The 72,089-nt window shown below is 40.5% G+C and overlaps 1 protein-coding gene, 7 non-coding genes and 2 pseudogenes across 8 annotated transcripts in view; 5 read left to right on the top strand and 5 right to left on the bottom strand.

Moving 5' to 3' along the window:
* Nucleotides 1-6,191: 6,191 nt before the first annotated feature.
* TRNAS-AGA (transfer RNA serine (anticodon AGA)) lies at nucleotides 6,192-6,273 on the top strand. Its single transcript has one exon. It is a non-coding gene; the product is annotated as a tRNA-Ser (tRNA).
* A 9,334-nt stretch (nucleotides 6,274-15,607) lies between these two features.
* Nucleotides 15,608-15,689, bottom strand: TRNAS-AGA (transfer RNA serine (anticodon AGA)). The gene has a single exon. It is a non-coding gene; the product is annotated as a tRNA-Ser (tRNA).
* A 3,819-nt stretch (nucleotides 15,690-19,508) lies between these two features.
* On the top strand, nucleotides 19,509-19,590 carry TRNAS-UGA (transfer RNA serine (anticodon UGA)). Its single transcript has one exon. It is a non-coding gene; the product is annotated as a tRNA-Ser (tRNA).
* A 7,433-nt stretch (nucleotides 19,591-27,023) lies between these two features.
* Nucleotides 27,024-27,105, bottom strand: TRNAS-AGA (transfer RNA serine (anticodon AGA)). The gene has a single exon. It is a non-coding gene; the product is annotated as a tRNA-Ser (tRNA).
* Nucleotides 27,106-32,696: 5,591 nt separating this feature from the next.
* Nucleotides 32,697-33,438, bottom strand: LOC703098 (putative ribosome biogenesis protein RLP24 pseudogene; annotated as a pseudogene).
* Nucleotides 33,439-36,088: 2,650 nt separating this feature from the next.
* LOC106997827 (CD83 antigen-like) lies at nucleotides 36,089-41,507 on the bottom strand (annotated as a pseudogene).
* TRNAR-UCU (transfer RNA arginine (anticodon UCU)) lies at nucleotides 37,403-37,489 on the top strand. The gene is given in 2 exon segments: nucleotides 37,403-37,439; nucleotides 37,454-37,489. It is a non-coding gene; the product is annotated as a tRNA-Arg (tRNA).
* A 12,951-nt stretch (nucleotides 41,508-54,458) lies between the features above and the next one.
* TRNAK-UUU (transfer RNA lysine (anticodon UUU)) lies at nucleotides 54,459-54,531 on the top strand. The gene has a single exon. It is a non-coding gene; the product is annotated as a tRNA-Lys (tRNA).
* A 6,348-nt stretch (nucleotides 54,532-60,879) lies between these two features.
* On the bottom strand, nucleotides 60,880-60,951 carry TRNAD-GUC (transfer RNA aspartic acid (anticodon GUC)). Its single transcript has one exon. It is a non-coding gene; the product is annotated as a tRNA-Asp (tRNA).
* Nucleotides 60,952-71,833: 10,882 nt separating this feature from the next.
* LOC144340675 (endogenous retrovirus group K member 19 Rec protein-like) overlaps nucleotides 71,834-72,089 on the top strand; it is a 2,000-nt gene continuing 1,744 nt past the window's right edge. Inside the window, exon 1 of the mRNA XM_078001082.1 lies at nucleotides 71,834-72,089. This exon is cut by the window's right edge and continues 2 nt beyond it. Within this exon, the coding sequence (XP_077857208.1) occupies nucleotides 71,834-72,089 (256 nt within the window).

The following is a 72,089-nucleotide window of genomic DNA, read 5'->3' as shown; positions in this document are numbered from 1 at the left end:
TATATATCATTCCAACAAAGGGTTTTAATGTAGTGGATTTTTTTCCTTTTTTTCTTTTTTTTTTTTGGCAACCATGCTGTTGGATGCCAAATGTAATAGTCTAATCACGACACTGAATAAATGTGTCTCTTTAAAAAATGTGCTGTGTAAAGTTAGTCTAGTCTGAAGCTATCTTGGTAAATTTCCCCAACAGTGTGAAGGGAATTCCTTCAGGGTGATGCCATATTCTATTTGAAATTGTATACAACCTGCTTCAGTGGAGAAGCCATTGTCTTCAGTAACCTTGGTGTAGTTGAACTGATAGTTACTGTTGTGACTTGAAGTTCACCATTAAAAGAGTTCACCTGGCCAGGCGCGGTGGCTTTCATTTATAATCCCAGCACTTTAGAAGGCTGAGGCAGGAGAATCGCTTGAACCCAGAAGGCAGAGGTTACAGTGAGGCGAGATGGTGTCATTACACTCCAGCCTGGGTGACAAAGTGAGACTCCACCTCAAAAAAAAAAAAAAAACAGAACAAAATAGGCTCAAGGATCCCAGAAATAACATGGAAGTAGGTATCTGGCTATTTGACTTTCATTCTGGCCTGGGGATAGGGGGTTCTTTACAGCCTGGGGCAATGAAAGTCTCAGCTCCCTATTTTGCTTTCTTCAAAACGTGCGAGCGCGCGCGTGTGTGTGTGTGTGCGAGTGTGTGTGTGTTGGAGGTAGAGGGAAAGCACCTTGTTACAGCCTGATGAAAGTCTAGATTCCCCACTTTGCCTTTGCTGTCCTGTGTGAAGGTTTCGACCACAGGTTTTTTTTCCTCTTCCAGCTTCCCAAGAGCAGAAGTCCCTAGAAATGGAGTTTGTAACTCCACTGAATACATAAAATTAGTTTAAAAAATCATAAGTCATAAAACAAAACAAAAATTTTTTAAATATAAAACTTTTAGAAGTAGAGTCAGGCTTCGGCCGGGTGCGATGGCTCATGCCTGTAATCCCAGCACTTTGGGAGACTGAGGGCGGATCACGAGGTCAGGAGATCGAGACCATCCTGGCTAACTCGGTGAACCCCGTCTCCACTAAAAATACAAAAAATTAGCCGGGTCTGGTGGCGGGCGCCTGTAGTACCAGCTACTTCGGAGGCTGAGCCAGAATGGCGTGAACCCGGGAGGCGGAGCTTGCAGTGAGCCAAGATGGTGCCACTGCACTCCAGCCTGGGCAACGCAGCGAGACTCCGTCTAAAAAAAAAAAAAAAGTAGAGTCAGGCTTTGGTCCAATAACTCATTAAAAGATTATTTTATATTAGGGAAGTGTCCTCAGCCTTCTGTTCATATGCCCTTGCTTATTTGGATTCTATGTATTATGCAGCACAAACATTCACTGCCTTTTCTTTTCTTTTTTTTCTTTTCTTTTCTTTCTTTCTTTTTTTTTTTTTTTTTTTTTTTTGAGACAGACTCTCGCTCTGTAACCCAGGCTGGAGTGCAGTGGTGCGATTTCGGCTCACTGCAACCTCCGCCTCCCAGGTTCAAGCGATTCTCCTGCCTCAGCCTCCTGAGTAGCTGGGATTACAGGCGCCCACCACCACGCCTGGCTAATTTTAGTATTTTTAGTAGAGACAGGGTTTCACCATGTTGGTCAGGCTACTCTTGAACTCCCGACCTCGTGATCCACCCGCCTCGGCCTCCAATACTGCTGGGGTTACAGGTGTGAGCCACCCCGCTAGCCTAACTTTTCTACCCTTAGGGACACTATGCTGTATTAACTATCTTCACAGCTCTGTAGGTTAAACCCCTTCTGCTTCAATAGCCAGATAATCATTATTGTATGGTTGTCACCCATGTTTTCAACTTAAAAACACATGAATCATCACGCAACCATTTTACAACGTCATCTGCACCATAGAGATTTTTAAAACATATATCTCAAGAACTCATATAAAAACCAGAAATTTTTAGCAATTATATGTCACTTTGTTTCAGAGACTCCTTGAACACTCATACCACTCAAGCCGGGGTCCTCCTTGCCAACTTGGCAATGAGTAATATAGTTGTCAAATCACATTTTACCATCTGCTTTCACAGACCTCTTCTGATACCAGCTGTGAAAGTTTGGGATATCTGGAAAGCAGACACTAAGATGTGTTAGAAGTGCAAGAGGTTATTGACAATAATGCCCATAACAATAAACAAAGAGGAGAAGGAAAGACGAATGCAGGAAGAGCTTTCAGACCATGATGTGGGTCAGGCATGGGCAAAATTAGAGAAGGAAGAAAGTAGGATTCAGTAGAAAAAGCCTGAGGTTTTCGCACAACTCTGAGAAAGTCTTGTCCAGCTTTGGTATAAAGATTGCCCATGGATGAGAGTGGAAATGACCAGACTTTAGCGTACACCCACTGTGCTCACCAAGAAGAAAACAACCTCAGTTTGAACACTGTGGAAGATGGCAAAAGTGCTGTAGCTGAAGATGGTAAAAGTGCCTTGGAGGCTGTCAGCTGACAGCATTTCTTGCAACTGAAAACAAGTTCTTCCTTGAAGGAAGATCTGAGCAGTGCACCTCCATGGCCACAGAAATTTTACAATACACATTTAATGAAATTTCAGTATAGATAAAGATTAAACAAATCAATTTACCTAAATGACAAATATAGAACACTATACTCAACTAAAAATATATATATTATTTATTTATTAAAAGATATTGTATTGTGTATATTTGATGTTTACAACATGATGCTATGAAATATATGTAGATAGTAAAATGATTGTTCCAATGAGGCAAATTAACATCTATCATCTCAAACAGTTACATCTTTTTTGGACAAGAGCACCTAAACTCTACTAATTTAACAAAAATCCCCAATTTAATACAATTCAATTCACTAGAGTCCTCATGTTGTACCCTACATTTCCATATTTCTTTTCTCCTCATCCACCCCTGGCAACCACTTTTTAATTCTGTCTGTATGTTTGACCTTCATATATGTATATGTGGTGTGTGTGTGTGTGTGTGTGTGTGTATATATATATATATATCTCCACCTGTAAGTAAGATCTCACAATATTTTTCTTTCTATGTCTGGTTTATTTCACTGAGCATAATATCCTCCAGGGTCATCCATGTTGTGGCAAATGGCAGCATCTCCTTTTTTAAGGCTGAGTAATATTATACACACACACACACACACACACACACACACACACACACACACACACAGATTCTTTATCCATTAATCTATTGACAGACATAGATTGCTTCCATATCTTGGCTGTTGTGAATAGTGCTTCAGTGAATGTGGGAGTGCAGATGTCTTTATGAGGTAGTAATTGTATCTCCTTTGGGTTTATATCCAGGAGAGGAATTGCAGGGCCATATGGTAGTTCTATGTTTAATTTCTTTAGAAACATCCATGGTGTTTTCCATAATGACTGCACAAATCTACATTCTCACCAACAGTGTTCTAGGGTTTCCTTTTCTCCACATCCTTGCCAACATTCGTTGTCTCTTGTCTTTTTGATAATAGCCATCCTAACAGGTGTGAAGTAATATCTCATAGTGGTTTTAAATTGCATTTTTCTGATGATTAATGTTGTTGAGGACCTTTGCATATGCATATTGGCCCTTTTATGTCTTCTTTGAAGAAATTGTTCAGATCCTTTGCCCATTTTTCATGAGACTGTAGTGCTACCAGCTGTGCTCAGAAGATAAGTCTCCTTGACCATTTTTTAATCAGGTTATCTGTTTTTCTGCTATGGAGTTATAACAGTTCTTTATAAATTTTGAATATCAACTCCTTTTTCCCAGTCCATAAGTTGCCTTTTTTTGTTGTTGATTGTTTTCTTTGCTATGCAGAAGTTTTGTAGTTTGGTGTGGTCCCATTTATTTATTTTTGCTTTTGTATCCTGGACATTTGGCATGATATCCAAAAAATTATTGCCAAGGCCAATGACAAAGAGCTTTCCCACTGTTTTCTTATGGAAGTTTTGTGTTCAGGTCTTATGTTTAGGTGTTTTGTCCATTTTGAGTTGATTTTTGTGTATAGTAATAAGAGTCTAATTTCATTCGTTTGCATGTGGAAATCCAGTTTTCCAAGCATCATTTATTGGAGATTATTCTTTCCCCCATTGTGTCCTCTTGATGCCCTTGTCAAAAATTAGTTGGCAGTATATGTTTGAGTTTATTTCTGGGATGTCTCTTCTGTTGCATTGGTCTGTTTCTGTTTCTATGCAGGAATGTTTGTGCTGCTATCAGAACAATATGTCTTGATTATTATTTAACTTTATAATATAATTTTAAAGCAGGGAATGTGTTGCCTCCAACTTTGTTTTTCTTTCACGGTATTGCTATGGCTATTTGGGGGGGGTGGTGTGTGTGTGATTCCATATGAATTTTAGGATTGTTTTTTCTACTTCTGTGAAGAATGTCCCTTTGGAGTTTTGATAAGGACTGTACTGAATTTGTATATTGCTTTGGATGGCATGGACATTTTAACAGTATTAATTATTCCAATTCATGAACATTGGATATCTTTCCATTGATTTATGTTGTCTTTAATTTCTTTCAACATTTTATAGTTTTCAGTGTAAAAATCTTTCACCTCCTTGGTCAAATTTATTCCTAAGTATTTTATTTTTGATGCTATCATAAATGAGATTGTTTTCTTGATTTGTTTTGTAGTTAGGTCATTATTTTCGTATAGAAATGCTACTATTTTTATATGTTGATTTACATATTATTTTTAAATACCGTTGGTGGGCCCTAATGCAAGTCTTTTAAAATATACAAGGATTGAAATGACACAGAATATATTCTGTGAGTCCAGCATAATAAAAATAAAATTAATTTCAGAAATAAAATGGAAAACCCCCAAATGTTACTAAATGAAAAAACACTCATCCAAAGCCATAGCTTAAAGAAATCACATTTAGTTAAAATGAATGATAATCAAAATAAGATATATAAAAATTTGTATAATGCAGCTGAACTGTGCCCATAGTCTAATTTATAGTTCTACTTGCATATATTAGAATAAAGACGTTTTAATATTTGATGTTAAAGCTTTTTTCTCAGTAATTTAGAGGAAAACAGCAAATTAAAATATTAGAAGCAAGATTATAAAAAGAACACACACAGAAAAAAAAACAAACAGAGAACATCAACAAATCAAAAAATAGGCATTTATGGAGGATTGACAAAATTATTGTTCTAAATCAAGGATTGTTCAATAAAAGGAAGAGAAAACAGAGAATACTAATACCGGGAATAAATATAGGATAACATTACATTTTAGTATATGGACATCAAGAATATACTAAGAATACAGTATGAACAATGTTTTGTAAATAGATTTGACAATTTAGGACAGATTCCCTTGAAGAGATGATTTACCAAAACTGACAGAATAAGAAATTAAGACGTTGAGTTTACTCCTCAGCTCTCTTCCTTCTAACTGGAAACCACACTGAGTAAATTCTACTATTTGTTTCCCAGAATCGTTTGTGAAGCTCAGGTAAGCATTCAAGGGGCGTTTAAATAAGTGGGAACTTAAAAAAGAAAAAAAAAATGGTAGTAAAAATGTACCTTTGATTTGAGATGCAGGGGGAGTTGTTTACTGGAGGTCAAAGGGGGAGTTGTCAAGGGGAAAAGATGAAGTTTCTTAGAGGCAATACCAGGCTCTCAAACTGGCAATAAGTGGATTTCTAGTGTATCCTCTTAATGCACTGGGCTACGACTGAAATACTAGTGTATTTCCTCTCAGTAAATAGAAGTGCATCTCATTCCTTTTATCAATTGCAGAAGCTTCCATTACGTGAATCTTCCAAAATTTATTTTAAAAGTCAAATATCAATGGCCATTTGAGGTTGTTCAAATCATCACTGTAACCCAAAATTCTGCAGCAGATGTTAGAGCGTGTCGCAATTGTTGCGGGTATCTCCTGGAACACCATCAGAAGCGGACGGAGCAGGAAGCTTGGTCTCTGGGAATGCCTTCTGCGTAGTCTCCTTCCATCAAAACATCAGAATAAGGGGTCCTCCCAGGTCCGAGGATAAAGTGTTACTTGTCAGTTTGCCACAACAGCATGATAGTCATCTAACTGATGTCAAAAAATAAGAAACATTGAGAGCGAATTCACTTTTTAGCAGAAAATTTGACCTTTCCAAGGGAGCTAAAGTTCAGTAAGGTGACTTATGCTAATGAGCAAAGGATCCTTCACGTAGTCGTGGCCGAGTGGTTAAGGCGATGGACTAGAAATCCATTGGGGTTTCCCCGCGCAGGTTCGAATCCTGCCGACTACGGTCCGTTCCTTGTTGGAAAAGGAGTCTACTGACACCTTGCCAGGTTGAAAGTCTGTCATTGGCTCTCAAGAAGAAGCCTGCTTGTTCCAACCTATAGGCTTTTCCTCTTTATAGGGACCCACTAAAAATACTCCATGTCTTTGAAACAATGAGGAAAAGTCATACAAAAAAATACTTCTATCACAACCTTATTGATGTTTTCCTTTGCCCTAAGAAGAGCTCAGGGTGATGTTTTTCTGTTTCCTGCAACAGATGCCCCATTTTGAAGATAGCTTTCCTTAGAGAAAAAAATTGCTAGGAGTGTTTGTGTCTCACAGAATTGTCCCCTTATTAGGGATCTTCTCCAGTCAAGCAAACGCCCTGGTTTAACGTAGAAAAGGAAATTCCAGGAAATCCATGATCAAATACAGGTGAAAGCAACCCACAGGCATGGTCACCAAGATGAGAATCTATATTGGGCATTTATAAGCAAACCACTACATAATAAAAGATAATTGAGTAAAGCAATTTTTTTCATAACCCAATTTTTAAAAAATCAACGATGTCAAGTGGAGTGGCCTGTCCTGGGGTCCAGGACAGTGGTGAAGCAAGAGCAACTAAAACCGAGATGAAGTTGTGATTATATCCTGAGCACAGAAAGAGCCCCAGCTCAGATGCAGAATCTCATTGTGATGAACAACTATGCGTTAATGTATTGACCAAAAGAATGTTGACCACAGTTGAGTACCTTCCTAGGAATTCCTAGGGGAATCCATGCATCACTGCCTTGGCAGCTTAAGTGGAGCAGCTTGTCCTCACCTCTCTTCTTCTAATCTTCAAAGAGTTGTCGTGATTTATTTTACCTCATCCAAGAATGATTCTAATATATTTTCATAAACAGAGTGCCGGCCCTGTTGATAAAATGCCAGATCCTTTCTTCTTTTATGTGTCTCTTTAGAGCATTGCATTTCAAAATTAGTGAGGCAGTGACAGTAAACTGCTGCAAATGCTCTGCTGAGCAGTGCAGGCAGGAAGAACAAGACTTGTCTTAGTGTACGGAGATTCAGATTTCCAGAGATGGAGACTGATCGGTTCTCCTACCCTCTCCCACATCCAGCATGCAGGTTGCTTTGATTCGGAAAAACAATCTAATAGAATTCTAGAATGTGAAAGCTAATGAAATGCTACAGCCCTTTTGTGGAAACAATTCCTAATAGTACAGTTAAGTATTCCATCTGACATGTAGGTACAGAAATTAAAAATGTAAATTTGTTCAAAAAGATCTCTTAGATGGGCGGGCACAGTGGCTCACGCCTGTAATCTCAGCACTTTCGGAGGCCGAGGCAGGCGGATCACCTGCAGTCAGGAGTTCGAAACCAGCTTGACCAACATGGTGAAACCTCGTCTCTGCTAAAAACACAAAAATTAGCTGGGCGCGATGACGTGGGCCTGTAATCTCAGCAAGACAGGAGGGTGAGGCAGGAGAATCGCTTGAACCCCAGAGATGGAGGTTACAGTGAGCCGAGATTGCACCACTGCACTCCAGCCTGGGCAACAAAGCGAGACTCCCGTCTTAACAATGACAACAACAACAAAAACATATCTTAGAGAGAAGTGTTGGTAGCATAAATAGGAGCTTCTCTCCTTCTGGATGCTTTTTTTCTGGACAAGCCCATGCAGACTCAAGTTCAGGTTCTGGGGCTGCAGCAGGGTCTTGAGCAAGGATTGATCTCACAGAATTTTGCCTTGTAGAAGAACAGCATGTGATCTAGTTTCTGAATAATGCCATCGAGTTCTAGAAGGGTTTTTGTTTTGTTTTGTTTTGTTTTGTTTTTTTCTCTTCCCACCACTAAGGAAGAGGAAAGGTGTCTTATAGACAAGAAAGTAACATGGAAAACGAGACACACTAATGGACAGTGTCATGATCAGCACAGAAAAATAAGAAAACACAGTATGGTGCCTATAGTATATAATACTGTAGTGTATATCTCTTTAAAAAAAAATTTCTTAATTGAAATAGAGATGAGGTCTCCCTGTGTTGCCCAGGCTGGTCTCAAACTTCTGGCCTCAAGGGATCCTTTCACCTTGGCCTCCCCAAGTGCTGTGATTACGGGCATGAGGCACCTTGTCCAGCCACATAGTGTATATTACAAAATAAACAGAAGAGAATGTTCTCACCACAAAGAAATGATAAATGTTTGAGGAGATGGATATGCTAAATACCACGATTTGATCATTATACAATGTATAAATGTAACAAATCATCATGCTGTACTCTGTAGATATGTATAATTATTATGTGTCAATTAAAAACAAGATTAAAAAATAAAAAATACAATGAAACAACTGTTCCCTTCTGTGAATACTTGGCTACTAAAAAATTGTCAATAAATCATGAACATGTAAAATTAATACGTAAATAAATGAAACAGGTACATGTCTACCTAAAGTAAATAACTTTCAAGTCCTTGCCTGACTCATGCTGCTAAGGGTATTGTCAAACTGATTTTTATTTTTTTCTTTCCTATTTTACTATATTTTGAGAACAAACAGTACCACTTTAGGGATCTAGTTCTTTAAGCTGCCTTTTCACTGCTCCATCTTCAGAGCTCACAGAATAATGGAAGACACTCTGTGGTTTTATTTGTCTTCCACCTCAACTGTGGACTCCCTCACTGCTTGCTTAATTTTCACTAGAGGGGCTCATGAATCAGATCATGGCTTCACATGTCATTTCCTCAACTGTCAGGTTGTTCCTGCCTTTTCTTTTCTTTTCTTTTTCTTTTTTTTATTTTTTATTTTTTGAGACAGAGTGTTGCTCTGTTGCCAGGCTGGAGTGCAGTGGCGCAAGCTCGGCTCACTGCAACCTCTGCCTCCCAGGTTCAAGTGATTCTCCTTGTCTCAGCCTCCTGAGTACCTGGGACTACAGGTGCGCACCACCACACCCATCTAATTTTTGTATTTTTAGTAGAGACGGGGATTCACCATGTTGGCCAGGATGGTCTTGATTTCTTGACCTTGTGATCCTCCCGCCTCGGCCTCTCAAAGTGCTGGGATTACCGTGTTCCTGCTTTTGAGTGTGATGATGTCAAGATAGAAGGACATCACCCTTAAAGGGAAAGCATTAGAGAAAGAGTCATGGAAAACACAAGAGTTTAAAATACTATTCTCATATTTCAGGCTTTATGGAGAGTTTTTTTCTAAAAGAGTTTGAAACTTACTTGGGAATACTGTTCTGTGATCTGAACTGCTGGGCAGCTCCTACAGGGTCCTTCCAAGCTCTGCTGCAAAAAATGCTTTCCTTGCTACCAAGAAGAATAGGAGATACACCAAGAACTGATCATTATTGTACCATCAATGGCAAAGAAAAGGCAGGAAAGAGTAGCAATCCCAGATTATTAGCCTAAAGGGCTGTGGGGAGAAGCAAATGGCCTTTACTAGAGTAAAGAATCACAGGTCTCAGAATTTGACCCTACCCAGCTGGACTCCAGTGCATGCCATAGCCATGATGCAAAGACGGTTTTATTGCATTGTAAATTTTCAACTGTTAAAGAAGGCATTTCCAAGTGTTCAACTGTCTGTGACTGCTTGGAAAAAACCTATGCTGCATAAAGAACTTCATACTATGTGATTCGATGGATAGTGGTCACTGGTTTAACAGAAGAAAATGTCACTGTCTTCCCTCCCCTACCCCACTTCTTGACCTTCACCCTCACACCCCAGGGAAAGCCCATACATTCCTTCAGAGCACCTTGGCCCACTTGCCTACTTGGAGGCAGACAGTAGAAAGAGGATGTTCTGGTAAGTGGGATTTTTTTTTTAAGCTGATATTAAAGAAAGGAGTTTAATCATTCTTACCCACAGTCTGAAAGATAAAAACATATAAAGATCAATTTTAACATTAGTTTTAGGTTACAGTGAATTTTAAATTTAATTCTATCTGACGTACTTACAATGATCACCTTCTATACAGGATAGGCTCTGGACTGTCTGCAATCGATATATAAATAGGTTTGATCTAGCAAATCAAGAAAACATTATTCTACATAAATACGGACCAAGAATGTAGAGAAGGAAAAGAATTTCTCCAATAGAAATTTAAAAACCAGAGCTTGCAGCATGAGGAGTACAATTTTATCTCCTTCAGTAATTGAACTGCCTTCTCACACCCAGTAATAGCCAGTGGCCCTGTGGGCAGCCACTTGACTGGCTTAGAGCTGTTCTAACAGAGAATGTAACTTAGAAGGAGGATGGAGAATGAGATGAGTAAGAATTTGAACTGAAACAATCAGCAGATTGAAGTAAGGCAATATACTAAACTAGGTTCTTACTGTGAGCTAAACATTCAGTTAGGAGCTCTGAGAAGGTCATTCTTTCTATAAATAGTAGAAAATAGGCTGAACTCCGTGGCTCATGCATATAATCCCAGTAGTTTGGGAGGCTGAGGTGGGTGGATCACCTGAGGTCAGGAGTTCGAGAGCAGCCTGGCCTACATGGTGAAACTCCATCTCTACTAAAAATACAAAACATTAGCCAGACGTGGTGGTGGGCACCTGTAATCCCAGCTACTCGGGAAGCTGAGGCAGGAGAATCGCTTGAACCCAGGAGACGGAGGTTGCAGTGAGCCCAGATCGTGCCGTTGCACTCCAGTCTGGTGACAAGGCGAAACTCTGTATCAAAAAAAAAAAAAAAAAAAAAAGTAGAAAATATTAAATTTTTATGGTGGGCCAGGTGTTGTGCTCAGTGCTATAGACACAAAGGTAAACAAAACACAAGCACAGTTGCTGACCTCATGGTGATTGATGTCTATTAGGAGGAATATTCTACAAATATAAACAAGCCCATACAGGGAGAGTTTAAGAAAACTACTTGTGGCCAGCAGCATAATGGCACAAAGAGGGTGGAATACTCAAATAAAAATGAATACTACAATTTCCAGGTGGATGAGCACTGGAAAGTTTGATTGGGGAAAAGTGTGAGTCTACCATTTCTCGGGTACAAGATTTATGCTTGTGGGCCTTGATCATTAAAGGAGAATGATTAATTCTGGAGGGCAACAACATGAAAGAAAAGGGAAAGATTAAGTTTGGCAATGAGATTAGCAGTATGGCTCAGATAAAGGCTGGAAAGTCACGTGCTTTGGGTATGCATGTGCCTGCATTGGTCTGTGAATATCAAAAATATACTTGGACCATGGCACTGAGCACAGCAATTTCCAATAATGCTTTTCACCTTGGTAGAGTAGTGGATATAACTTTTTCACTGGGGAAACAGATGTTTGGACTGTCTCAGAGAATTCTGTAACAATTAGAGACACCTGTCTCTCATATATGTATTTTAGGCATTTCCCAAAACAACAGCAAGCAGTTGGCAATTCTCTTTTCCACTTCATGGTCATGAAGTTATTAGGAAAGAGATTTTTAAATTCTTAAAAATTCCAAGGCACAGCCAGATAAGGTACTATATTTCTCTATAGTTCCAGCTTCTTGGGAGGCTGAGGCAAGAAGATCACTTGAGCTCAGGAGTTGGAGGCCAGCCTGGGCAAAATAGAGAGACTCCTGTCTTTTTAAAAAGAAAAATAAAAAGTCCAAGCCAAATAGAAAAAAAGGTGTGAACTCTCTCACTTTACATGCCCCCAATACAAAACAATTGGAGAAATCGTTATCAAGAAGTTCACAGAAACTGTGGATGACCATGGATGCTGAGCAGGGAGTCACCTGCCTTTTGAATTTCCTTCCATGTCAAGCAATCGAATTTAACTAAAAGGTTCAAAATCACCAAACATGATCTTAAGCATGAAGCTGCTTTAAAAATATTACCTTTGAGGCTGGGTGCAGTGGCTCATGCCTGTAATCCCAGCACTTTGGTTAGGCCGAGGCAGGTGGATCACATGAGGTCAGGAGTTCAAGACCAGCCTGGCCAACATGGTGAAAGTCCGTCTCTACTAAAACTACAAAAATTAGCCAGGCATGGTGGCATGGAGCATCTGTAATCCCAGCTACTTGGGAGGCTGAGGCAGGAGAATCACTTGAACCCAGGAGGCTGGAGGCTAGAGGTTGCAGTGAGCAGAGATGGTGCTACTACACTCCAGCCTGGGCAAAAGAGCAAGACGTCATCTCAAAAAAAAAAAAAAAAGAAATTGGATTAAAAAAAATCACCTTTGAATTGTGGCCATATGATTCATTAATCTCGGCCTTTTAAATTAGGAGGCCAAAAGTACACACACACCCAAAGCTGAGATCCTAGTCAAACCAGTTCTTTGAGTTTCTCTCTCTTTTCTGAGAGAGCTTATGGATGTTGGTTCCTCACATTACCCTTTGGGACATTAGAATGACATATATATAGGTCCAGCAGAAGGGAATAAAACCTGGCTGATTAAGGGATGATTAAAACCTCTACTTAAATTCCTTTTCAACCCTTACTGTGAGACCTCCACTCAGAAGAAGCCCTCAATTTAGGATATTTTTCCTTTCTTGTTGAGAAAAGAAGCAAAAGGGAGACAGAAGCAAAGTAATGCTCTTTTTCTTAACACTTTATGAGTATTCTGAATTCTGTGTAAATTTAAGCCCAGATTTTTTCACTGAATGTTATCTTGTTTATTGTGCCACTGGAAGGTGATACTTGCCATTGCCAATTTATAAATATTTCATAAGCAGCATTTTATTTAGAATTTCTTGTTGCTTTGGAAAACAAAAAGATACAGGGAAAAAATAAGCTTCTAAACTTTACGAGGTAAAATTTAGGAACTCCTAAAATATATAAGGTAAAAATTAAAAAAAAAAAAAAAAAAAGCCAGGCGCGGTGGCTCACACCTGTAATCTCAGCACTTCGGGAGTCCGAGGCGGGTGGATCACAAGATCAGGAGATCGAGACCATCCTAACAAGGTGGGCTAAGACGGTGACACCCCGTCTCTACTAAAAACACAAAATATTAGCCAGGCGTGCTGGCAGGCGCCTGTAGTCCCAGCTACTCGGGAGGTTGAGGCAGGAGAATGGCCAGAACCCGGGAGGTGGAGCTTGCAGCGAGCGGAGATCGCTCCACTGCCCTCCAGCCTGGGCGACAGAGCCAGACTCTGTCGAAAGAAAGAAAAGTCGCAATCATACTTAGAAATTTTAACACAATATATATCCCTCAGAAACTAATTAAAAAGCAGAAGAGGGAAGGAAAACAGTAAAGACGTAAAAAATTTAAACACAACTATTCCTGAATTTTACCTAACTTACATATGAAGAACACTACACACTTCAACTTTTTTCTTTTTTTTAACTCTGTTGCCCAGGCTGGAGTGTAGTGGTGGGATCATTGCTCACTGCAGCCTCGACCTCCCCGGGCTCAGTGATCCTCCCACCTCAGCCTCCGGAGTAGCTGGGAACACAGGCGCCTGCCACCATACCCGGCTAAATTTTTTGTAAAGACTGGTTTTCACTATGTTGCCCAGGCTGCTCTGGAACTCCTGGGCTCAAGTGACCCGCCCGCCCCAGCCTCCCAAAGTGTTGAAATTATAGGGATGAGCCACCGCTCTTAGTGGCATCTCAACTTCTGAAGACAAATTTCTTTTTGAAGTATACATGGAACTAAACAAACAAACAAACAAACAAAAACAAAAACAACAACAAAAAAAACCCTTTTGCCTTGCCGGTTTTAAAGTAAGTTTCCAAAATTCGAACAGTCTAAGAGATAAAACTAGGGTCTAGCCACAGTACAGTTTGCTAGACATTAATTAGAAATCGAAAATTGTGTTATGTTTAGAAGTTAAAAAGTGTGCGTATGGCCGGGTGCGGTGGCCCACGCCTGTAATTCCAGCTCTTTGGGAGGCCGAGGCAGGAGGATCACCTGAGGTTGGGAGTTCAAGACCAGCCTGACCAACATGGAGAAACCCCGTTTCTACTAAAAATACAAAATTCGCAGGATGTGGTGGCGCAAGCCTGTAATCCCAGCTACTTCGTAGGCTGAGGCAGGAGAATCGCTTGAACTCGGGGGCAAAGGTTGCGGGGAGCCGAGATCGCACCATTGCGCTCCAGTCTGGGCAAGAAGAGCGAAACTCCGTCTCAAAAAAAAAAAAAAAAGAAACAGAAAAAAGAAAAAGAAAAAGAAAAGAAGAGAAAGAAAAAAAAATGTGCATATGGTTCCAAGAAAATATCTAAATGGTAATTAAAACATATTCAGAAGAATGACATTGAAAATAATACTTATGAAATATGTTTCATGCAGTCCAAAATGCACTTGGATGCTTAAACTCTTAAATACATAATTAAGAATAAAATAAAAGCTGAACATCAATAATCTGAGATCCATTGGAAGAAATTAGAAATTAGCAAATTTTACCCAAAGAAATCTTAGGGAAGGAAATGAAGAAGAAAATAGCTGATTTAATGCAACGAAATAGAAACATAAGATGGAAATAAGCAGAAAAAAAAAAAAAGCCAAAATTTTGTTTAAAAAAAAAAAACTAATAAAATTGCTAGATCCTTGGATAAACTGATTGAGTTTATCCAATAAGGCACAAATAACTGATCTCAGATATAGAAAAAGGAGAATGGCAGTTCTAACAAATAAAAAATAAGATGCAGCAAGGCAAGAAGTGAGGATGAGCTCCACCAAGCTTCCAAGGGAGTGATAGAATTCCCCTAGGAATTCCTTAAAAATTACTCAACTGTGGCTAGCATTCCTTTGACCAATGCATTATTTAACCCATAGTTGTTAATCACACAATGTGATTCTGCACCTGAGGTGATTATCCTTCCGTGCTCTAAATATAGTCACACATCACTTTCTTTTCAGTCCCTCTTGCCTCATTATCGTCCTGGACACCTGGACAAGCCAGTCTGGCTTGAAGTCGTCAATTCATTTTTACATGATTTCAAGGAAAATTGCTTTACTTAATATATTTAATTGTTTAGTTGTTTGCTTAATAATGCCCAAGTTATTCCCATCTTGGCGACCATATCTGAGTCTTTGCTTTCACTTGTATTTGATCCTGGATTTCCTGGAATTTCCTTTTCGGTATGAATGAGAATATTTACTTGACTGAAGTAGATCCCTAACAAGGGAACAATTCTGTGAGACACAAACACTCCTAGCAACATTTTTAAAGGAAAGCTGCCTTCAAAACAGGGCATCGATTGCAGGAAACACGATAGCATCACCTTGGCTCTTCTTGGGGGTAAAACACCAGTAAGACTCTGGTCGAATTAACTTTTTTTTTTTTTTCAAATAAGTACACATTTTCCTCATTGTTTCAGGAAGGTGGCAGAATATTTTTAGTGGGCCTATAAAGAGAAAAAGTCTGATCAGGCTTCTTCCTGGAAGATATCTGATAAGGTGTTACATCCCCTTTGCAAAGGGAAACGTTATCGTAGTCGGCAGGATTCGAACCTGCGCGGGGAAACCCCAATGGATTTCTAGTCCATCGCCTTAACCACTCGGCCACGACTACATAAAGAACGCTTTGCTCATTAGCATAAATCACTGTACTGAACTATAGCTCTCTTGGAAAGGCCAAATTCTCTGCCAGAAATTGTATTTGCTGTCAATGTTTCTTATTCTTTGGCATTAGTTAGATGATTATCATGCTGTTGTTTCAAACTGACAAGTAACACTTTATCCTTGGACCTGGGAGGACCCCTTCTTCTGACGTTCTGATGGAAGGAGACGAAGCAGGATGCATTTCCAGAGATCAAGCTTCCTGCTCCTTCAGGAGATGGGGATGCAGGAGACACCCGCAACAACAGGGACACACTCTAACATTCGCTGCAAATCTTTGACTTATAGTGACGATTTGAACAACCTCAAATGGCCATCGATGTTTGATGTTTAAAATAAATTTTGGAAAATCCATAGAATGGAAGCTTCTGCAAGTGATAAAAGGAATGAGATGTGCTTCTATAATGCTGATATGATATGTACTCCAGGATATTCTTTTAGCAAAATCACGTTAGTCACTAACATGTATATAAGACCTCACATTTTGCAAAATACTCTCATTTTATATCTGGCCTCATTTAGTCTTTACATCACAAATAAGGAAATGAGGGGCTAAAGTAAGTATGCAAACCTACACAGCACCTGAGAATTAGATTTAGATCAGTAACCTAGGCATCTTAGATGATGTTCACTGCTCTTTGCTCATGGACTCTATTTGTGCCTTCAGCATTATTTCTAAGTGCTCTACAGAAGCAATATCAACAAGATTTTAAACATGTTTCCCAGGTATCCATTTGTGAAACTAAACCGGTAAGCAGTGTATGCCAACAGTAAGCCTTAAAAGGGCGAGGCAATTGCCATCATCCAATATTTGTCAGTAAGCCAAACTGTAATTTCTCTATGTACCAGGATGTTACCTTTTAAGGAAGAGTACTCCACAAATATGAAATATGCAACGGGGGAAAAATTAGCTGATCCTGGTGTTAACCATTTTGTACTATCTGAAGCAAGAATCAACCTTATTAATTTAGCTAGATTTATCCTGACATTTATGTGTTTCCGTCTTTTTGCGTTTTTCCGTGCTGGACTCTCCCTAAGATTTTTGGAAACCTGGGTTCTGAATTCTTCCCTTTCCCTGGGCTCGAGTGGCTGGAGGCTTTGGCTCTTAGAAATGGTCTCGCGTCCTTCACCAGAACTTACGGGAATCATATTTGGCTGAAGAGTAGGAGACCTCTCCAGAGTCATATTTTCCAGTTAGGATAGAAACGAAGCCCCTCCTCACCTCGCAAGCCCGCGCCAGTCTGGTTTTAGCCGTTCCTTTGGAAGAGCAAGTCAGTTGAACGACATCGAAGAGACTCCTGATTTAGATTTTAACTGTACGTAAACGCAGATGACTCCCCACTCTCATGCCTTCCCTTATTTCCCGTTGCTTCTCCCACTGGCATTAACAGGCTTGAGGTTGCTCGGACTCTCAATTCAATACTCCCTTTCTGCGGGTTCGTGAGAATTAGATGTGAACGTGGTGTCCGCGGATATCAGCGACAGTGGGCAAGCTCCAGCGCCCAGGAACTTTGAGTCGCTTGTCTAGGAGTCCTGTATTAAATTGAAACACTAAGTACAATATTCTGGTTCTTGATGTGCTCTGAACGAGCTCTTTCACTCGTGAGGAGAGACCTGGACAAGACTGTGAAGACTGCTTCCCAGCGCTCCACGCATCCATTATGAGTTCACCGCAGGATTTTACCTGCAAAAATTTTGCCTAGATTAAGTCATGCTTACTGCCTCTTACTTTTGTCAGTGAACATTACGTCACAAACATTTTCCCAGAACTATTACAGTCTTCCAGCATGTCGTTTCTAGTGGCTTGGTAATGATCTATTACGCAGATGGAGCAACAATAATAATAAAGAACTCCCATTTTAATATCTATTTTTCACTATCACAATTAGAAATAAAAATAAAGGTTCCTGTGTAGTATATGTTTTCCTTTGGTTAAGCTTATTTCCTAGCTGGGTACAGTGGTTCACGCCTGTAATTCCAGAACTTTGGGAGGCGGAGATGGAAGTATGGCTTGAGACCAGGGGTTTGAACCAGGAGTTTAAGACCAGGCTGATCAACATAGCGAGGCGCCCCATTTCTATTTATAAAATATAAAACAAACAAACAAACAAATAAAAAGGTTATTTCTCTAGGAGAGTGCTTCTGAAAACTTCAGTGGGCATCAGAACCACCAGGATGGCTTGGGGTTTTTTTATTTTTATTTTTTTATTTTTATTTTTGAGACAGTCTTGCTCTGTCTCCCAAGCTAGAGTGCAGTGGTGCTATCTTGGCTCACTGCAACCTCCGCCTCCTAGGTTCAAGAGATTCTCCTACCTCAGCCTCCCTCGTAGCTGGGACTACAGGAGCGTGCCATCAAGCCCAGCTAATTTTTTTGTATTTTTGGTAGAGACAGGGTTTCATCGTGTTAGCCAGGGTGGTCTCAATCTGCCGACCTCATGATCCACCTGCCTCAGCCTCCCAAAGTGCTGGGATTACAGGCATGAGCCTCCGCGCCCGGCAGGATGGCTTGTTAAAACAGATTGCTAGACACCCTCCTCCTCCCCCGCGCCCCGCCCCCCTCACCCCCCCAACCTCCCCCCCGCCCACACACACACGCACCACACCACTCTAGTTTCTGATTCTGAGATCTGAGTTCAAGCCCAAGAATATGCATTTCTCCTAAGTTCCCAGGTGGTGCACAGGCTGCTGGGCGAGGACAACACTTTGCGAAGACTGCACAGGGACAAAGAATTTGAAAATAAATTTGCTGTGTCAAAGGTTACAAACCGTTTTTAGCAAGTGCCGCAGAAATAAGACCAAATAATATTTGCAAGACTACAACGAAGGGAACACATTTCTTACTATTTTAGAGGGAAAAACAAATGTGGGCGCGCTTTCACTGTCAGAGACATTGTCGGCCTCGGTCATAGAGATCACTTTCCCTGGAATTCGTAGACTTTCCCCCTGACTTTTGTCTAAAAAGAAATCTGATTTAAGTTTACCCTTATTATCCCACTCTGACAATACTGTAGTATCTGAAGCAAGAATCAACCTTATTAATTTAGCTAGATTTATCCTGACATTTACGTGTTTTCATCTTTTTGCGTTTTTCTGTGCTGGACTCTCCTTAAGATTTTTGGAAACCTGTGTTCTGAGTTCTTCCTTTTCCCTGGGCTCGGGTGGCTGAAGGCTTTGGCTCTTGGGAATGGTCTCGCATCCTTCACCAGACTGACGGGAATTACATTTACCTGAAGAGTCAGAGACCTCTCTAGAGTCATCTTTTCCAGTTAGGACAGAAACGAGCCCCCTCCTCAGCTCGCACGCCCGCGCCAGTCCGGTTTTAGCCGTTCTTTCGGAAGAGTAAGTCAGTTGACTGTTATCGAAGAGGCTCCTGATTTCTATTTTAACTGTACATAAACGCAGATGACCCCCCACTCTCGTGCCTTCCCTCATTTCTCGTTGCTTCTCCCATTGACATTGAGAGGCTTGAGGTTGCTTGGACTCTCAATTCAATACTCCTTTTTGCTGGTTCGTGAGAATTAGGTGTGAACGTGGTGTCCGCGGATTTCAGCGGCTAGTGGGCAAGTTCCAGCGCCCAGGCACTTTGAGTCTTTTGTCTAGGAGTCCTGTATTGAATTGCAATCCTAGGCACTAAGTTCTGGTTATTGATGTGCTCTAAATGAGCCCTTTCATTCGTGAGCAGAGGCCTTGACGAGACTGAAGACCAACTGCTTCCGAGCGCTCCACGCATCCATTATAAGTTCATCATAGCCGTCAACTAATATACAGGCGGGTAGTCGTGGCCGAGTGGTTAAGGCGATGGACTTGAAATCCATTGGGGTTTCCCCGCGCAGGTTCGAATCCTGCCGACTACGGTTTTACCAGGTACAGTTACCACCTTTCCTTAGGTTTCCTCAGCTAAATTAATCAAAACTTATCCAAATTCCTGTGCTCCATTTGCTGCTCTCCTAGGCAATCCTCCCACTGCATATTCAAATGATATCCTCTTTACTCAGTGAATGGAGACTACCTTATGTTGCAGTTACTTCAAAACTGGTATAAATCCCTCTGATCACAGCCAGCAAGACTTCAGCTTGTCCTGCACTAAATAGCATCTTTGTATCCTTATAACTACTGTCAACTCAAAAGAAGTCAGGATTCACAAAAAGCTTTACCACTAACAGGTAATTTTCATTAAATACTTAGTACGTTCCAAGACATGACTTAAGCACCAACAGCATATTTTCATCTGCATTTTACAGATGAAGAAACCACCCAATGTTACACAATGAAATGGTATTTTAACTGAGGACTTCCAGATGGGGTTGTGAATTCAAGTTCTATAAATTCCACTGGGGGCATCCCCCAAATTATCAGGTTGTTAGCAGATTCAAAGTTAGATTTATTAGTACCCAAAAGGGATAAATAGTAAGTCCTATTTTTCAAGTACTTACTACACATCACCATCAAGGTCTTTACATGGTTTGTAATTTGTAAACCCTCACAACATAGTCATTATACAGACTGGAAGGTCCACAGGCATATATATGTGGCCAAGGTCTCACAGTGAGACGGCGGTAAGTTATAACTTGAGTATCGCTTGATTTTGACTCCAAGACCACGGCACCCAACAGGGGTCTCAGTCTTCCACCTGTACCGGCAATTAACACCACCACCACCACCACCACCACCACCACCACCTATCTCTAAAATTCAGAGTTAGTTCACTGTTCTGACATCATTCTATTTCTGTTGGTAATGAGGCCACAAAGTGGTATGATTTTAGCCGTTGGGTTTAGCCTGGGGTGGGATATTGCTGCCCATGGGGTGTTTGACGCTTGAGTTATCTTTGATGTAGGGCATACCGCTCATCAGTCCACGGGAGTTTGTCTGGTTTTGAGCAGGGTGTTTCTTAACAGTTTTTAAAGAGCTTGCCAACACATTAGACCATTTAAGCTACTGAACACTGGAGCTTGATAGCAAAGAATACTTTTTCAACCAACAGGATTTGAATGCACAGTACAAGGCTGGTTTGAGAGAAAGTTAAAGACTATCTTGGCCCGAGAGATGGAAAGAAATTGTAGTTATGCTACATATATTAGAAGTGAGGTAAAAACAACGACAAAAAAAAAAAAAAAGAAAAGAAAAGAAAAGAAAAGCAACTCCACAAAGCAAAGAAATACAAAGTTGCCCAAATTTTGCATTCGTAGTCATTAAAATCTCAGCTCTCCTGCATAAAGACCCAAGAGCAGATTATTTTTATCAGCACTTCCCACTTCAGAGGACAAAAATGTTTCCGTGGACTTCACAAATTATTGAAAGAAACAATCCGTTCAGGACAGGTGCGATGGCTCACGCCTGTAATCCCAGTACTTTGGGAGATGGAGGCGGAAGGATAGCCTGAGCCCAGGAGGTCTTCGAGACCACCCTGGGCAAAATAGCGAAAACTCTGTCTCCCTCCAAAAAACAAACAAAAACAAACAAACAAAAATTTAGCCGGCTGTGGTGGTGCGCACCTGAAGTCCCAGCTACCTGGTATCACCTGAGCCTGGGGAGGTCGAGGCTGTAGTGAGCTGTGATCCTGGAAAGTGGATTCTATTCCACCTCCTCACCCAGAGGCAGGTATATTGGGACTTGCCTGGCTTCTTGGCCTTTTGACCAAGATCGAGTGTAATATCGGGAGTTGCAGGAATTCATGGAATATATCAGGCCGAAAATTGATTTTGGTAATTTACATAGAGAACGTTTTCCCTGGGGAAACGAAAGGTAGAGAAAATTTATACATATATCCTTGAGTAGGTTCCACCGAGACTTGACCTCGGATAGTTGGATTCAGAGTCCAGAGTGCTAACCATTACACCATGGAACCCCTCTTGGTACTGTTTACCCAACAATTGCTCATGCTGGGTTACAGGCTTTCTACTGCACGCATTTAATGTATCAAAGCAAAAATCTTTAGTTTATGCCCACTCACAACACCCTTTCAAAGAAAACCCTGGGGGATCTATTTATTTATTTTTGCCTATTAAATTGATCCACGAAGTCTCCCTTCCCCCTAACCCCCAATTAACTCAGAAACTTGGTGGTCCTGAGCCTTGCTTTCTTCATTAAGAAAAATTGAGCGACTTTTATACGTATCGGAACTGGACTGAACTTCTTCTATTGTTTCTGCAATTTAATGCTTAAAAGCTAGGTTAAGTGGGCTCTTATAGTCCCCCATAAAAACGGGGAAATTAAGTCTTGGAGAACTCATGTCTTGGGAAATTAAGTCTTGGAGAACTCGTGTCTTGTCTGCAACTCTGCTCAGTTTCAGACACGGGATATTTTTCTCCACATAGGTGAGTTATCAGGTTTACTGCCTCTAGGAAAACAACTTTTAATATCTTGATTCCAGGAAATTCACAAAATTATTGAAGGTTCCGTGAGATCGACTGAGAATTATTTAAAGTTGGCCTTCTCTCTATCATGTAAACTAGTTGTAACAATTAAGAAAAAAAATTACTCAAGTGAAATTAAGCATAAAGCTGCTAAACAAACATCTCTTCAAATTGAGGCTACGTGATTCACTAACCTCAATATTGTAAATTGGAGGCAAATCTGCACCCACGCATGAAGCTATAATTCTAGTCAAACCAGTTCCCTGTGTCTCTCGGGTCTCGGAGAGGTTATGATGATACAGTTTTGGGAGACTATAGACACAGCCATTTGTAGGACAGGTGGAGTCAGCTAGGTTAGGAACTAGGCTCATTTTAAAGCAGAGATTGATTGGAACCTTTACTGCAGCTTCTACTCAGCATCATCCGGAGTTTCTCATAAGATAAATTGTACTTGAATTATATTTTCATCATTTATTTTGAGGAAGGAAACATGTAAAAGTATGTCTAAATGAAAGTATTTATTTGAAGTCCCAATGGATATTCTAAAGCCTGTATAAATTGAACTCAGATTTTTTTCTCCTAGGCTTTTCTTATTGCAGTTGTTCGCTTGGAGGTAGTGTCTGGTATTTCCAAATTATAGCTGTTACATAAGTCATGCTGTATCCAGAATTTCTGGCTTCTAGGACATAAAGAGATAGAGAGGCCACGCACGGTGGCTCACGCCTGTAATCCCAACACTTTGGGAGGCCAAGGCAGGCGGTTCCAGAGGTCAGGAGTTCGAGACCAGCCTGACCAACATGATGAAACCCCGTCTCTACTAAAAACACAAAAATTAGCTGGGCGTGGTGGCGCACGCCTGTAATCCCAGCTACTCAGGAGGCTGAGGCAGAATTGCTTGGACCCGGGAGGTGGAGGTTGCAGTGAGCCGAGATCATTCCACTGCACTCCAACCTGGGTGAGATAGTGCCACTGCACTCCAGCCTGGGCAACAGAGCGAGACTCCACCTCAAAAAAAAAAAAAAAAAAAAAAAAAGACATGGAGAAAAAAAAAAAAAAAATCCCGGAGTTCGTGGAAGTAAAAGGAGCAGATAAAACCACAATTATAGTGTAATACTTTAGTGTAATATATCTCTCTGAAAAACTAATAAAAACGTAAATGGAAAAATAACTGCAAAGAAAAGTAATGCAGTTCATATAACATACCTATATAGAGAACAGTGCACATATCGACTTCAGGATTCAAACTTTTTTCAGACACACATCAAATTTTCTCAAATTTGACATTTTACCAGACCACGAAGCAATGCTCCAGAAACATAACAGGGTTAGATACATGCTATTATTTCACAGCAATAAAATTGTGCCAGAAATCAAAACAGGAAAATTAAAAATCATATTTATTTGCAAAATGATAAAACACTTCTAAATAATTCATGACTTTAAAAATATCCATCAAAATTAGGACCTATTTTTAAATAAGTGATAATAAAAATAGTACATATCAAAATACGTAGTATGTAGCTAGAAATGCATTAAGAAATCCATAAATACTATAGTATATAAATAAAATAAGATTAGTGATCTAAGCATGTATTACATGAAATTAGTGACCAATCAGTAATTTACTCCCAAGAGAATTATAGAGAAAGGAATAATGAGGCAAAGAGCAGATATTAATGCATTATTAATGCAAAGAGCAGACATTAATACGAAATAGAGATGATCAGCAAAGTCAATAAAGTGGCCATCTTTTTATTTTTTTTATTTTTATTGTGATAAAATATACAAAACATAAAAGTTACAACTTCAACCATTTGTACAGTTAAGTGGCATTAAGTATGTTGCATTATTGTGCAACTATCCCCACCATCTATCTCCAGAACTTTTTATATCTTCCCTATACCTGTTAACCAGTAAGTCCCCATTTCTCCTGCATTTTTAGTAACAATAATATCAGGTTTTTGGAAAGAGATTGATAAATTCAGTAAAAAATAATATGAAAGTGAAAAGGACCAAAGTAGCCTAACTCATCTTGAAAAAGGAAAGCAAAATCAGAAGACTTACTTTACCAAACAGAAAGATAGAAAGGTAACGTAATTTTTAAAAACATGACATTGCCCAAAGATAGACAATCACTACACAGAATACAGTCTTTGAATAGATGATAAATATGTAGAAGAAAAAAAAGTGATCAGATGATTATCTACAAGCAAAAAAATTAAATTTACCTTTTTCGCATTATCCACTAAGTCAATTCCAGATTGACTGTAGATCTGAATATGAAAGTAAGCAAACAAAGCTTGTAGAATACAACATCGGGAAACATCTTTAGACTTTGACCCAAGGAAATATTTTCTAGACTTGATGCTAAAAGTGTTAGTCATAAAGGGCAATCCTTCCCATGTAGATCTTCAAGTCCTTCAGTTTTGAGAATTTTTCTTATATTTCTTGATAAAATTATTCTCCATTTTTCCTTTGTCTTGCTGGAACTCCCAGTAATCAGATGATACTGAATCTCTGGAATGGGTTGTTCAATCTTCTTTCCACTACTGTTTTCCATCTTTGATGTTTTCCTACTGTTTTTGAAGTAATTCTAAACTGTAACTTCCAAATTTTTCATTAAATGTTTTTCCTTTCCCCGCTACTTTATTTCTAGGAGATCTTGTTTTATTATCATAAAAAAAGTATCTCAAGTTCCTATTTCCAGGTGAGATGAAGTGTGTTTTACCATTTTTCTCCTATCAAATAACGCTATAAGTTATGGGCAGAATGCATGAGATAACTATTTGAAGACTCTGATAATAAAAGAGTAAATAAAAGAGTGTAAGGATGGAAAAATAACCAGAATTACCCTGTGTATTCTCCCCAAATTGATTATAGATGTAATGCAATTGCTATCAAAATTCCAGTAGAATTTCTTGGAGACAGAGAAAAGCTGATTCTAAAATTTCTATGGATAGACAAAAGAATTAGAATAGCTAAATCAATTTTGAAAAAATGCAGTGAAAAATCACATTACCTGGTTTTAAGATTTCATACAAACTTCAGTAATCAAGATAGTAAGGTATTGGCAGAAATATAAACATGTATATCTACTGATCAGGACAGAGATTCCAGAAATAAACTACACAAATATGGCTAATTGGTTTTTGACAAAGGTGCAAATAAAATAAATGAAGAAACTAAAATTGTTCAACAAATAATATTGGGACAATAGGCTATCCATATGCAAAGGAAAGAAGGAAAGCTGAGAAAAGGAGAGAAAGAAATGAAGGAAAAAAAACGTAAGGAAGGCCTGGAAGGAAGAAGTGGAAGGAAAAGTGGAAGGAAGAAAGAAAAGCAATCCTAACATAAATCTCACAATTTATACAAAAATTAACTAAAAATTGATCATACATGCAAATGTAAACATAAAACTATAAAATTGTTAAAACATAACAATATCCACATGACCTTGAGTTGGGTGATGAGTTCTTAGATATGGCACTTTCCAAAAGAGAAAAAAGAAATACATTGGACTTAATCAATTTTTAACACATTTGCTCTGCAAAAGAAACCGTTAAGACACTGAAAAAAATAAAGACTGGCAGAAAATATTTGTAAGTCGTGTATCTGATAGAGGAATTGTATATAGAATATATAAACAATCCTTAAAACTCAACAATAAGAAAACAACGCAATAAAAATTGGGTAAAGGCATAAATACTTTACCAAAGAGAGTATAAGGATGGCAAATAAGCACACAAAAAGATATTTGACATCATTAGCCATTATGAAATACAACTTGTTTTTTTTTTTTCACAATTGCCCCAAACTGGAAACAAATGTCACACAACACAAATGTCCTTCCATGAGTGCATAAACTGTGGTACATTCGTGCAATGGAATTCTTTTCAAGAGGAAAAAGGAATGAAATTTTGATATTTGTAACAACTAGGAAAAATCTTTTATTATTATTACTATTACTATTATTTTTTGTGTGTGTGACGGAGTCTCGCTCTGTCGCCCAGGCTGGAGTGCAGTGGCGCGATCTCGGCTCACTGCAAGCTCCGCCTCCCGGGTTCCCGCCATTCTCCTGCCTCAGCCTCCCGAGTAGCTGGGACTACAGGCGCCAGCCACCACGCCCGGCTAATTTTTTGTATCTTTAGTAGAGACGGGGTTTCACCGTGTTAGCCAGGATGGTCTTGATCTCCTGACCTCGTGATCCGCCCGCCTCGGCCTCCCAAAGGGCTGGGATTACAGGCGTGAGCCACCGCTTCCGGCCGACTTGGGTAAATCTCAAGGCATTATGCTAAGTAAAGGAAGCTAATCTCAAAAAGTTGCATACTGTATGATTCCATTTCTACGACATTTTCCAAAAGGCCAAAATGTACAAATGGAAAACGTATTTACGATTGTCAGCTGCTATGTCTGGGATTTGGATGAGACTATAAAGGAACAGTGCTAGGGAGGCTTATGGATTGATAGAACTGATGTGTATCCTGATATGGTAATGACTATGTGTATATACATATAAGTGCTTTTTAAAAGTCAATTTTACTTAATAATTTTTAAAAATACAGATAGCTCCCATTTGTGGCATAGACTGTATACACTCCATGGTTTCTCTGAGAAACACTTTCACCAAGCTCTTGAAAGAGCTTACTTTGAGCAGGGTTTGGAGGAAAGAAAACCCGGTGAGACCCTGGAGCACTGCACATTGCCAGTGAAGGAGGATTACTGAGGTTACTAGTTCATTAAGTAAACGAACTAGCGACATTTTGACAGCAAACACATACACCGCCAGGGTAGAATTAGAGAGGGGCGAACGATGATATAAGTACTCCTGTACGTTCCGTCTTACATTAACCAGAGGGGAGAAAGATGATACAAGTGCTCCTGTACTTTTCGTATTACATTAACCTGACCCCATTTTAGGGTAAAATTTCAAACGTAGTCGGCAGGATTCGAACCTGCGCGGGGAGACCCCAATGGATTTCTAGTCCATCGCCTTAACCACTCGGCCACGACTACAGACATGGCAACCAGACTACAGACATGACAGAACTTTGGAAGAACTAAGATGACCATATCCACCACACAAGCATCTTTATTTCGAACAAACCGGATCAATTCAACAACCAGCTCCCCTGGGGACAAATTTGCCTCCTTGCTGGAGTCCTCGAAACTGAAAACAAATTTACTCACCAAGGAGGTGGAGCCAGGCCTTAATCCTACTTTTAAACCTGGGACCTTCTGCTAGACTATGGGACCTTCTGCTAGAACCCCCAGGAGACCAGCCTCCTGGCTGAATGACACTGTTGCTTAATGGATTTCAGAGAAGGAAATGCTCCCTCGTGTGGGGAAAAGAAGGAGAGATCAGACTGTTACTGTGTCTATGCAGAAAGTAGACATAAGAGACTCCATTTTGTTCCGTATTAAGAAAAATTTTTCTGCCTTGAGATGCTGCTAATCTGTAACCCTAGCCCCAATCCTGTGCTAGCAGAGACATGCGCTGTGTTGACTCCAGGTTTAATGGATTTAGGGCTATGCAGGATGTGTTTCGTTAAAAAAGTGCTTGAAGGCAGTATACATGTTAAAAAGTCATCACCATTCTCTAATCTCAAGTACCTAGGGACACAATACACTGCGGAAGGCCGCAGGGACCTCTGCCTAGGAAAGCCAGGTATTGTCCAAGATTTTTCCCCTTGTGATAGCCTGAGATATGGCCTCTTGGGAAGGGAAAGACCTGACCGTTCCCCAGCCCGACATCCGTAAAGAGTCTGTGCTGAGGAGGATTAGTAAAAGAGGAAGGCCTCTTTGCAGTTGAGGTAAGAGGAAGGCATCTGTCTCCTGCTCGTCCCTGGGAATGGAATGTCTCAGTGTAAAACCCGATTCTATGTTCTATTTACTGAGATAGGAGAACACCACCCTAGAACTAGAGGTGAGACGTGCTAGCGGCAATACTGCTCTTTATTGCACCAAGTTGTTTGTATACGTACTTATCAAGGCACAGCACCTTTCCTTAAACTTATTTATGACGCAGAGACCTTTGTTCACACGTTTTCCTGCTGACCCTTTCCCCACTATTACCCTATTGTCCTGCCACATCTCTCCGAGATGCTAAGATCAATAAATACTGAGGGAACTCAGAGACCAGTGCCGGCGCGGGTCCTCCGTATGCTGAGCGCCGGTCCCCTGGGCCCACTTTTCTTTCTCCATACTTTGTCTCTGTGTCTCTTTTTTTTCTCAAGTCGCTCGTCCCACCTGACGAGAAACGCCCACAGGTGTGGAGGGGCTGGCCACCCCTTCACCCTCAGCTAAGCTGAGGGAGAAAAAAACGATACAGAAAACCTCTGGATCTTATCACTTGGTGTCCCTAAGCCCCAAAATGTAAACCTAAAATATTTATTTCATTATGTTTGGGAAATTGTTTTGCAAATGACAATGCGCTTTCACTTTCCAGACGGGTTAAGAAGAAATTTGCAAGTAAAGCTGGCCCATGAGTTCTTTTCCTGTGAAATCCTAGATCCTAATAGATCCTAGTTTACTTTCTAAAAAATTGACTTCTTGGTTTAATTTTGTGAACAATGCAATGGTTGATCAAACCAAATTTAACCAATAAAGCACATTTCCAGTTCTCTTTTTACATTTGCAACTCACCAGTTCCTTTAGCAGAATGTCCAGATGCTCTATAGAAATGAAATGAAAAAAACAAAAACAAACAAAAAACGATAAATGTGGATGCCAGATCCCAAGATGCGTAGATGTGCAGGTCTCATTTCATGGTCAGAAAAATGTTAATGGGCAAAATGAATTTGATGCATCTTGAGAAAGCTAATTGTTTGGTTTTAATATATTATATTTAACCAAAAGTAACAAAGTGCCTTTTACATAGCATTCTATTTAATTCATGTATCACTGAGAAAGGTTTTTTTTCCAGAAAACTAAATCTTTTTCAAGATCAAATAATTTCCTTTTATATGTACCCAGAGAAGTTTAACTATGTCATGACTGATAAACAGAATAAATGTGGTCATGGAAAGTAAGAATGCATCACACTTACTTTCTATATATAGATCTTTATACAGAACCAGAGCATTACTTATGTGTTTTTCTACTGGCCATCTTTGGAAAATGTCCAGTCATTTGCTTTAAAATATTGTTTAATGTATTTCAAATCTTTATTTTCAGCTGGGCCCTAATGTTTTTGTATTTTTAGTACAGATGGGGTTTCACCATGTTGGCCAGGCTGGTCTCAAACCCCTGACCTCAAGTGATGCGCCCCCCTCGGCCTCTCAAAGTGCTTTGATTACAGGCATGAGCCACCAGGCCCAGCCTCAACTGCACTTTTGAATACATAGTAATCCTTTGAGCTAGGGAAGAAGCAGCCCAAGTTAATGCCATCAGAGTCACAGTCCCAGATGATGAGAAAATGAGAGTCAAACCACACTTAATTGGAAAGAAATTGGATTTTTAAAAATCTACAAGCAAAACTGAATCCACTAAAAATTAGATAGTTCAAATTTCTTTTCTTTTCTTTTCTTTTTTTGAGGCGGAGTCTTGCTCTGTTGCCAGACTGGAGTGCAGTGGCGATCTCGGCTCACTGAACCTCCATCTCCTGGGTTCAAGCGATTTTTGTGCCTCAGCCTCCCGAGTAGCGCCCACCACCACGCCCAGCTAATTTTTGTAGTTTTAGTAGAGACGGGGTTTCACTATGTTGGCCAGGACGGTCTCTATCTCCTGACCTCGTGATCCGCCCACCTGGGCCTCCCAAAGTGCTGGGATTACAGGTGTGAGCCACCACGCCCAGCCTCAAATTTCATGTTAGTAAGAATTATGTCAAATGCCTCCCTTCTGCAGCCTAGAGACCACAGAGGGAAATTCTTTGATGTAATCTGTACCCTCTCTACCTTGTCCATCACTTTAGAGAATGAGAGCCTTTCTGTGGGCTTCATAAAATACTCAGTAAAAAGCAAAAGTAGATTTGGAGGCTTATTGTCTGGTTTTCAATTCTGAAGAAGGAAGGGTGGGAGAAACGTTCCTGGTGAGAGGAAAGAGATGGAACATCCCTAGTCACAGAAGCTCCCAGTGCCAGCCAACTGCTCTGGCTCAGCCAGAGTCCCTTGAAAATCAATCTCTCTCTGTCTCTCTCTCTCTCTCTCTCTCTTGCTCTCTCTCTCTCTCTGTGTGTGTGTGTGTGCGCGCCCCTCTCTCTCTTTTCCTCTCCCTTTCCCTCTTTCCTATTGTCAGTCAAGAGCATCTTCATTAGAAGTTTATGAGATGTTAGTTTATGAGAATATATTAGGATATCCTTCCGTGAGATGATCACCCAATCTAGATGATTCTACAAAATTGTGTTTATTAATTTTGGGAAGTAGATGGAATATTACATAACCAAACTAGCGTTTCAGACTGGCCATGATATATTAACATTTGTATTATTGCTGATTATAACTAAAGTGGCAGGAGCAAGAACCATACCTCATATGTTCAGTTAAAAGAAATTGGTGATCTAAGATAATGAATTAAGTTCTTTTTTATTGGTGTTTTACGTATCTTGGCAAAGTAGTGCTTCCAAGTCTATTCTTTTCAGGAAAACCAGTGCCCTTGGAGGGAAAGAGAAGGGTCTGATAAAACACTCTCCAGAATGATGTAGATACAGTCTTTTGGTGTGGGGGTTGGGGGGCTCAGAAAGTAAGCCGTTATCGGAGAGGATCGTGGGGACAAGAAACAATTTGACTAAACAACAGTATGAGGAAGGGATGAGGATAATGAGGCCTAAGGAAACGAAATAAACTTGAACATCAAGCAACTGGTAGGGAACGAGTCTGAATTGTACCTATCTATATCCGGCAGCCAATGCCCCCACCCCAATCACCATGATTCTACTCTGCCTTTAATAGTATTTTATGCATATTTTATACTAGCTATAGTAGTTTACTGCCAAATCAAATATTATAGACAAATAAAACAAGAAAAAATCTCCACCTTTTGAGAGTTTGCCCACACAGAAAATCGTCTGTACTAAAAGATTTACAATTAGTATTTGGAGTGTTTGGATTCTCTCCCGTAAAAAAAACAAAAATCTTGAAGCTATTAAGTAGAGAGAACTACTGTGTTACAGAATGGAGAATGAACAGTGAATGAAAATTGTTTACCGTCGCCAAGGTTTAGTACCTTGTAAAAAGTAAAAAAGAAATCACTTATAACTCAGAAGTGTTTACCAAGTGATTACCAAGGCAAAGAGATTTCTCCTAATTCTTAGTCTTATATATACCTCATATTCTATGTCATATAATATATATCACTTTACATTTACTTCCAATGCTTTTCCTTCGTCCATAAGAAAAAAATAAAGGGAATAACTTATGAGAGGGAGGGAAGAGGAAGTCTAGATTGTGAAGAAAACTGAAGGAAGACGTCTTCTGGGGACGCGAGGAGGCAGCGGCACTCAAAAGCGTCTTCTGGGGACGCGAGGAGGCAGCGGCACTCAAAAGGAGTGTGGATTAATGCTCAGTATACCTGTCATGGGGGGCAGTTAAAATACTGAGAGAGGACTGTACAAGGGACCTTAAGCGTTTCTCAAGGGCACCCTCTTCATTTATCTTCATTTGAAAATTAATTTGTAAGAGAAACAAGTCAGCACCGCGGTAAATTGGCTGGAAAACATTTCAGCAGCCTGGTGCTGCTGGTAGATTTACCTCCCATCTTCTCATTCCTTAGGTTCCCTGAAGTCTCTCCAAGGAATTGAGGGCTCCATGGGCAGTGTGGTCCGTGGAAGAAACCGAGTTCTGAGAAAGCGATGCCGGCCGGGAGGAGAGAGGGGAATGGGAAGCGAGTGTGCCCCGAAACCTGCGATAAGTAACCTGGGCTTCGAGGCTCTAGGGATGCAAGAACTTTTCCCCTCAGCTCAATCTTCATTTCCGGTTTAAAACTCCTTTCTGCATTGCTTTTTTTTTTGTTTTGTTTGTTTGTTTGTTTGTTTTTTGTTTTTTGTTTTACTTTTTAAATGGTTTTATTTTATGTACAAATAATGAACATACATTGTATCCATAAATTCTACTTTCCAAAAACAGGAGCTTTTTAAAAGAAAACCACATAATAACTTTTAAAAGGCACTGGGATTCCTCTGCTTCTAGATCGTTGCTGGGCTAGAAAAATAAAGTTTGTTCTACCAGGAATCACAAGTGAGAACTGAATATTCTCCAAAGTGGAAACTCTAGAGTGTAGTGTCACTCCAGGCAAATATTATTCAGTTCTCATCCCCAACATCCACAACTACCTATCAGAAGGGTTAAACCAGGTCAAAACAGTCCAGCATAATTCAGGCTTCATCAAACAATGTCATTATGCTCTTCTAAGATGCAAACAAACCAAAACAAGAAATACTAAAATAAAAATAATATCTGACACTGCCATACAAATTGTTAGTTCCTTTTTGTATCTCCCCCTTCTATAACATTAACAAAGGGAATACTTTACTGCAAATAATATTTTATTTTATACATCACTAGCCATAAATTTTTGCCATTAGTTACTATACAAATGCTGCCTACTGCCATTATCCAAATGCCACAACCATTTTACATCCACAATTCACTTCTATAGTTACAAGTAGAATTTTCATGATTTACTTAAGTACATCTATCAGTGAAGATTTAACACTGAGATGCAATCTAACATCTGTAATATCTGATGTTATGTAGATGGCAATGTAGGAAAGATATATTTTAATCGCTTTTCATTTAAGTGACCTTATGTAAAAAATAAAATAATTTAGCAGTTCCAAGTATCCAAAGGGCATTTTCAAATGTACACAAAAGAAATGGTTACAGAAATTTTTAAGGAGCATCTTCCATGTCCATATCCTCTTGTAACTGCTGTACCATTTTCTCTTCCAACTGCTTCCCTTTGCCTGCAAGAGGGGCTGGGATAACATGGATGTTTTGCTTGACTTCTTTGATTTCCTGAACTTTCTGTAGCTCTTTATTTTTCTTCAATCTGTTCATTTTAAATTTAGCTTGGCGTTTCTGTTTGATCTCTTCAACTCTCTTCATTGCATTAATAATTTTATTCCATAGCTCTCGCTGGCATTTGATAGGTTCATTTCTACGTTTTTCAAATTCAAATGAATTATCCACTCTAAGTTATTTACCAGCTGCTTTCCGGAATGCTTTGGTCCACGAGGATTGTGCTTCTTTTTAAAGTTTTTATGACATTTAGATTTGCAAAATCTGAACACCTTGCAATCGTTGCGGACGAACATCATGCCATATCCAGGCTAGATGGGCCCTGAACAGAAATAACACTTCTCAATATGCATGTTGAACCCGCGTGGGACCCCACCAAACAAACGCCAAGCTTGAGAGGAAGTCTGCCTTGCGTTTTTGCAAACAGTTCAGAGTTCGTATTTTGCTTTGTTTTGCGTTCTGCAGGTTTCAGAATTAATTACAGTATTTTCTTTTCTGGATGCGACATAAAGTTGGGAGGTCATCGGGCCAGAGAAGTTCCTCACTGTCTATTGTTAAGTAGCGTATGGGGACGAATGAATGACCTTAAGGTCTTAACCCTAGGATTCGATCTCGCCCTGGAGGCATGGAATCTAACCCTCCAGTGACGGTCGTATTTGTTTCTGTCACGTTGCACCAAGCCATCTTTGGGTCGCGGATCACCTGAGACTTCTTCTCTTCCCTCCACATTTCTCCTCCCGTTTCTCAGACCACAAATGCTCGCCCGTTCCACAATGCCAAACTTGGATTCTCCCGCGCTTGAGCGTCACCTTCAACGACTTCATTCCTTTCTGTCCAGGACGACAAGAAGAAACTTAATTGACCTCCCCTAACGGAGCAAGTACTGCTGGGCCACACTGTCTCAACGAAAGGCGGAAAAGCAAAGAAAATGGTGTTTTTACATCTCAGCCCAAACAGCTGCTAAAAGAAAATTCCCAAGTTAGAAAACCTGGGAGCATTCTAAAGCCACCTGGACGCAGTAAATTTGTGCCACAAGGTCATCGTTTGCTCTGTGAGCTTGTTGACAAAACACACGAAACTCGTTCTTAAACACAAACGAGAAAGACAGACATGAAAAAGAACAAACAAGAAAGGCTTATCTTTCGAGAGAAAACTCTAGACTGGAGCTAGAGGAAAGGGACTTACGGGACTCGGATATGTATTAAAAATACCATCCAACGTCAAATGTTGGAAGTTCCTCAAATTCCATTCTGTGAAATCAACTGTCCCAAGCATGGAATTGGAGAGGCCAGATTAAATGAGATATGGATTTTGATCCTTGGTCAAACTATTCTTTTTTCCCCCACTTGTACATTTTTAATAACATGAAAGCTATGAAACATGCAAAAACACAAAATGAACTTAGTATCCCTTTTACACCCTAATATTAGTGGAGGCAATGAACACACAACTAAAGCAATAAAATGTCATAGGAAAACAAGAAGGGAAGGGCCCAAGCTTGATCAGAGAAACCCAACAATTGCTAAAATATCAGTGCAGCATTTAGTGAAGTCCCTTCTGCCAGTGGCTCCCGTATGTCCATATCTTGGAATTCTTTTGGCTGGTGCTTCAAGAACAGACCATGGACCTGGCCTCCTAACTTCCCCAAAGTAATTCCTGCAGAAGACTATGGGAAAGGCTTCTTTGTGATCTTCTTTGTTTGGAATGATGGAAAACATGAGAAATGAAAGGCATCCTCTCATCCCCAGAACACCACCATCATAGTGAGGATAATGACTCAATGGAGTTTCTTTTTTTAATTATATTTTATGTTTTTCTAATAACCTTAACATATACATTTTTTTTCTAAAAACCCTAAAATGGAAGTTTCAAATTTGCATAGCGCTTTATACTTTTTCAAAGCATTTTCACGCTATTTTATTTTATTTTATTTGTTTGAGATGGTGTCTGGCTCTGTCGCCCAGGTTGGAGTGCAGTGGTGCCATCTCTGCTCACTGCAACCTCTGCCTCCCAGGTTCAAGCGATCCTCCTGCCTCAGCCTCCCAAGTAGCTGGAGCTATAGGCGTGCACCACCGTGCCCAGCTAATTTTTGTATTTTTAAGTAGAGATGGGGTTTCACCATGTTGGCCAGGCTGGTCTCGAACTCCCGACCTCAAGTGATCTGCTCGCCTCGGCCTCCCAAATTGCTGGGATTACAGGCATGAGCCACAGCGCCCGGCCTTGTGTATGGTATTTTAATCAGGTATTTAATCCTGTTGTCACCTTCTCGGACTTCTCACTCTCCATATCCAGGCTACTTGTCAGTTCACAATGCAATCTAACTATAGATATAGTTTTCAAAAGGAGAAAAATACAAATCCTTTTTTGACAAGTACATAAAGATACAAAAATAATTGTGGCACTCTTCTTTATTGCTTGTTTATGGATGTCTTTCCCAGATGAAAACACACTGCTGGAGAATAATCTTGCTGGAATAATTCCCCAGTCCTGCTGGGGAATAATCCATTGAACTGTTATTTCTTTGTACACAGAAACAGAATATTCCTTAGTAATAGCATGACCCTCACACCAGAAAATTATTTGCTAAATATTTCCCACTGTCTTCCAGCTTGATCTGTCAATTTTTCCCAGACATAAAGTATCTGGGCTGGTACAATAAAACACAGTAAACTAAAAAAGATGTTCCCCAGATGTAGAAGATGACAGCTGTCCTCAGGAGTCTGTCACGGGGCCAGCTGGGGGCATTCGTATTTCCCAAGACCCTTTTCCAGCTGCATCTCACCATAGCTTTTATATGACCAGATAGCTGCATAAATCGCTAAAAAGATAGCCATGGAGAAGTCGTGGTGACTCCATGCTATGTGGTCATGTGATGGTTTTCAAGGCCTGCTCATAGAAAATGGGGTGGGATGATCCACTTCCGGTGTTTTCACTCAGATGAAGGACTTCACACTTCTTCAGTGTAGGACTCATTCTCTCCTCCAGTGTGACAGACACACCACTGAGTCCTCAGCTTTAGGAGAAACAATTTGTAGAAATCCTGCTCATACCAGTTCTGTCTTGCAAAGAGTTACTGGCCCCAAATGCTTATTTAGGGAGGTAACTGGGAGAAAATCTTATTCCATGACGGGTTTAGAAAACTCTGGGTAAATACTCTGTAGTCATGTAAACTTACAAGTGAGAATCAGTAGAAAACGACCAGAGACAATAACAGCAAAATCCCAACTCTGCATTTCTTTTTTCTTTTTTTCTTTTTTTTTTTTTTTTTTTTTTTTTGAGACATAGTCTTGCTCTGTCACCTAGGCTGGAGTGCAGTGGTGCAGTCTTGGCTCACTGCAACCTCTGCCTCCCTGGTTCAAGCGAATCTCCTGTCTCAGCCTCCCGAGTAGCTGGATCTACAGGGGCGCACCACCATGCCTGGCTAACTTTTGTATTTTCAGTAAAGATGGGGTTTCACCATGTTGGCCAGGCTGGTCTCAAACTCCTGACCTCGTGATCCTCCCGCCTCGGCCTCCCAAAGTGCTGGGATTACAGGCGTGAGCCACCGTGCCCGGCTCCAGCTTTGTATTTCTTAAAATTATCTTCGGCGTTTAGGACATCCTGTCACTCTCAGGATCGCCTCTCCACTTAGGTTTCTCTGCCCTTCCGGTGCCTGCAGAGTGCACTTGTATGTTCACGGGTTGCAGCTAGTAGTGCTTCTGATCTTCAGGGAATAGGATCTTTCACTGGACCCCGGAAGAGCCATTTTGGCCCTTCTGTCCTCTGAGGCGCAGATCTTTCTGGGGTGCCTCCACCCTCTCTTCACCGCCTTCCAATAGCTTGATCCAGGAGACCATGTAGGGCATCTGCGGTTCCCAGGGGACCGTGCAGGGCAGGTCCACATCCTCAGAGCAAGCCACCTGCACCTCCCATGTTGCGGGCTTCAGGCTATAGGGTTTACTGGTTTATTATAAAGGATATCGCAAAGGATTCAAATGAAGAGGCACGCAGGGCAAGGTATGGGAGAAGGGGCGCCGAGCTTCCAAGCACTCCCTGGGTCTGCCACCCTCCAGAAACCTCCACGTGTTCAGCTGTCCGGAAGCTCTCCAATTATTCTTGAGACGGAGTCTCGCTTTTTTTTTTTTTTTTTTTGAGACGTAGTCTCGCTAAATTATTCGTTATCTCATGGCACAAGTGAAAATAGTTGTTGAAAGGCTTAGTAACTCCTCCGTGTCAGGGATTGTGTGTACCCCTTGTGTTGTCTCATTTTTGTGTTTATTGAACTCTCACGGTGACTGGAGCAGAATGTTTTCAGGAAACGTATTACTTGAGTAGTCAAATTAGTTAGTAACCTTAGGGCGAAAGGTGGCGCGCAAGCAGGCTCTGTGGCGCAATGGATAGCGCATTGGACTTCTAGCCTGACTCGAGAGATTCAAAGGTTGCGGGTTCGAGTCCCGCCAGAGTCGGATCTTGCGTTTTGTGATTTGAGTGGATACTTGCGCAAGTAATTTCTCCTCATATTAATTAATTGGACGTTTTCTCCAATCAGCGAATCCCATTTTCCTGTAATTCATTTTCTGCTTTTAGTGTTAACATCTGAGGAGCTTCTTCAGAAACATTGCCATGTATAGACGTCTACAGTCGCTAGATGACCAAATCAAAGGGAAAATAAAACAAGTTGGATATTAAAATGAATACTAGTAACTGTTTCTTCCTTATGAAAAACAACTTTCTGGGGCAGATAAACTTATTGTTTTCCCAGCCTCTGCTTGAGAATTACTGGCAGATGTTCTAAACTGTGCCTGTAAGAATTCTGTCCATTTGGAAACACGCCAGTTTTCTAGCTGGTGAAAACTCAAGCCTCAAGTCTGCTCTTCATCTCATCGTCAACCTCAATAAGTGATCGTTGGTAGTGCAAATATTTCAGCTCTAAGAAATTAATTAAAATTAAATTCGCTTTTAAATGAAATATTATGGATGAGGATGTCTAGCACTGATTTTGATCCAAAACAAAGATCGGTAAAAGTCCTCCCCCCACTCAATTGTACAAATAGAGCTGGAAAATGTCTCCTTTTCATCCTAGAACACTACTTTCTTAATTCCCTCCATTGGTGCCTAGTTTCAAGTATCCTGTGTGTCTTCCCAGAAATTCTATATGTATGTTAACATTAATAATACGTAATATATTTCTGGGAAGATGCATATATATGCATATATGTATACACACATTATATATATACATATAGATGTATATCTCCACTCATCTTTGTAGTGATATCATTTAATATATGTAGTGTTATATAATTCTTTATATAAATTACATAATATTCCACAGCATGGATTGTACCATTATATTACAAACACGTCACACCTTAAATCCAGATTGCCTGCCATCAGGCGGTCTGGCCCACTCTCACTGAAGGTCTGGGAGAAGGCTCTTCTGTTTGTGGAGGGTGAGAAATAGAGGGAAGATACCTTCTTGTCGACTACAGACCTGCTGTATTTCCAGTAATGCCTGTGCCTGGCATGCTTCCATGTGAAATAAAGAGAGAATTGATCAACCTCTGCCTTTGCTTGCTTAGCAAAATAAATCCCTCAATAAAGCCCTTTTTAAAAACCATGCCTAGCCGGGTGCGGTGGCTCACGCCTGTAATCCCAGCATTTTGAGAGGCCAAGGCAGGTGGATGACGAGGTCAGGAGATCGAGCCCATCCTGGTTAACACGGTGAAACCCTGTCTCTACTAAAAATACAAAAAGTGGCGGGCGCCTGTAGTCCCAGCTACTCCAGAGGCTGAGGCAGGAGAATGGCATGAATCTGGGAGGCGGAGCTTGCATTGAGCCGAGATCGCGCCACTACACTTCAGCCTGGACGACAGAGCGAGACTCCGTCTCAAAATAAATAAATAAATAAATAAATAAAAATAAACATGCCATTTGACATGGTGAATTTTCCCCTTACTTTGCACAACAATTTGGCAATGACGTACCCTTTCACTAAGATCAGTTAATGTCATGATTGACCATATGTAGAATATTTATTATCCAGTACATACTCCTTTTCTTATGACATAAATTACCTCTAGTCAGGTCAGGCAATGAAATAGGGTGTGATAGATTCACAGCTTCTTACCCCTATTTATTCCTGTATACATTTCTCAGTAAATGATACTCCCTTACTCTAGCTGCAATGCCACCTTTATCATGTATTAAATTTACACATATGTGCAGATGATTTCTGAGCTCTCTATTATATGACATTTTGTTTATCCTTGCACCAACAATGCATGCTCTGAATGTATTAAGACTTCTAGTAAGACATGATACTTAGTGTGGTAAATGCCACTATCTTTTCCTTCTTCAAAATTCTCTTGACTGATGTAATCACCAGGTTCACATTTTCTGTTTCTCGTCTCTCAAGTGTTACAAGCTGGCATTGCCTGTTTCCAAAACACTGTTATCTAAGACTGTATTAGATATTTTTTCTATTTTTCTAGTTTTTTATAGCCAGAGGACAATTCTCCTAGCAATTCATTTTTCATGAGTGGAAGCAGAATTTTCATTTTCAAAACATGCACCACGGGCCGGGTGAGGTGGCTCACGCTTGTAATCCCAGCACTTTGGGAGACTGAGGCTATTGGATTGCTTGAGCTCAGGAGACCTGCTTGGGCACCATGGTGAAACAATGTCTCCACTAAAAATACAAAAATTAGTTGGTCGTGATGGCACATGCTTATAATCCCAGGTACTTGGGAGGCATAAGAATTGCTTGAATCTGGGAGGCAGAGGTTGCAGTGAGCCGAGATTGTGCCACTGCACCACTCGAGACTAGGCAACAAAGCAAGATTGTTTAAAAGAAAAAAAGAAGCACCACAGAGATCATCAATTATTTTGAATATCTCATAGTATTTTGTTAATTTTTTTGATTACTTAATCTAAGACCATCTTAATCAATTGATTAATTTCTTTTTATCTACATAGCCGATTCCCTATGTCATTCTTTTTCATAGGAAACTAGTCTAATGAATTAAATGTTTACAATTTATGACAATGTTTTCTAGAAGAGTATGTAATGATATCTGGTACATGTCTTTTTATATTCTATAAATTATATTTTATGTACATATCATTCAATTTCTGACTTTTTCCACAATGATTACTTTATTTATATAACATTTAAATGCCAAAACCAGTACCTCATAGTATGTATCTGTGATTGTTAATTTTATGAGACACCTTGCATGAACCACAGGGTACCCAGATTAAGCATTATTTCTGGGTATGTCTGTGAGGCCATTCCTGGATGAGATTAGCACTTTTCCCTCATCCTCTCTCAGATCTCTGCCAGTTTGGCCTAAATTATCTAAATTAATTAATTGTCTAAATCAATTAATCAATAATATCAGTTATGCATATTATTTATGAAATTACAAGTCTGTAAATCCAGTAAGAAAAACAAATGTTAATTTTGTTGGCATCTACCTAGGGTGACTTGAGAAATCAGGGGACAGTGCGGCTTATATATTTCCCAGCAAACCTTCTAGTAATACTGTACATTTTGAACTACTACAAGGATACTAGAGGAACTTCTAGTGGGACATACAGAATGCATTGGTTTTTATTTTTAATGTTGGGAATACTTACAAAGATGTTATAAGGTAGGAAAAAACCCTCAGGAATAGTTCTCCAAGACAAGTAATAGTAGGGATATCGCCCCTGTATAAGAAAAGGCATGAGGATAGTTTAATTACTTGAACCTAGAAGTATAGAGTCTCGAGGGCTGCCTTAAAAGGAAATGTGACCTCCAGTGCAGGAGTGTGCCCATCGGTTACCAATAAATACCAGTTTACAGTGACTCTCGGAAAGGTTGTTACTGTGCTTTGTTAACGACCACTAAGGCAAGTCTTACCCAGAATATGCAGGATAATGTGAACAACAATTGATTTTTCTGGTCGGGTTACATTTATCTCTTGTCAGAATTTTAATGCGAAAAAGAAGAACAAAGTTTTACATTCTTAAAATGTGATTTCTTTCCGTTGTTGATTGCATTACACGCTGCATTCCATACACGGCCATTAGAGGGCAAAGGTCTTATAGGTGGAGTTAGTAGAGTGGTTCTATTCAAGCAAGGAAAGTCTGCCCTTGTCTAGAATGATGTCATCACATTGATTAGAGTCAAGAGGGGACATCAGTCATATGGGCCTGTTGGCGTTGTGAGGCAACGGTCTCAAGAGTCCTCGAGAGAGAGAGGTGTTGCCCCTCCCTGAGGACAACCGGACACTAGGTGTGGAGCCAGCCGCTAGGATGGGCGACGGCTGTGGGGCCAGCAGCGGAAGTAGGGATAGAGCACACGGTAAAGGACTCCTGCTACTGCTCCCCCTTTGCTGTCTGGTGCAGACCCGAGGTGGCCTCGAGGTGACACCGGTGGTGAGAGCCGCCGCATGAATCCACACTGTGGATGAAGGTTAAGAATTGGCGGTGGCCCATCGGTAGCCAGAGACCCAAATCGTGTCTGATTTGAGTGAAGATCACCCCAGATCAGTGCGTCAGTTCCGTTTTGACGGCCGAATTTCTCACGATCCCATGTAAGAAATGCCACACCCGTCAACAGGAGCGACGCACGCGCTGGGCCTCTTTCTCGGATCGGGTCGCCACCCCCATGCCAGGGCTGTGCTAAAGACTAGAGTCTCAGACTTAGAATTTCGAGGAAAGTGTTCCAAAACGCTGCGCTCGCTGCGGCGAGGGGCAAGAGCAGAAGCCCGGCTAGCCCCGGTCCAAGGACAGTAGCTGGGAGGGGCGTGGCAGCCGCTTAGTTTGAAATCTTTCAGATACCCCAGCGGAATATCATAAAGAGCACAAACAACTTTTACATAGGAACAAAATAGAGAATATACAACACCTTAAACGCCTGATAATTTCACCATGCATGCCTAGGAAACCAAATAGCAGTCAAATCGAGTTATTTCCCAGAGAAGAGGAAACGCAGAGGAATCTGATAGGGAGCAGGCTTCAGAAGTATTGAGCTGCCTCTCTCTGCTATAAGGAGAGAACCAATCCTGAGCTGAAATTTCTGCAAATAGAACTGAGATGATACCAGACAATGTCACGGCTGAAGGAGGGTAGGAAAGTTTAGAAAGTGCTTGTGTAACCGGGCGCAGTGGCTCACACCTGTAATCCCAGCACTTTGGGAGGCTGAGGCGGGTGGATCACCTGAGGTCAGGAGTTCGAGACCACCCTAGCTAACATGGTGAAACCCCGTTTCTACTAAAAACACAAAAATTAGCTGGGCGTGGTGGTACGCACCTGTAATCCCAGCTATTTGGGAGCCCGAGGCAGGGGAATTGCTTGAACCCAGGAGGCGGAGGTTGCAGTGAACCAAGATCATGCCACTGCACTCCAGCCTGGTCAACAGAGCCAGACTCCACTCTATCTAAAAAAAAAAAAAGCTTGTGTTTGAATTGGTGCTTCGTCTTGAAACATCAAGGCAATACCATTCATTACTTTTGTCCATGAAAAGAAGTCTAAGTATTTCAGAGCTATGGGCAAAAACCCTCCAGACCTGGGCTAGGTTTTGAAAGCCAAGAGAAGCATGATTGCAGAGGTGCAAACCTCAGGCTTTTATTGAAACAACACAATAGAGAATCTTTGACATCTGAAGTCTACAAAGTTACCCTGCCTTCTCTGCTCTCACAGGGGCCTATGCTACTAGTTCAGGAAAATCTGTCTCACTTACATCTGAAGAGAAAATGAAGTATGCTGGGCCAGGCACGGTGGCTCACACCTGTAATCTCAACTCTGGGAGGTTGAGGCCAGAGGATCACCTGAGGTCAGGAGTTCAAGACCAGCCTGGCCAACATGGTGAAACCTGATTTCTACTAAAAACACAAAAATTAGCCAGGTGTGGTGGTGCACATCTGTAATCCCAGCTACTGGGAGGCTGAGGCAAGAGAATCACTTGAACCCAGGAGGTGGGGGTGGCCGTGAGCCAAGATGGCACCATTGCACTCCAGCATGGGTAACAGAGTGAGACTGCATCACACACACACAAAATAAGTATGCTGGTATCCACAGATAGCTGCAATAAAAATAAATATAAAACTTGCAATCTAATCTTTCTATATACAAGTTTGCCCAAAAATATGGCTACAAAGAAGAATATAAAATAACATAATTCATGATTAATTTATTAAAAATATTATAAGGAGGTATGAAAGGAAAATAAATACCAGGATCCCAAAAATCACAAAACCGAGGGAAAAGTCAAGCTGGGAACTATGTCAAGCAAACCTGCCTCCCATTTTATTCCTGAATAAGATAGGTATGAAAATAAGAAGTTACATACCTCCCTCACAATTTGCCCACAAGGAAATTCCTTGTGGACAAAGAACAGAGAGAACTCAAAGTCATCCCTCTGAGGCTCACCTGAGACACATGTGTATCAGATTGCTTCCTCTGCCCTATTGTTTACGTAAAAATGCAGATTCAAGGAGCCAGACTAAATTGTGTTTTCAGTGGAAGGCTTATCAAGGTCTCAAAAGAATGCAACCTTTGTCTCTTATGGACTTCTAACCTTGAAGCCCCTACTTTGAGTTGTCCTGCCTTATCACACCGAACCAATGTACATCTTACACATACTGATTGATGGCTCATTGTCAGAGGCACTGGAACAACGGCGACTCCACCTTGAAGGGGCTGGGTGAAATAAGGCTGAGACCTACTGGGCTGCATTTCCAGGAGGTTCAGGCATTCTTAGTCACAGGATGAGAGAGGAGGTCATGACACGGTACAGGTCACAAAGACCTCACTGATAAAAGGATGCGATAAAGAAGCTGGCCAACACCTACCAAAACCAAGATGGTGACCAGAGTGACCTCTGGTCGTTCTCACTGCTCATTATAGGCTAATTATAACTTATTAGCATGCAAAAAGATACTCCCACCAGCACCATGAATTTACAAATGCCATGGCAACCTCTGGAAGTTATCCTATACGGTCTGTATGATCTGAGGAACCCTCAGTTCCGGTAATTGCCCACCCATTTCCAGGAAAATTCATGGAATAATCCACCCCTTGTTTAGCATATGATCAAGAAATTATTATAAGAATAAGCTGCAGAGCAGCCTATGCTGCTGCTCTGCCTATAGAGTAGCCATTCTTTATTCCTTTACTTTCTTAAAAAACTTGCTTTTTACCCTACAGACTCTCCCAGAATTCCTTACTACACGAGATCCGAGAATCCTCTCTTGGGTCTGGATTGGGACTCCTTTCCGGTAACATTATGTCTCCCTAAAACGTATAAAAGCAAGCTGTACAGCCGGGCGCAGTGGCTCACGCCTGTAATCCCAGCACTTTGGGAGGCTGAGGTGGGCAGATCACCTGAGATCAGGAGTTCGAGACCAGCCTGATGAATATGGAGAAATTCTGTCTCTATTAAAAATACAAAAAAAAAACAAAAAAAAAACAATTAGCCAGGCATGGTGGCATATGCCTGTCATCTCAGCTACTTGGGAGGCTGAGGCAGGATAATCTCTTGAATCAGGGAGGCAGAGGTTGTGGTGAGCCGAGATCGCGCCATTGCACTCCAGCCTGGGCAACAAGAGCAAAAACTCCTTCTCAATCAATCCATCAATCAATAAATAAGCAAGCTGTACTCCGACTACTTTGGGCACATGTCCTCAGGACCTCCTGAGGCTGTGTCACGGGTGTGTCCTTAATCTTGGCAAAATAAACTTTGTAAATTGATTGAGACCTGTCTCAGATACTTTTGGGTTAAACAGAAACAATAATGGCTATAAAGAAAAAAACACAAAGCAGAAACACAAGAATTCAGGAAATACATTGCCAGAAATAAATATTTCATGACAAGAAAAATAAAGACTGTGAAACAGAAAAATACAGAACTCATAGAGACAAAAGAAAAAAATATTCAAGATTGAAGACTAAAATTACAAAAAGCACAAAGCGGGTACCACTGATAGCATATAAGTGGATAGTGAGAATAGACATGAAAAATAGAAGAACAACAAAAATATAATCAAACTAATTATAAAAATAATTATAGATATAGAGCAGGTGTTGATGCTCTACAGCTATGGACCAAATCAAGCCTACCACCTATTCTTGTGTGGCCTTGAACTAAGAATGTTTTTTCTATTTTTAAATGGCTCAAAAAATGAAAACAACTTTATAACATATAAACAATGATATGAAATTTATTTTCAGTTTAAAATTCAAATTAGGCTTTATTTGAATAAAGGTTTTTGGAGCACAGTCATACTCATTCATGTACCATTATATTATATGTTGCTGCTTTCATACTACCCTTCTCAGTGCCAGAGTTGAGTAGCTGCAGACCATATGGCCTGCAAAGCCTAAAATATTTACTATCTGATCTTTTACAGAAAAATTTTGCCAACTGCTAATGCAGAATATAGGCAAGGGAGATTTTAAAAATACACAGATGTGTGGAGGGACATGGTGGCTCACATCTGTAATCCTAGCACTTTGAGAGGCCAAGGCCGGCAAATCACACGAGGCCGGGAGTTTGAGACCAGCCTGGCCATAATGGTGAAACTCCGTCTCTACTAGAAATACAAAAATTGGCTGAGCATGATGGTGTACGCCTGTAATCCCAGCTGCTTGGGAGGCTGAGGCAGGAGCATTGCTTGAACCCGGGAGGTGGAGGTTGCATGAGCCAAGATCTTGCCACTGCACTCCAGCCTGGGCGACAGAGTGAGACTCTGTCTCGAAACAACAACAACAACAAACCCACATAAGTGGAATTTCCCCCTCCAAAATAAGAATTATTGAAACAGTGGAGAATTTGCATTACATGAGAAAATATTTATAATCTAAAAGAAAATTTGAATATATCTACTGAAAGATCACAAAGCATACCAGAGAAAATTGATCTCAAATAGGATAATTTCTAGTACTGTTATTTGACTTTGAAAATAAAAAAAATATTTGGGTAGCAGCTACAAAGGTCAAGTCAACGCTAGGGGAAAGAAAATCATGTTGGCATCTGATTTCTCTACAACAGCATCAAATGCCTGAAGACAGTAGAGTAACACCTACCATACACTCAAGGAAATATAGGGTGAATAAGGGGTTGTATATATTCAGAAAGCTGCATTTTTAAGTCAAATATTCTGGATAAACCACTTAAAAATGCAAGAAGTCAGGATATATTGATCACATAGACTTTCCTTCAATAAACACCTACACAAAGTATTATTCTAGGCAAACAAACAAACAATTAAAATGACTGGGGAAACTGGAGCAAAACAATTAACATGGGGCACTGAATGTATTAAACTGCAGATCACCAAAACAGTGAGAAAGATAAGAGTAACTGAAGAAAATGGAAATGGTATATGCTCTGACAATATTGAGATGATATAACTAAAAATTTGAAGGAGTACGGAGCAATACTGGAGAATTTAGGTTCACTGTACAATCTCTAATAACTAAGATAAAAAGTCTTATTTAAGAATGACAAACGTTCTGTGCCTATGATTATTTAACTGAACCAAAGCAAACAGTGAGAAACTAAAATTTGGTTGGAAATAAGATGGAAAGGAGAGAAGAGAAAGCAACTCTATTCTGAGTTAGTTCCAAAAGAAATCTGAACAGCCAACCTTCAGAACAGAACTCTGCTAAGAGCTGAAAACATTGTGAGTAATGTTAGTAGTCAATTACAACAAAGGCAAATGCCTTTGAATGACTTCCCCTGGCTCTTGATGTGTGGATAGATATTACCAATACTGCTTAGTTTACTTGATAATAGGGAATGCTGACTTAGAATTTCAAGTAACTGAAACATTATTCCCTCCAAAAAATTTCATTCTTTTCATTAGTGGGCCTATACTAGAAAAAAATTTGCTCAATTCTATAGTTATATTTTGAATTTTGTTAAAAATGTTGTTTTCTCAGCTGAGTGTGGTGGCTCACGCCTGTAATCCTAGCAATTCCGGAGGGCAAGGCAGGTGGATCACCTGAGGTCATGAGTTCAAGACCAACCTGGCCAACATGGTGAAACCCTGTCTTTAAAAAATAAAAAAATTAACCCGGCTTGATGGCGGGTGCCTGTAACCTCAGCTACTCAGGAGGCTGAGGTAGGAGAATCACTTGAACCTGGGAGGCAGAGGTTGCAGTGAGCTGAGATTGCACTATTGCACTCCAGCCTGGCCTACAGAGTGAGACTCCATCTCAAAACAAACAAACAAACAAATAAATGTTGTTTTTTCTCTTACAATTTAAAACTTACAGAATATCCTTGAGTTTTCCTCTTGACCCATCTGGTCTTTTTACAGAAAACATTGGCTGACTCATAACAACATAGATCATGTTGGACTAGGGTAATATGAAGTAAGGCAGGAATACTTGAAATTGTCAGCTACTGGAATTTGATGACATTTCTAGGAACAAGAAAATTTTACCTTTTAGAGGAGTTCATTTGGGGGACTTGAATTCAAACTCCTAATATTTGACTCAAAGTTCTCATGGTATTACTTCTTTACATTGTTTCAAAGTAATATTCTGGGTATTCTATCTGAGAAACAAACAAATTTAATTAAGTAGGCAAAGTTTCAAAGTAATATTCTGGGTATTCTATCTGAGAAACAAACAAATATAATTAAGTAGGCAAAACCAAGCAAACAAAACACCACCAGATCACCAACCACACACAAAATGGGTAAAATTAGATACCCGATTGCCAATTGTTGCTTGTAATATTTGTATTATCTTTCATGGGAAATGAAAGCCTCTGAAAGCTACTAATTAGAGGGCTAATAAATACAAGTATGAAAACTGACCAGTGCATGAACATCTTTCACCTTAATCAAGTCAGGAAACCACTTGTGATAGACTGAATAGTGGCCCCTCACAGATGTCCACATGCTAATCCCAGAAACCTATGAATACGTTACCTTACATGGCAAAAGAGATTTTGCAAAGTAATTAAGTTTTGAGATGAGAAAAGTATCCCAGATGATCCAGTTGGGCCCAATATTATAAAAGGGAAGTCAAGAGTGAAAGAGACAGAAAAAGAATATGTGATGATGCAACCAGAGGATAGAGTGATGTATGTGCTTTGAAAATGGAGGACTAGCCAGGTGCAGTGGCTCACATCTGTAATCCCAGCACTTTAGGAAGCCATGGTGGGCAGATTACGAGGTCAGGAGTTTGAGACCAGCCTGGCCAACATGGAGAAATCCCATCTCTACTAAAAATAGAAAAAATTTAGCTGGGCGTGGTGGCAGACACCTGTAATCCCAGCTACTTGGGAGGCTGAGGCAAGGAGAATCACTTGAACCTTGGAGACAGAGGTTGCAGTGAGCCAAGATCATACCATTGCACTCCAGCCTGGGCAGCAGTGCGAGACTCTGTCTCAAAAAAAAAAAAAAAAGAAAAAAAAGAAAAGAAAGGAAAAAGAAAATGGAGGACTGTATCCCTTGAATCAAGGGATACAGGTGGCTGCTAAGAGCTGGAAAAGGCAAGGAAACAGATTCTCTTTTGAAGCCTCAGGAGGAACAAAGTCCTGCTTGATCTTAGACTTCTGACTGTATGAGAATAAATTTGTGTTAAGTCACCAAGTTTGTGGTAATTTGTTGCAATAGCAACAGGAAACTAACACATGACTTATTACTCAATAGTGATTACAAAACAAAGGGAGAGGTTCTTCCTAATCCAGGGTTTCTCAATCTCAGCACTATTGATATTTTAGGCTAGAGAATTCTTAGTTGGTTGCAGATGCTGTCCCATGCACTGTAGAATGTTTAGCAGCATCACTGATAACTAATCACTAGATGCAAGTAGCACCCTTCCCCAGTGTGACAACCAGAAATATCTCTAGACTTTGGCAAAATCACTCCTAGTTGAGAACCACTGTTCTTGTTCTTCTGACTCTCACATCTCTCTTATCTTAAGCCATAGAATGTATCACATCCCATCTCTTTACTTCACCCACTATACAATTAGGCTATCAAGAAGAAATGAATGAGAGGAAAAAATGAGAGAGATAAAAGCCAGTGAGTAAAGTGATGGGGAGAAGGTATATGAGGAATGAAAGAAGAAGGCCAGCAGGTGAAGAAAAAGAAGCAGCTCTGGTGAGAACAATGGAGAAGGAACGACATGCAGAAATATGGAAGAATACTCAAAATGCCTGCCACTTACTCTCACAGAGAAGTTAAAGGTCTGAAAATAGGAACAAATAGCCCTCTCCTTATCTATATTTTAAGGCCTGGATTTTAGGACTGAGCTATTACTATTATTCCATGTAGAAATTTGTAAATATGTAATTTTTATTGAAAGGACAGAGGAAAGAAGAAAGAGGGAAAGGATTTCTAAACCACACTAGTCCAAAAAGAGCTGAAAGAAGGGCAATGTTCTAATGAAGAAAGTGAGGAAGAGCAACATTTGGTGCGCCTGCCAAAGAATTTTTTAAAAAGAGTAGGGTAGTAAAACAGTTAACATGAGAAGTTGCAGATCTTGAATCTGTGGCGTATGCAAAATAGGTATGTCAGAAGTGGGATTCAGACCCATGCCTCCATTTGGAGATCCGAACCCCCAGAGGGGGAAGCCTAAGCTTGAGTCTGGTGCCTTAGACCACTCGGCCATCCTGACACCTGCATGGAGTGGGTGGTTCAATCATCTACTTACTGTAATCAGTAGTCAATCTGTTCCAGAGACTGTGTTCAGTTGTACAGTGAAAACTAAACTAATTGCAAAACAGAAGAGGAGTAAAGCTGAGTTTTGATGGAAGTAGAGACTATCACTATGGCACACAGTTAAGGCAGCCCCAGAGCCAAGGAGCCGGGTGTATTGAGACCCCGCTCCCGCCCACACCTCCCCTTAATTCGTTGCCCACCAAGATTCCCTCCTCCCACTCACCCACCAGCCCCACAATCCAAGTCAGTCCCCACGGTGTGGGAATTTCACATATCTATAGATCTTGTTAGTGATGGCTGTGGAGACCTTTTCTGCTAGCTTGTTTTGATGCTTACACTCTCTTCTCACAATTAAATTGAAAAGTAACATAGGTAAGGAGGGAGCCAGTGAGAAAGGCTTGAACGCCCCCCTTTAAACCTGTCTTCCAGCATCCAAATCGTCCTTCTAAGTTTAGGTGGTGGCATATTGCACACTCTTCCTGTGTTTCTCCCCAGATCCCACACTTGTTCCAGCACTTTCTTCACCCACTGGCTTTTATCTCTCTCATTTTTTCCTCTCATTCATTTTTTTCCTGATAGCCTGGGTAAAGGGGATACGAAAGTGAAGGGATGTGATATATGGTTCGATATGTGCTAATAGAGGTACGAGTAAAAAGGGTTAATGGCTATTACCAAGCAATAAACTGTATCTGCCTTCCCTTCTCCCTCCTTTCAGTGATGAAGGTGAGAGGCTCACAGCTATCCCTGCTTTTATTTTGTAGCGAAGGGCTTCCAGCATTACAGACACATTGTAAATCAGTTATCGGAGAGTTGCAGGCTATTTTGTGAATGGATAATGGCCAAAGAGAAGTTGGTCTTGTTGTTGTTTACTTGTCTGTCATTTTAAAACAACAACAGCAACAACAAAAACAGGGTCTTCTTTGGTTACCCAGCCTGGAATGCAGTGGCTATTTACAGGTGTGATCATAGTGTACCGCAGCCTGGAACTGCTGGTCTCAAGCAATCCTCCTGCCTCAGCCTTCCAAGTAGCTAGGACTTCTATTAATAATTTCTTGATCTAGCTGTAGCATGTAAAATATTTTAACAACATTTAGAGATGTGGAAAGAATGAAAACCTTGAGTCAGATATCAGTGGGATTGAATTCAGGCTCCACCCTTATGAGAACCTTGCAGTGGTCCAGAAAAAGGTGATGATGGTTTGGACTAGATGATGGTGGGCGTCAGATGCACCACATGAGGAATAAGAGCCAATAGCTTTATCCACAGGGAAGAGTAAAAGGATGTGAACCATGGGCAAGAAGCCTATTTAACAATCAATAGACTAGGTTCTACCCCCTACAAGGCCATCATCGCAATTTGTCAGCCCATGCTCACAATATCACAAGCCAAAATTAACAGACTAGAGAACTAAATCAAAGTAGAAATTCTCACCAGTGAAAGAACGTTTTAAATGCTTAAAGAAGGGCTTTTTTTTTTTTTTTTTTTTTCCCGGAACCAACACAACTGGAGGCAGGCTTTGGCAGATCTATAATATCTAAATGATGGAAGGTAGTGAAACATCCAGAATAGTTTTGAGCAGGACTATCAAAAAGTTTATTATTGGCCGGGCGCGGTGGCTCATGCTTGTAATCCCAGCACTTTGGGAGGCCGAGGCGGGTGGATCACAAGATCAGGAGATCAAGACCGTCCTAGCTAACACGGTGAAACCCCGTCTCTACTAAACAAAAGTTAGTCCGGCTTGGTGGCGGGCGCCTGTAGTCCCAGCTACTCTGGAGGCTGAAGCAGGAGAATGGCATGAACCCAGGTGGAGCTTGCAGTGAACTGAGGTCGCGCCACTACACTCCAGCCTGGGCGACAGAGCGAGACTCTGTCTCAAAAAAAAAGAAAGTTTATTATTTATAGAATCTTCATCTAAAGGAAATTGTTCCATTTAGAAAAGTGACCTATTTTTTTCTTTAAGTGAGAATGCCTCTAATCTATAACGACTTGATGACACTCACATGAAGATCAGAAGTGATTGGATTAGATCTCAAATGCAGCCAATGAAGTGACCTGTGAGAGGGTGTGAGCAAAAGCTTCAATGTTGAACACCAATGGGATTTTCTCAGTTAAGTAGACCAAACATATTTTACTATTTTTTTGGCTTTCAAAGTGGGAAATACTGAGAGATATGGTCACACGGTAGAAGAAAATGTGACTTGACAAAAAAAGAAGACATGAAAGAATTTACTGATTCATTATTCACTGTTGCCCTGAGTATAAATCAGGAAACTCTTATTGTTGATGAAGGTGGTAGAAGAATCCAGCATGAATCCTAACAGATTAAGAGTGCTTCCCAGATGAAATGTGGCTGACCTAATTTTAAAACTCCCACTCATGCCAGGTTTTGCTTGGTAATATAAGGAGAGGGTGGAAGAAGAGAGTATACACCAAGTGGATCGGCTTATGAGCCTGCCAAGAAAGGCAGCATGTTGCCCTGAAAGAAAATAGCCTGCTTTATTCCAGCTATGCTAATCCAACCTTTCTGGAAGCCAGGCATATGGCAAGATTTGTTGCTTTCTTGGCCTGCCCTGCTCAGGAATGTAGCCTTTTGCTTTCTTGTGGGCAAAGCTGACTTTATTGATTTGTTCATTCATTCATTCATTTCACAAATATTTGTTGAATGCACAGCCAAGTTCTGATTCTGTAATTGGTACCAAAGATACAGAAGTGGAGCAGTGCAGGGAGACAGAAAAATACGTAAAACTGATGGGTGCCAACGCACTCTCACCAAAGGCCGCCAGGGACACACCTGGAGTTGGGTTTATTACATGTTGCAGTGAGGGAGAACACACACAGTGGAAACCACGGGTGTCTCACTAATAGGGTGTTAGAAAAAAAATTATAAAATTTAGACTTTGGCGGGGTGATTTGAGACAGGCTTTAAGAAAGTAGGGCTTTGCCGTGCTTTGGATACTGTCAGGAAGTAGGGGTAATTTTTGTTGTTGTTGTTGAGACGCAGTCTCGCTCTGTCGCCAGGTTGGAGTGCAGTGGCGCGATCTCGGCTCACTGCAAGCTCCGCCTCCCGGGTTCACGCCATTCTCCTGCCTCAGCCTCCCCTTCTGCCCACTACTTCAAAAAATAGAAAAAAATAGCCAGGAGTGGTGGCAGGCTCCTGTAATCCCAGCTACTTGGGAGCCTGAGGCAGGAGAATGGCCTGAACGCAGGAGGCGGAGCTTGCGGTGAGCCGAGATCGCGTCACTGCGCTCTGGCCTGGGCGACAGAGCGAGACTCCGTCTCAAAAAAAAAAAAAAAAAAAAAAAAAAAGAAAAGAAAAAGGAAAAGGAAAAGAAAAAGGAAAAGGAAAAAGAAAAGCTGGCTTATTTATTTATTTATTTATTTATTTATTTATTTATTGAGATGGAGTCTCGCTCTGTCGCCCAGGCTGGAGGGCAATGGTGCGATCTTGGCTCACTGCAACCTCTGCCTCCCGAGTTCAAGCGATTCTCCTCCGTCCCTCTCCCGAGTAGCTGATTACAGGTGCCCACCACCAAGCCCAGCCAATTTTTTTTTTTTTTTTTTTTTTTTTTTTTTTTTGTATTTTTATTAGAGACCGGGTTTCGCCATTTTGGCGAGGCTGGTTTCAAACTCCTGACTTCAAGTGATCCACCTATCTCAGCCTCCCAAAGTGCTGTGGTTACAGGCGTGAGCCACGGTGCCCGGCCTAAAACAACAGGCCGGGCGCGGTGGCTCAAGCCTGTAATCCCAGCACTTTGGGAGGCCGAGACGGGCGGATCACGAGGTCAGGAGTTCGAGACCATCCTGGCGAACACGGTGAAACCCCGTCTCTACTAAAAAATACAAAAAACTAGCCGGGCGAGGTGGTGGGCGCCTGTAGTCCCGGCTACTCGGGAGGCTGAGGCAGGAGAATGGCGTAAAAACCCGGGAGGCGAAGCTTGCTGTGAGCTGAGATCCGGCCACTGCACTCCACCCTGGGCGACATAGCGAGACTCCGTCTCAAAAAAAAAAAAAAAAAAAAAAAACAATAGAGTTACAGTTCTGGGTTAGGCAGTCCAGGTCTGGCACAGCTCCTCATGGAACAAGTCTCTTCCTGTCTTCCTCTTCTGCCAAATTTGCTGTGGGGTTTTTGTCCCCATGGTCCCTCTTTACAGGTGCTCAAAATATCTCAAGAATTAATGAATACTGAACAAACCACGAGCACTATTTCCTGAACTCCCAGGCCATTCTTGTCTTTGAATGAATTGGGGCTCCAGACAAAATGCGAAGAGAAAATTAGAGGGGGACTTGTATTTTTATTTCCTCCTACCTCTGAAGAACCTAGACATTCCACTTCTGAAAGTGTGGGAAAAATACCAAATGGAGCAACAGAGAACCTTCATCTTCTTTCCACACTTTTTAATCCTCTCGAGGATTCTCCTCAGGCCAATCGTTCCTTAAAACCGTCTCCACCTCCTGGTTCCTCCCTCCAAGATGGCGAGGGAGCCCGCAAATTCGGTCTCCCAGGACCCCTCTGTCCAGAGCAACGAACTCCCTTTGGCAATATAGGAATAATCTTCATTCTCCCTGCAATTGTGTACATGAATAGGCTGTTTAATGAAAGTACAGTGTGGAGGTTAAATTATCTGCTTGGTGATTAAATGGCTTAGGTGATTGAGCTCCAACCCTGGTAGTTTCTGAAACCATGGATTTCCTGCAGCTTTTCTTGGCAAGCCAATTACTGATGGGACTACATTATTTAAAGAATGAAGAAAGCTATTGCACGAGGGCCTGGGTAGCTCAGTCGGTAGAGCATCAGACTTTTAATCTGAGGGTCCAGGGTTCAAGTCCCTGTCCAGGCGTTAAGCATAGTTTTGATTTCTGCCACACGTAGAAGTCAAAACAGAAAACTTCTGCCGTATGTGTCGAAACAGTCCTACCCTCAAACCTTTGCTAGGTTTAACTTACTTATACCCTCCAAAGACTAAATCACATATTTGTAAGAAAATTTAGGATTATGGTAAAGATACTATAACAAGTAACTTGCACTGGAGTTACTGGATAGCTACTTTCAAATTCCCTTACGTGGTGGGGGATAACTACCTCATTCTAGAGGGTGTTGCAGTTTGGGAGCACCCTAGTAGTAGCATGTAGACTGAGAGCAGTGGCCTTTGTCTTGTTCATCTCCGAGTTTCCCAGGTCTTAGACAAGATGGTAGTACACAAAACCCTGCAAGAAACACGAACTAAAATCCAGACAGATTTTGAAATTGTCAGTCATCCATTTTGTGCTTTCATTACAAAGCTACTGTCCTCACCTTAAGATATAATCTAAAAAAAAAAAAAAAAAAAAAAAAAAAACCAGAAATGGGCTTCTGTGCATTTTTTCTGTGTACAGCACTATAGATTTTTATAAGACTTGAAATGGGTTTTAGACAAAAAGTCGAGGTTTTTACCCAGTGGATACTCTGAGCACAGTAAGTGCATATTCTTTATGACTGTTCCCTCATTTTCACTAAGTCATATGTACTCTAGAGAAGAGGAGTAAAGCTAACAAGATTTCTATTAGAGAAATTCTGTATTTGAAAAGTTGTGGAAGTTTTCCCGCCTTCAAAGTGGACCTCAGAAATCAGTAGGCAGGGCAGCAGGAATTGTCAGTCCCTGGTTGCACCTGACATAAAAATGAAGTATTTTTTTTTAGCAGAAACAGGTATTGAAAGGTCAAAAGTCTGCTGTTCCCCAGACTTAAACCTCCAGCTCTCTCTTAGGTCCTAATTCAGCTGGTGAAATGATGAGATCTGTAAGAAGAGTGAGAGGAATTCAGGGTTTCAAAGACTTTCAGGGTCTCCCAAAGTGTGTCTCAATCACCTGGGGACTCATGTTTCTTCCTGAACTTGAGGAGATGTGTCCAATTTAGTAATGACTGGAGTGAACAAGGTTTCTTCTTCAGAGGAATTAAAAGATACAGAAAGAGGCCAGACTCAGTGGCTCATCCCTGTAATCCCAGCACTTTGGGAGGCCAAAGTGGGCAGATCACTTGAAATCAGGAGTTCAAGACCAGCCTGGCCAACATGGTGAAGCCCCATTACTACTAAAAATGCAAAAATTACCTGGGCGTGGTGGCATGCGCCTGTAGTCCCAGCTACTCAGGAGGCCGAGGCAGGAGAATTGCTTGAACCTGGGAGGTGGAGGTTGCAGAGAGCCAAGATCACGCCACTGGACTCCAACCTGGGTGACAGAGTGAGACTCAGTCTCAAATAAATAAATAAATAAAAATAAAAGATAGGGAAAGCAGAATGAAAGTTATAACTTACAACACAAGACAGAGGATTTAAATCTGTTGTCCCCTTCAACATTCTTTCTGCACTTTCACAATTGGGATTTCCTGGGTTATTTAAGGTTGGGTGGGAAGTGGAATGACTGCCCACTTCCAAGGGTTTTGCAGGCATAGAAGACCATTTCCCATGTCTCTCGTGCTTCTCCCTTTTTAGCACACCCATCCTAATGCTAACTTTTCCTTTCTCCTCTCCTCCACCTTTCCCTAGGCCCTTCTTCTTTTCCCTCTTGTCTTCTTTTTTCTTCTACCTTTCATTCTCTGTTACCTCTCATTTGCTACTTAAGTGTTTCCTTTCCCATCCATAAGGGCAAAGTTGAATGAATCACTTGGTAATGCATCACCTTGAACATCAGAGATTCCATATTAATCCATGTCCTCTTCTAATATGTTTCATCACATCTTATCTTAAGGTCCATCTCATTCAAAGACAAGAATGACCTGGATGTTGAAAAAGTAGTATTTGCTGCCACGGTCATATTCGACCTTCAGTCATGCATGAGCACCTTTGCAGAGGAAGAAAGGAAGCAATGAGGTAAGAACCAAGACAACAAGAGACTTCACAATGTTTCCTGCAATAATGTCAGTTTCAAAATAAGTAAATAAATAAATAAATAAACAAATAAACCAAAACCATGGAAAATGATGAAAGGCTAGATTTTGTCAGGTATGGGACAGGGCAGGAAACAGAAAGCAGTGGCTGTGATTTACATAAATGGTGTTGTTCTTCTCTCCTGGGGGACTCAGAGTTGGGGAAAACAGAATAATTTTGGAGTCCACAAGTGCCATATTGAAAATATTAGTATGGTTTCACCCATCGAGGTCTGTGTTGTAGGTCCAGCATACATCTGCTGTGCAATCTAACTTTGCATAAGGTGCCAAGAAAACAGTTCTATGGATTCACATAAATTCATTCAGCTCAACACAGAAGTACAATTTTATTCTTCATTCTTGATTTATTTTCCTTCTGTTTTCATTCATTTCCTCCATCCCCCTTCCTTTCATCCCAAGAGTCTCCTGCATTTCTTTCTTCTCTGAATATTATGTACTAGCAACCTCTGGCCAAAGAATGAGATGGATATGAGGGTGAGTGCAGGCATAGCTCTGAGCTTGTAAAGGTGAAAGCTATACAAAGCGAAGTGGAACCCAAGTTAATTTTAAGATTTCATGAGTTTTCTGTAGCCTGGGAACATTAGATTCAGGTTTTTCTTCCTTCCCAAATTTTACATTCTCTGACTTTTTCTGCTCAAGTAAGCATTTCCCTTGTCAAAGTGAGTATTGTGGAAATTGCTTTATCAGCATTAAAAGATGGTAGAAAAGAGATTTTAAAAAGTGCTACATGTAATGGGATATTTTGACTGTATATTTAATTTAATATAAATTAAAACAGGACTTTCAAGTATTAAGCCCATTGTATAAGCTCTGTTTAGAGAAGGGGTGATTATCCCTACAGTTTCTCATTGAGCAGCCCAGGTTAGCTTGTTATTAAACTTGGAAAGCATGAATGCCTCCTAATGGAAGATTACTGCAACCTTAATTCCATGGTCCCACCCATTAAGGTCCTTATACCAAATATTATTGTAATTACTGACACCATCTAATTGTTAACTGATATATACTCTGTAGTTATAGATTTGTCTACTACGTTTTGTTTAGTGGCTATTTCAATGCCTCAAATCTTCTCAGTTTGTCTGCATCTGTGAGGGAACACAGTACACTTTTACCTCTCTACCATGGATTATCTCATATGGCTTGCCATAGCACATGATCTTTGCCAGCAAGATCTTAACTGCATCCAACTTTCTCCAGAAATATAGGTGTGATATTTATTGATGGCATTCTTCTCTGCGGAGACTTATTTGACACACACACTCACTCAAGACATACAAACATTTGGCTGAATGCGGCGGGTCACACCTGTAATCCCAGCACTTTGGGAGGCCGAGGTGGGTGGATCACCTGAGGTCAGGAGGTCTAGACCAGCCTGCCCAACATGGTGAAACCCCGTCTCTACTAAAAATAAAAAAATTTGCTGGGCATAGTGGTGGACACCTGTAATCCCAGCTACTCAGGAGGCTGAGGCAGGAGAATCACTCGAACCCAGGAGGAGGGGGTTGCAGTGAGCCAAGATTGCATCATTGCACTCCAGCCTGGGTGACAAGAGTGAAACTCTGTCTAAAAAAAAAAAAAAAAAAAAAGACATACAAACATTCACAAAGGACCTCACAATAAAGGGATGGGTTATTGCCCCTCATGTGCAAAAATAAAATTATATAATTATCTCCTCTATTATTGGATGTTGAACTTTGACAAAATTATTACCACTTTCTAAGACACTCTTAAGAATAGTTGGATAGTCCTTTAGCATTATAAAATACATACACCTCAAGCCACAAGCCAATCAACATCTTGCTTTCTTACTCATCCTTCAACCTAGCACTCCCACTTTGAAATATTTATACTTAGGATACATTTCCAACAATATGAAACTATCTACACACATTAACTGCAGGACTACTTGAAACTGCAAAATACTGGAAACTACCTAAACTACCAAACATAGGATATTTATTGAATGAACTATTGTTTCACATGTAATGGTGTAATATGTAGTTATAAAAAGGAATGAGGGCCAAGTGCAGTGGCTCATGCCTGCAATCCTGGCATTTTGGAAGGCGGTGGCAGGAGGACTATTTGAGCACAGGAGTTTGAGACTAGCCTGGGTAAAATAGTGAGACCCTGTCTCTTCAAAAAATAATAATAATAAATTAGCTAGGTATGGTGGCGTATGACTGTGGTCCCAGCCACTAGGGAGGCTCAGGTGGGAGGATTGCTTGAGCCCAAGCGGTCAAGGCTGCAGTGTGAATTCCTTCAGTCACTTGGATTGCAGAGCCTTAGATTGGCTGTATCTCTGTACTGGCAGATTTTGACTGTCTCAGTTGACTCAGTGGACTTTTTGTTAAACCTGGACAACAGAAGCAACATGCATCCTGAAATATTAATACCATCTACTGAAGCCTGCTGAAGTCTCTTCATACCACAAACAACAGATCTTCTAAATGAGGGAGAGCAAGTAGGGAGTGAGAGAAGAAAGATCTTGTAGAACTGCCAGAGAATGCATTTGTTTTCACTCATCTTTGTTCATATGAAGTCCCTAAGAAACAGTATAAACTAAGGAAAGAGTAAGACCTTAAAATATCCCATCCAACTGTGGTAATAAAGTTAAAAACATACACTGACCAGATTTACAACTGGATAAACAGAGGGACAGAACTAAGTGACCTGGTTAAAGGTGTCTCTGTCTCTGCTAACTCCTCCTTAATAACTCGATTTGAAATGGTGCATAATAACTTAAAGTTTCATGTGTTACAAAAAATTGTCAGAATCTTGGAAATGGGCAACAGAAATGATTGGGTGTCTTTTCAGTGAAGTGTTGGGCATTCTCTAATAGACCTCTGGAAATTACTTGATTGTGAGTGTGTACCTTTGACCAAATTTTTATTTGTTAAACTGTTCTAGGACTCCGCAGGAGAAAAGCTGACTTGTAGATAACTGATAGTAATGCAAATGATATTTGTCCATACCAACTCAAATACATTTTGTCTGATAGAAATATAATTAATTTCCAGTAGAAAATATAACCCCAGATATTACATTTTACTGTCCTGTATAGATTATTATTTTATTTTTATTATTATTATTGAGACGGAGTTTCGCTCTGTTGCCCAAGCTGGAGTGCAGTGGCACCATCTCGGCTCACTGCAACCTCCGCCTCCCAGATTCAAGCCATTCTCCTGCCTCAGCCTCCCGAGTAGCTGTGATTACAGGCGCACGACACCCTACCTGGCTAATTTTTGTATTTTTAGTAGAGACGGGATTTCACCAGTTGGTCAGGCTGGTTTCGAACTCCTGACCTCGTGATCTGTCTGCCTCCGCCTCCCAAAGTGCTGGGATCACAGGCGTGAGCTACCACGCCTGGCCTTTCCTGTATAGATTATTAATCAGTTTTCCATTTATCATTTACTTATTAATTTCCCCAAGAATCCTAAGATACAAATTATTAAATTCACAGATGGAAGGAGAGGACAAAATAACCCAAGACATCGCCCAATTTGCAAGTGATGCAGCCTAAATGTAAACTTCACCACCCACCCCAGTAGTTCGGCCCTTTCTGCCTCAAAGTCACTCCTGTGGCAGGCCGGCCTCAAACGACTCTCACCAACTAGCATGCTTGGAACACACTAAGGCAAAGAAAAACGCATTTCTTGTTCCCAACCAACCAGTCGAGGAATGAAAATTCCCAATTAGAGATCCTGGCGTGTTTCTAGAGTCAGCTGAACACACTTTGAATACTGGCGCGTTCGGTGACCTCTCTTCCCAGAGAGAAGGTGGCAGTGGACTTCCATCAGATGATGGCTTGCTGCGTGAACCCATTGATAAACCAATACGCAGGAATCAGACCTAAAATGACAAAACCAGGGCCAGGCGCGGTGGCTCACGCCTGTAATCCCAGCACTTTGGGAGGCCGAGGTGGGTGGATCACCTGAGGTTGGGAGTTTGAGGTCAGCCTGGCCAACATGGAGAAATCCCATCTCTACTAAAAATATAAAATTAGCCGGGTGGCGCATGGCTGTAATCCCAGCAGGAGCCTAAGGCAGAGAATCGCTTGAACCCGGGAGAGGGAGGTTGCAGTGAGTTGAGATCGCGCCATTGCACTCCAGCCTGGTCAACAATAGTGAAACTCCTTCTCAATAAATAAATAAATAAATAAATAAATAAAACCAGAAAGAGCTGCTTTCTAAGATTGGCCTTATTAAGGCCTGACTCGCTTTATAACATTGGTATTATAAAGGTTGGAATCAAAAGCATCCACTTGTCTCCCCGTCGGGGAATCGAACCCCGGTCTCCCGCGTGACAGGCGGGGATACTCACCACTATACTAACGAGGAAGCCTTGAAGTGGTGCTAAGAAGTTCATCTATTGAAGTGGTATTCATACATTGACTACTGAATTTTTCCTTGACAGAGGCCCTAAAAAATGCTAATCTTCATATTAAAAAGTTGTTATAAGATTCTATAAAACAGATTTCCCATGTTGCTTCGAAAACCTGAAAACGGCAGTTCTGCAAAAGATTATGACTTTGCTGAAAATAGTTCTAGGTCATGAATAGCAAAGAAATCTTCATTAATAGTAAGGAGCACAGTAAACTTAAAAAACTTCCTCTGCTCGAAATATCCTCCTTTCTTCTTCAACTCAAGTTTATTCATTATAGGTTTACCTCAAGGTCACCGTCCCCCAGGATTTTTTCTCGGACCAATGTGAGTTAGATGCCCTTCCTCTGGTTCTGTTTACCATAATAAAAATATACATATATTAATTTCTACATTTCCTTTCATAAAGGATCTTAAAGTCTAGGTTTTAGATTTTGCAGCATTGACATTAAATACGTGTTTATTTTTGTATAGCCGTTTAGTAGTAGAAATCCCATTCCTAGGAATGTGTTTCAGTGAAATTCCAGCTGAGCTCAATAAGTGGCTTCACAGAAATAAGATATTAATTGTAACAATTTGATGTAAAGGGAATTAAAGGCAACCTGATGTGCATCAGAAATCTGAATAAGTGTGTACTGAGAGAAAATCAGCAAGTTTTCTAGCACTGCTATAACATGTCACAAACTGGGTGGTTTAAAACAATAAAAATTTGCTCTCAGTTCTGTTGTCTAGGAGTCTGAAATCAAAGTGTCTGCAGTCACCCTCTCTGAAGGCTCTAGGGAAGAATATTTCCTTGCCTCTTCCTAGTTTCTGATGTCTCCTGGAAACCTCTAGTGTACCTTGGGTTGTAGCTGCGTAATTCCTATCTCTGTCTCTGTTGTTATGTGGCCTTCTTTTCTCTGTGTCTCTGTATGCCTTCTTTTCTTATAAAGACACCAGTCATTGGATTTAAGCCTCGCCCTAATCCTGTATGACCTCATCTTAACTAATTACGTCAGCCAAGACCCTATTTTCAAATAAAGTCACATTTTGAGGTTCTGGATGGACACAAACTTGGGGCAACATTATTTAATCCACTACAACTAAGAATGAAGAAGTGTTATATGCATGAGCTTAATTAACTACACCAAAGTAAACATTGAGAGCTGTAAAATCACTGATTACAATTGGCTGTGGGTGAGAGGGAAGAGAGGCGGGGAGGAAGAATATGCAATCTTGCATTGTTAATTGTTCAAACTAAGGAAACAAAGAGATTGTCTAAAGAAACACAATAACCAAGCTCTTAAATAATAATGTAATGATGAAGATAACAAATAGATAAAAATTACAAACTTTCTAAAAATATCAGAAGAGGTAGAATGACAAAATAGCTTATTTTCAAAATAGAAACTGAAAACTTAAATAAGTGGAAAAACATATCATGTTTACAGATAAGAAGACTTAATATCTCAACCATATCATTTCTTCCCAAACTGATCTATTGATTCAGTGTAATTTCAACATAAATTCCAAAAGTGTTTTTCCAAGGATTTGATAAACTGGTTGTAAAATTATATGGAAGTGCATAGGAACTATAATAGCAAGAACACTTACTAAAAATAAGGAGAAAATTGCCAACAAACTTGCAGGACTTATTAGACATTCCAGAAATTCATATATTAAAACACGTAGATATAAAATCTTGAGTTGACAAAATACAAAAAAGAGCTCATTAAAGAAAAACTCATACATATATAAACTCTGGTATATTGACTGAGGGTTATGCCAGATCATAGGAGAGTTGGGGGTATTTAATGAATGAAGCCAGGAATATAATATTCTTATAGAGGGAAACACGAAGTTGGGTAAAGATTAACACCATGAGCTGGGCATGGTGGCTCACGCCTGTAATCCCAGCACTTTGGGAGGCTGAGGTGGGTGGATTGCCTAGGTCAGGAGTTCAAGACCAACTTGGCCAACATAGTGAAACCCCGTCTCTACTAAAAATACAAAAAATCAGCCGGGCTCGGTGGCAGGCACCTGTAATCCCAGCTACTCGGGAGGCTGAGACAGGAGAATCGCTTGAACCTGGGATGTGGAGGTTGCAGTGACGCAAGGCAATGTCGTTTCACTCCAGCCTCGGCAACGTCGTTTCACTCCAGCCTCAGCAACAAGAGAAAAACCCTGTCTAAAAAAAAAAAAAAAAAAGATTAACACCATGAAGATCAAGGACATAAATGTCAAGAACAAAATTTGCAATTCTTACTAGTATTTATACAAATCAATCAGGACTGCGTATACACTAGTTAGGTAGTAAGATGGAGACATTTAATACAACAAATTGGCTACACTAGTGATAGAGAAACTGATATGACAAATGGGACAGAGATTAGCAAGAACTGGAAATCACTAAAGGCCAAAAGCCTCTGCCACCTGGAAGAACCTGAAGCCGCAGCAGGCTTACCCTTCAGGCTCTTGACACATTAAGATGTAGCAGAAGCCCAGGAGGGATGGGTAATACCCTGTTTCCACTTTTCCTTCTTCCCTTTCATCTCCATTCAGTGCCTAACATTGGTTAAGTCCAGCCAGAAGTCAGTTGACAAGGGAGTCTGGGAAACGCAGTTTACGTCATTGCAGTGTAGAGCAAAAAAGAGCATGGGTGATGAGTAAGTCTGAGCAAAAACAGCTAAGTGAACTCTACCTCTTTTGCTACTCAACATCCAATCTCAGCATTTTACCAATATTTAACTCACATTCAAAAACTAATGCTTTCTGCACATGAAGAGATCCTTAAACTCCCCCAGAAAAGAAAAGCAAGTACCATCACACTTTCTGGAAGAGACAGCATTATTAGAGCCTAGGAATTGAAATTATCTGGCTTAAGGTTTAATCGTACTTCTCGTGTCCAGTGAGAGCTAAAGTGAAGGAGAACATGCAGCTGTTCCCATAGATGGTGCCCAAAGCAGGCAGACAGTGGTAGAAATTATCTGACTCCTTTATTCCTTTTACTCTCCTATCACCCACCAGTGCATTTTGTTGACTAAACTGAGCTGCAGACAAATGTGAAGCAGGCTTGGGAAATGCAGTCGGAGTTCAACCCTCTTTGATGTGGGAAAAAGGTGAAGGAGAAGGGTGAAGAAAGAATTTGAGAAGCAAGAGGCAGTGGTTACCACATATATGAGAATATGTATTGGAAGTAGTAAAGATTGGAAACACTGGTTAAACAAGACACAAAAATGCCCCAGGTTTAAGAAAACCTTGATAATTATGAAAGTAATTACAGATTAAATTGAAAACACAAGTTACTCTGAGAAAGATTAAACTGCATCCAAATAATTGAATTGAATTGCAAGGGATTAGATAAGGAGGAAGATAAAAAAATGTAGCAAGACTTCCACATGTAAATAAGTCAAATATATACATGAAATAATCAAATAGATAAATAAACTGACATTTAGAAGAAAATTCAAATGTATAAATCAAAACATATGTAGATATGTTCAACCTCATTGTGATAAAGGAATACAAACCATCACTACAATAAGATACTATTAACCTTCACTTGATCAGATTAAAATGAAATGTGCAAAAATAATAGCAGTTGACTATTTAGATATGTAGTAGTATCCCTAATACATTGCCAAGAGAGGCATCCATTTTTACAACCCTGAAAAATGGTTTGTCATTATCTCAAAAAGTTAAACATTTACAAAATCTAACAAATTGACAATTTTTCTTCTAGGAACACACACACACACACACACAAAACACTTGTAACTCTGCACCATGCTGTATGTGCATAATTGCTCATAGAACTGTTAACAATATTAAATATGCCTGGAAACAACTCAGATGCTCATTGGTTGATGTGTGAAAGGCCTGATGCAAAGGTTTTTGAAGTCTGCACTCTGAAATGAGAAAATTTCCCACGGTATATGCATAATATATGCATGAAAATTATTCATATATTAGCTGCTCCTACCCCACAAAAAAATCCTCAATATACTCTAAAATATAGAAATAGTAGAAATCAACATTTTCTGACCTTTGAAAATTATAAAACTTTCTTTTAAAAAGTAGGGCCGGCCGTGCACTGTGGCTCATGCCTATAATCCCAGCACTTTGGGAGGCCGAGGCGGGTGGATTACCTGATGTTATGTGGGGAAAAGAAAGATAGATCAGACTGTTACTGTGTCTGTGTAGAAAGAAGTAGACATAAGAGACTCTATTTTGTTCTGTATTAAGAAAAATTCTTCCGCCTTGAGATGCTGTTAATATGTAACCCTAGCCCCAATCCTGTGCTAGCAGAGACATGTGCTGTGTTGACTTAAGGTTTAATGGATTTAGGGTTATGCAGGATGTGCTTTGTTAAAAAAGTGCTTGAAGGCAGTATGCTTGTTAAAAGTCATGCCATTCTTTAATCTCAAGTACCCAGGGACACAATATACTGCAGAAGACAAAAGTACCCAGGGACACAATACACTTCGGAAGGCCGCAGGGACCTCTGTCTAGGAAAGCCAGGTATTGTCCAAGGTTTCTCCTCATGTGATAGCCTGAGATGTGGCCTCCTAGGAAGAGAAAGACCTGACCATCCCCCAGCCCGATACCCGTAAAGGGTCTGTGCAGAGGAGGTTTAGTAAAAGAGGAAGGCCTCTTTGCAGTTGAGATAAGCGGAAGGCATCTGTCTCCTGCTCATCCCTGGGCAATGGAATGTCTCAGTGTAAAACCCGATTCTATGTTCTATTTGCTGAGATAGGAGAAAACAGCCTTAAGGCTGGAGGTGAGACATGCTGGCGGCAATATTGTTATTTAATGCACCGAGATGTTTATGTATGTGCACATCAAAGCACAGCACCTTTTCTTAACCTTGTTTAGACATAGAGACCTTTGTTCACATGTTTTCCTACTGACCCTCTCCCCGGTATTACCCTATTGTACTGCCACATCCCCCTCTCCGAGATAGTAGAGATAATGATCAATAAATACTGAGGGAACTCAGAGACCAGTGCCAGGGCGGGTCCTCCCTATGCCGAGCGCCAGTTCCCTGGGCCCACTTTTTCTTTCTCTATACTTGTCTCTGTGTCTCTTTCTTTTCTCTGTCCCACCTGACAAGAAACGCCCACAGGTGTGGAGAGGCAGGCCACCCCTTCATCTGGATGCTCGAGCATGGTCATTGAGGGCAAGTTAATGAGAGATTCCAGAGTACATCTATGGTCAGCCTTGCGGTAAGCCTGTGAGCTCGAAAGAACCTAGGGTAACAATGGGGCAAACTAAAAGTAAATATGCCTCTTATCTCAGCTCTATTAAAATTATTTTTAAAAGATGGGGAGTTAGAGTCTCTACAGAAAATCCAATCATGCTATTTCAAACGATAAAACAATTCTGCCCACGGTTTCTAGAACAGGGAACTTTAGATCTAAAAGATTAGGAAAAAATTGGCAAAGAATTAAAACAAGCAAGTAGGTAGGGTGAAATCATCCCACTTACAGTATGGAATGATTGGGTAATTATTAAAGTAGCTTTAGAACCGTTTCAAACAGGAGAAGATACTGTTTCAGTTTCTGATGCTCCTGAAAGCTGTGTAATCGATTGTGAAGAAGAGGCAGGGATAGAATCCTGGAAAGGAACAGAAAGTTCACATTGTAAATATGTAGCAGAGTTGGCAATGGCTCAGTCAACGCAAAATGTTGACTATAATCAATTACAGGAGGTGATATATCCTGAAACGTTAAAATTAGAAGAAAAAGGTCAAGAATTAGTGGGGCCATCAGAGTCTAAACCACGATGGCCAACTCGTCTTCCAGCAGCTCAGATGCCTGTAACATTATAACCTCAAATGCAGGTTAGACAAGTACAAACCCCCAAAGAAGATCAAATAGAACAAGATAGAGTCTCTGTCACGTCGGCGCCAATCCAAATACAGTATCCACAATATCAGCCAGTAGAAAATAAGACCCAATTGCCAGTAGCCTGTCAATATTGGCCGCCAGCTGAACTTCAGTATCGGCCGCCCCCATAAAATCAGTATGGACAGCCAGGAACGTTTCCAGCACCACAGGGCAGGGCGTTATAGCCTCAGCCGCCCAGTATGAGACTTAATCCTACCGCACCACCTAGTGGAGAGGGTAGTGAATTACATAACATTATTGATAAGAAAACAAGGAGATACTGAGGCGGGGCAATTTTCAGTAATATTAGAACCGATACCACTTGGAGAAGGGGCCCAAGAGGGAGAGCCTCCCCTAGCTGAAGCCAGATATGAGTACTTTTCTATAGAAATGCTAAAAGATATGAAACAGGGAGTAAAACAGTATGGACCCAACTCCACTTATATAAGGACATTATTAGATTCCATTGCTCATGGACATAGACTCATTCCTTATGACTGGGAGATTTTGGCAAAATCATCACTCTCACCCTCTCAATTTTTACAATTTAAGACTTGGTGGATTGATGGGGCACAAGAACAGGTCCAAAGAAATAGGACTGCCAATCCTCCTATTAACATAGATGCAGATCAACTATTGGGAATAGGTCAAAATTGGAGCACTATGGAGCAACAAGCAATAATGCAAAATAAGGCCATTGAGCAAGTTAGAGCTATCCGCCTTAGAGCCTGGGAAAAAAATCCAAGATCCAGGAACCACCTGCCCCTCATTCAATACAATAAGACAAGGCTCTAAAGAGCCCTACCATGATTTTGTGGCAAGGCTTCAAGACGCTGCTCAAAAGTCAATTACCGATGAGAATGCCTGTAAGGTCATAGTGGAGTTGATGGCATACGAAAACGCCAGTCCTGAGTGTCAATCAGCCATTAAGCCATTTAAAGGAAAGGTCCTGGCAGGATCAGATATAATCTCAGAGTACGGAAAAAGCCTGTGATGGAATTGGAGGAGCTATGCATAAAGCTATGCTTACGGCTCAAGCAATCACAGGAGTTGCTTTAGGAGGACAAGCCAGAACATTTGGGGGAAAATGTTATAATTGTGGACAAATTGGCACCTAAAAAACTTACCCAGTCTCAAACAAACAAAATATAACTATTCAAGGTATTACAACAACAGATAAAGAGCCACCTGACTTATGTCCAAGATGCCAAAAAGGAAAACATTGGGCTAATCAATGTCATTCTAAATTTGATAAAAACTGGGCAACCATTGTCGGGAAACGAGAAGACGGGCCAGCCTCAGGCCCTGCAACAAACTGGGGCATTCCCAATTCAGCCCTTTGTTCCTCAGGGTTTTCAGGGACAACAACCCCCACTGTCACAAGTACTTCAAGGAATGAGCCTGTTACCACAATATAGCAATTGTCCCCCGCCACAAGCGGCAGTGCAGCAGTAGATTTATGTACTATACAAGCAGTCTCTCTGCTTCCAGGGGAGCCCCCACAAAAAATCCCCACAGGGACATATGGCCCACTGCCTAAGGGGACTGTGGGACTAATCTTAGGAAGATCAAGTCTAAATCTAAAGGGAGTTCAAATTCATACTGGTGTGGTTAATTCAGACTACAAAGGTGAAATTCAACTGGTTATTAGCTCCTCAATTCCTTGGAATGCCAGTCCAGGAGACAGGATTGCTCAATTATTACTCCTTCCTTATATTAGGTTGGTAAGAGTGAGATAAAAAGAACAGGAGGGTTTGGAAGCACTGATTTGCAGGAAAGGCTGCATATTGGACAAGTCAGTTCTCAGAGAGCAGACTTGTGTGTAAGGCCATTATTCAAGGAAAAAGTTTGAAGGGCTCGCAGACACTGGAGCAGAGGTCTCTATCATTGCTTTAAATCAGTGGCCAGGCTGTTACAGGACTTGTCGAAAAGGCTGTTACAGGACTTCTCAGCATGGGCACTGCCTTAGAAGTGTATCAAAGTACTGTGATTTTACATTGTTTAGGGCCAGATAATCAAGAAAGTACTGTTCAACCAATGATTACTTCCATTCCTGTTAATCTGTGGGGTCGAGATTTGTTACAACAACGGGGTGCGGAAATCACTATGCCTGCTCCATTATGCAGCCCCACGAGTCAAAAAATCATGATTAAGATGGGATATGTAACAGAAAAGGGATTAGGAGAACATGAAAATGGCATTAAAGTCCCAATTGAGACTGACGGAAATCAAGAAAGAAAAGGAATAGGGTGTCCTTTTTAGGGGCAGCCACTGTAGAGCCTCCTAAACCCATTCCATTAACTTGGAAAACAGAAAAACCAGTATGGGTAAATCAGTGGCCACTACCTAAACAAAAACTGGAGGCTTTGCATTTATTAGAAGGAACAATTAGAAAAGGGACATATTGAGCCTTTATTCTCGCCTTGGAATTCTCCCGTGTTTGTAATTCAGAAAAAATCCGGCCGATGGCTTATATGTTAACTGACTTAAGAGCCGTCAATGCCGTAATTCAACCCATGGGACCTCTCCAACCCGGACTGCCCTCTCTGGCCATGACCCCAAAAGACTGGCCTCTAATTATAATTGATCTGAAGGATTGCTTTTTTACCATTCCTCTGGCAGAGCAGGATTGTGAAAAATTTGCCTTTACTATACCAGTCATAAATAATAAAGAACCAGCCACCAGGTTTCAGTGGAAAGTGTTATCTCAGGAAATGCTTCACAGTCCAACTATTTGTCAGACTTTTGTAGGTCAAGCTCTTCAACCAGTTAGAGACAAATTTTCAAACTGTTATATCATTCAGTATGTTGATATTTTATGTGCTTCAGAAACGAGACAAATTAATTGACTGTTACACATTTCTGCAAGCAGAGGTTGCCAAAGCAGGCCTGACAATAGCATCTGATAAGATTCAAACCTCTACTCCTTTTCATTATTTAGGGATACAAATAGAAAATAGAAGAATTAAGCCACAAAAAATAGAAATAAGAAGAGACACATTAAAAACATTAAATGACTTTCAAAAATTGCTAGGAGATATTAATTGAATTCGGCCAACTCTAGGGATTCCTACTTATGCCATGTCAAATTTGTTCTCTATCCTAAGAGGAGACCCAGACTTAAATAGTAAAAGAATAGTAACCGCAGAGGCAACAAAAGAAATTAAATTAGTGGAAGAAAAAAAATTTAGTTAGTGCAAATAAATAGAATAGATCCCTTAGCTCCAGTCCAACTTTTGATTTTTGCTACTGCACATTCTCCAACAGGCATCATTGTTCAAAATACTGATCTTGTGGAGTGGTCATTTCTTCCTCACAGTACAATTAAGACTTTTACATTGTACTTGGATCAGATAGCTACATTAATTGGTCAGGCAAGATTACGAATAATAAAATTGTGTGGAAATGACCCAGACAAAATAGTTATTCCACAAGTTATTGTTCCTTTAAACAAGGAACAAGTTATTGTTCCTTTAAACAAGGAACAAGTTATTGTTCCTTTAAACAAGGAACAAGTTATTGTTCCTTTAAACAAGGAACAAGTTATTGTTCCTTAAACAAGGAACAAGTTATTGTTCCTTTAAACAAGGAACAAGTTATTGTTCCTTTAAACAAGGAACAAGTTAGACAAGCCTTTATCAATTCTGGTGCATGGCAGATTGATCTTGCTAACTTTGTGGGAATTATTGATAATCATTACCCAAAAATAAAAATCTTCCAGTTTTTAAAATTGACTACTTGGATTTTACCTAAAATTGCCAGACATAAACCTTTAGAAAATGCTCTCACAGTATTTACCGATGGTTCCAGCAATGGAAAAGCGGCTTACACGGGGCCAAAAGAGCGAGTAATAATCAAAACTCAATGTCAATTGGCTCAAAGAGCAGAGTTGGCTGCAGTCATTACAGTGTTACAAGATTTTAATCAACCTATTAATATTGTATCAGATTCTGCATATGTAGTACAGGCTACAAGGGATGTTGAGACAGCTCTAATTAAATATAGCATGGATGATCAGTTAAACCAGCTGTTCAATTTATTACAACAAACTGTAAGAAAAAGAAATTTACCATTTTATATTACTCATATTCGAGCACACACTAATTTACCAGGGCCTTTAACTAAAGCAAATGAACAAGCTGACTTACTGGTATCCTCTGCATTCATAAAAGCACAAGAACTTCATGCTTTGACTCAAGTAAATGCAGCAGGATTGAAAAACAAATTTGATGTCACATGGAAACAGCCAAAAGATATTGTACAACATTGCACCCAGTGTCAAGTCCTACACCTGCCCACTCAAGAGGCAGGAGTTAATCCCAGAGGTCTGTGTCTTAATGCGTATGGCAAATGGATGTCACGCATGTACCTTCATTTGGAAGATTATCATATGCTCATGTAACAATTGATACTTATTCACATTTCATATGGGCAATCTGCCAGACGGGAAAAAGTATTTCCCATGTTAAAAAACATTTATTATCTTGTTTTGCTGTCATGGGAGTTCCAGAAAAAATTAAAACTGACAATGGACCAGGATACTGTAGTGAAGCTTTCCAAGAATTCTTAAATCAGTGGAAAATTACACATACAACATACAACAGGAATTCCCTATAATTCCCAAGGACAGGCCATAGTTGAAAGAACTAATAGAACACTCAGAACTCAATTAGTTAAACAAAAAGAAGGGGGAGACAGTAAGGAGTGTACCACCCCTCAGATACAACTTAATCTAGCACTCTATACCTTAAATTTTTTAAACATTTATAGAAATCAGACTACTACTTCTGCAGAACAACATCTTACTGGTAAAAATAACAGTCCATATGAAGGAAAACTGGTTTGGTGGAACAACAAAAATAAGACATGGAAAATAGGGAAGGTGGTAACATGGGGGAGAGGTTTTGCTTGTGTTTCACCAGGAGAAAATCAGTTTCCTGTTTGGATACCCACAAGACATTTGAAGTTCTACAATGAACCCATTGGAGATGCAAAGAAAAGTGCTGCCACGGAGACAGAAACACCACAATCGAGCATCATCGACTCACAAGATGAGCAAAATGGTGATGTCAGAAGAACAAATGAAATTGCCATCCATCAAGAAGGCGGAGCCGCCAACTTGGGCACAATTAAAGAAGCTGACACAGTTAGCTAAAAAACGCCTAGAGAACACAAAGGTGACACAAACTCCAGAGAATATGCTGCTTGCAGCTTTGATTTTATCAACGG

The sequence above is a fragment of the Macaca mulatta genome, chromosome 4 (genome assembly GCF_049350105.2).
Source record: "Macaca mulatta isolate MMU2019108-1 chromosome 4, T2T-MMU8v2.0, whole genome shotgun sequence".
In the NCBI taxonomy this organism is placed as follows: Eukaryota; Metazoa; Chordata; class Mammalia; order Primates; family Cercopithecidae; genus Macaca; species Macaca mulatta.
This window is presented reverse-complemented; position numbering and strand designations above follow the sequence as displayed.